This window comes from Equus asinus, chromosome 11, assembly GCF_041296235.1.
Source record: "Equus asinus isolate D_3611 breed Donkey chromosome 11, EquAss-T2T_v2, whole genome shotgun sequence".
Lineage (NCBI taxonomy): Eukaryota > Metazoa > Chordata > Mammalia > Perissodactyla > Equidae > Equus > Equus asinus.
In genome coordinates this window covers 26417362-26489450 of record NC_091800.1, presented here as the reverse complement: position 1 = coordinate 26489450, position 72089 = coordinate 26417362, and the positions used below count along the sequence as shown (strand labels likewise).

The window sequence follows — 72089 nt, the reverse complement described above, 5'->3', positions numbered from 1 at the left end:
TACCGCCCAGCACTCTCTGGCCATGGGATGGTCACATTTATAACCCAGACTAGGCCACTCATGGTTCATTATACGTTTGGTACACTGACTAGAAATGGGCACATGATTCAGCAGGAACTGAGTCTTCCTCTGGATTGATATACAAATGTGAGCAGCCAGTTGCTTTTCTGCTGGGGTGGCTGTGCTGGGAAAACGAATCTGAGGCTGCCAGTGGGTGCCTTCCTTAGTTTCATGGAGGAAGCCTGTCTTTAGTGGAAAGCAAAAGAGTGAGACCAACATACTAAGGAAAGCAGAGGCAGACATGTAAAGAAAGAGAGAGAGAAAGAGATGAGGGCGAGGAATGGAGAGGAGAGAGACAAGAGAGAAGAAAGTGAGAGAGAAAACAATATTACTTACTACATCTAAATCCAAATTCATCCCTAGACTTCCACGTTGTATAAGCCAATTTACTTTCTCCTTCACTCTCCTTGTCTCTCTTTTCCTTAAGTTAGTTTGCCTTGGGTTTCTGAACTTGCAAGTAACGGAATACAAGCTGTCACCTATCATCTCCCCCTCACTGAGCCCCATCAAGAATCTACTCATATTAACCTTTACTGAACAGTGTAAAATTTACTGAACATTTCAAAGAAAAAATAAAAGAGAAGATTGACAAGGTATATCCACAGCACACAGCCCACAAATCCCTGTCAGGATTTCTCGTCTCTCAATTTCTGTCCTGCTGGAGGTGGTTTCCTTCTGATTCTTCCATCTCACAGACTCTAGACCCTTTGATTCCTTTTATTATGTGGAACAATTTAGCTACCATCTATTATCACTTGAGCATCCCCTTGAGGTTCTGACTTCTAGTGTAAGTACTTTTTCTTTAAAACTAAAACCAATGTATCCATTTTAAGTATTAGCTGGTCTCAAGCCTGTAACACTTAAGGCATAACTTTCTGGGAAAGGGGAATGGAGCATGTGATTCACACCATATATGTGCCCAAAGCAAGCCACCAGCCTTGAGAGCAATGAAAGTATTCAAATACTTGTAAATGAAGAGAAAGAGACCAGAGACAAAGATGCTTGAGTCATTCTTTAGGCCAAGCCAATTCACCAGTTTATCAGTTTACCAATTCAGCTGCATGGAAGGAAAAAATGGAGCAGAGCATCCAAGAAAGTCTTCCATGTGTCTATGCATGAGGCCTTTTACTGTGCAGTGGCTCTTCCCAAGAGTGAATAGGACTCATTCAATATTCTGGAATCAAATTAGTATTCCCTCATTAGGAGGAGAAATGGAAGGGAAGAAGATGTTGTGGCAGAAGCTACTGGTTGTCCCCATAATATGAATTCTCTTTTTCCTCAGTAATAGAAACCTCCAGATTTAGATGGGTACTAGCCAGCCAGAATAAAAACTACACTTATCAGCTGCCCTTCAAGCTAGATGTGGCATATGGCTAAGTTCTGGACAGTGGAATGTAAGCATAAAGTGACGTGGATATCTTCCTGAAAGTGTCCTTAGAGGTGGTGGGTGTGCCTTCTCCTTCACTTTTCCTTGTTCTCATTGGCCAGAATGTGGACACGATGGCAGGATCTAGAATATCCTCTTGGACCATAAAATCGAAGTTACGTGTTGGGGATGGTAGAACAACAAGTTAGAAGGAACCTGGGTCTCTGATGATTGTAGAGTTGTCATACCAGCTTCTGATTACTTGTGTCCTCTGCATGTTGTAGCTAAACCTATTTTAACTGATACCAGTGGAGATATTACCTACTATGTTGAAGTAATATCAAGAAGTCCTTGAACTCTATGCTAAGAAGCTTAGGTTGTTTTTTTTAAATACATGGTAGGGAACAAATAATGGATTTTACATATGAAGAGAAATGAAATAAAATTCAATCACATTTGTGATACTGTTGCATTTTCCCTTTAAAACACTAAGAAACAGAGCACAATTTTTAAAAATCCATGCATAGATCACTAACCATGTGAGCAAAGAACAGAAAGGAAACAATAAAGTGAATTCGCCAATATTAATCTTTATTTAAAATAAGTTTAGTATTTATATAATATACATAGGAATTTCTAAGAAGTCAGTGGAGAAGGGAATAATTTTTTCAATTAATAACATCTATTTTTTTCTAGTTCTAGAGATTTATTGGTCTTCTGAATAAATTATTGACTGTCTTCTTTTGATTAATAGCTAGTATGGATCATCTAGTAAATAAAAAAGAGGTTGAAATAAATGTAAAGGACTAGGATAGTATAGTGGACATTAGTAATTTTTACCTGCCTAAGGTCCATTCTCCTATCCTAATAGTACTGTGGTTTCCTTTTGAGGAATCACCACTTTTGGTGTGAGAAGTAAATCAAGGTGCTCTGGCCTTGCAGCACTGAAGGAAAAGAATCTCTGAGGACTCCCACCCGCCTCCTCCCAAGCTGGTTACTCTCAAGGAGCAGACACTGAACCTTAGCTCTCTCAATCTGACTTCTCATTCTGGGACACTGAGTCTTGAGCAGGGACCAAATGATGGAAACATTAATTGGAGTTCATTTGTATCTTCTCTTGGCAATGATCAGGAGAAAATTGGTTTTTAAAAATATTTTATATGTATATATGTAACAAAAAGCATATGATTTTTCAATAAATCCTTCCATTATCTTCAAAAAGTTCTGAACTTTTAAAACCTTTCTAGCTATTGCTATGTGTAGATTGTCTATCTTAAAGAGGCTGACTTTTGCCTGAGTGTGCTTGTAATCATACCATATATATTACAGCGTGGGTTTTTCTCTCAATATTTTGTTTTTGAGATTTGTTCATGATAAATCATTTTGATCTAGTGCATTCATTTCGGCTCCTATATTGTATTCAGTTTTACAAATTTATTAGGTTGAACAGTGTGAAAGTGGTTGAATAGAAGCAAACTTACATGGTTCACCCAAATATCACAATTATCTGTTTTCCAATTGATGAATGTTTCAGTTATTTTCAGTACTTCATCATCGCAAGCAACGATGTAATGAAAAACCAACGATGTAATCCTTAAGTACAAGTGCAAGAAGTTTCTCTAGTGTATATACTGAAAAGTAGAATTGCTGGGTCTTGGGGTATGCACAACTTCTATTTTATCAGATAATGCCACATTATTCCTCCAAGTGTTTACATCAATTTCCACTTGCCAGCTTATATGAGAATTTCTTCATCCTGACCAACACTTGGTATTATCAGAAATCCTGCCAATCTGATGGGCCTGGAAAGACATTTCCTTGTTTTAATTTGCATTTCCTTGATTACTGAAAATTTGAACATCTTTTCGTATTTATATTAATTGGTCATTCAGGGCTACATTTCTTAGCATTTACTCTTTATATCACTCCTAGTTATCTAATAGTTATTTGACTTTTTCCTCTTGATTTGTAGCTCTTTGTATAGACTACTGAATCATTGTTAGACGTATGTATTGCAAGTATCTTCTCCAGATCTCCAGCCTGTCTTTCAATAGCTTTTGTTTTACAGAGGTTTTAAATTTGAAATTTTAATTTAATTATTATAATTTAATTATTCTTTTATGATTTGTGCTTTTTGAATCTTGTATAGGAATTCATTCTACCCTGTGATCATAAAGATGTTCTCTTACATTATCTCCTACAAGTTTTGAAGTTTTGCTCTTCACATTGGAGCCTTTAACCCAGCTAGAATTGAGCATGTATATGGTACAAGATGAAGGTCTAGCCTTTTCCCTCCATATGGTAACATATTGTTCTCACGTCATTTATTGAAAAGTCATCTTGTCTATACTCAGTTGTAGTACCACTTATGTTATAAAACAAATTTCCACACTTGCAAGCTCTTTTTCTGGACTTTTCCCCAGTTAATTGGTCTATTTTTCTGTCTCTCTGCCCATGCTGCATTGTTTTACGTTCTATAGTTTTATTATAAGTATTGATATCTGGAAAAGTGATATCTTTATACATATTTTTTCTCCTTTCTTAAATTTTTTCCTTCAAAATTTTTCTTGTTATTCTTGGCTGTTTACTATTTGCTTGAAGTTTAGGCTCAACTTATCAAAGCTCAAGATAAAACCTCCTGAAAATTTGTTGGGATTTGCACTGAATTTGTAGATTAATTTGGGCGAAGAGCTGACATCCTTATGATACCAAGCCTTTCCAACCATGAGCATAGTCTATCTCCTCATTTATTTAGGTATTTTGTATTGCCAAGTAATAACACTATAAAGTTTTCCATAAACGTCTTTCCTGTTGCTTTTGTAAATGGAATAATTCTTTAAAATTATGTTCTAACTGGTTGTTCCTAGTGTACTGGACTGCCATTGAATTTTCAATATTGCTCTGGTAACACACCACCTTGCTGAACTCTTTCATGAACTTGAATAGTTTGTAGATACTCTTGGATGTTCTGTGTAGACAATCCAATTCCCTGGAAAGGATTTTTTTCCCTTCTGTTTCATTTATTTTTCTAATTTCTATGTCTGGCTAAGACCTCTAGAACTAAGTTGAATGGAAAGAGTAATGGTGACATCCTTGTCGTGTTCCTGACTTAAAGCAGAATGCTTCTAATGTTTCACTATCAAGTGTGATATTTGTGGTAAATTTTTCCTAAATACCCTTTATCAGTTGAAAAAAAATTCCCTAATTTCTAAAGTGTTCTTTTGGTTATTTAAAACTCATGAATAAATGTTGAATTTTATTGAATTGGGGGAGCATGTATTGAGATTATCATATATATATTTACAAATTTATTAATGTGGCAAGTTACATTAATATGATTTCCTGTCTTAAGCCATCCTTATATTCCTGGAATAAATCCTAGTTAGTCGTGATAATTTTTTACACACATTGCTGAATTCAGTTGGCTAATATTTTCATCCATGTTCATACCTAGTTTGCATACAAATTTTCCTTCTCATACTTTCTTGTCCAATTCTGACTTGGGAAGTGATTCTTCTTTTTCTATTATCCATTTCTATTTCTTTTTCTATTTCTATTTTGTATTATTTCCATTTCTGTTTGTATAAGAAAAGAGTTACTTGCTCCTTAAAGTTTTGGTAAAACTTGTCTGTGAAATCTTCTGGGCGTGGCAGATTTTTGCCTCAGACTTAATTTCTCCAACAGATATGGATGGGATTTATAGTCATTTAGGATACATAGTAAGTCTATGCCAGTCATTTTCAGTAATTATCTGTCTGGACTTCTTAGTTGTCCTTTGGTTCTATGGTTGCCTGTCCTATATCAGCTGTTGAATATTTTAAAATATTACTCTTGGATATAGATATACTCAAATTTTTTACTTCTCCTTGAGTCAATTTAGATAGCTCACATTTATTAAGCAAAAAATATCTATTTGATCTAAATTTTCAAATGTATTATTATGAAGTTCTTCAATGTATTTAGTTAAATTTTTAAAATCTTTACAGTAAATTCTTTCATTTCTAATATGGTTTGTTTGTGTCTTCTGTTTCTCTTGATCAATCTTGCCAGAGGTGTACTCAGACCTTATTAATCTTTACATAGTTCTAATTTGAAGGGGTTTACTTTGTTGTTTTTCCCTAACTTTTGATTGAACGCTTAGCTCATTTATTTTCAATCTTTTTTTTAAAAAGTAGACATTTAAGACTATAAGATTTCCTTAAGGATCACTAGCTATATCTCACAGGTCTCAAAATGCAATGTTCATATAATATCATTCAGGTCTAAACACATCTTAAATTTAATTATGATTTTTTTTCTTTTCAGGCTACTTGTATATTTTGTTTTCTAATTTTATTGCGCTGTTGTCATTGTGTTTTATATGCTATTGAATGTTTGTACATTTTGAGACTTCCTTTATGGCTTAGCTGAATGCACTGTTTTTACGAATTCTGTATATGTGTTCAGAACTTTAGTTGTTGGGCATAGTTTCTCATATATCCTTATATTAAGCTTTTTAATATTATTGTTTAAATTTGTTAATATTTTTTTCTGTCTTCTATCTTTTCTCTGTCTTCTTTTTCACCCATGCTGAAATTTTATCAAATTTCCCTGTTTTAAAAATAGGTATTTAAATCTATGTGTTCGTTTGCTATTGTTGCTGGTTTTATCTTCCACTTATGAGTGAAATCACAGGATATTTGACCTTCTCTGTCAATTTATTTTGCTTAGCATAATACCCTCAAGGTTTTTTTGAGAAGTTTCCAATTTCTAAACTTTAAATAAGTTGAGTCATAGAGCAGATCTTCTGTTCTGTTTGGCTTCTTTCACTCAGCATAATTATTTTGAAATTCATCCATATAATGGTGTGTATCAATAGTCCATTCCTTTTTATTACTACGTGTTATTCCATTGAGGGTGTCCTGCTATTTGTTTCTCCATTCCCTATTGATGGAAATTTGGGTTGGTCCTAGTTTAGGGCTGTGGTGGATTAAATCATGTCTCCCAAAAAGATATGTGATTGTAACCCCCAGGTGCCAACACCCAGTACATGTGAACGTGACCTTATTTGGAAATAAGGTCTTTGCAGATGTAATTAAGCTAAAGATTTCAGGATGTAATCATCCTGAATTTAGAGTGGATCCTAAATCCAATGACTGGTGTCTTTATAAGAGAAAAGAGATTTGACACTTACGGAATACAGGGAAGAAGGGCATGCGGAGATGGAAGGAGAGAACGGAGTGATGCAGCCACAAGCCAGGGAATGTCAGGAGCCACCAGAAGCTGGAAGAGACCTGAAACAATTCTCCCCTAGAGCCTGTACAGGCAGTGTGCCCGGCTGACACCTTGATTTCAGATGTCTAGCCTCCAGAGCTGTTAGAGAAAGCATTTGTGTTGTGTAGAGCCACCAAGTTTGTCATCGTTTGTTGCAGCAGTCCTAGTCCCCTACCAATCTGGGGCTAATACAAATAAAGTGTCTAAAATTCTTGTAAAAAAATTAAGAAAAAATAGATATTTAAACCTATGTTGTTCACTGTATACAGAGTCAAGATTGCTATGTTTCCCTGATGAATTGTTTCTTTCTGTCATTGAGTACCAATCCTCTTTATCACTAAAACTAAAGTTTGCCTTAAAGTCTCTTTTGTCTGCCGTTGCTATAAATACATCACCTTTGTTTTGCTTAGTATTTGCCTGTTATGTCTTTGGTTTCTTCCTTTTACTTTCAGCCTTTCTGTGTCATTATGATTTGAGTGTGTTTCTTTTTTTTTTCTTTTTGAGGAAGATTAGCCCTGAGCTAACTACTGCCAATCCTCCTCTTTTTGCTGAGGAAGACTGGCCCTTAGCTAACATCCGTGCCCATCTTCCTCTACTTTATACCTTGAACACCTACCACAGCACGGCTTTTGCCAAGCGGTGCCATGTCCCCAGCCGGGATCTGAAGTGGCGAACTGCGGGCTGCCAAGAAGCGGAATGTGTGCACTTAACCGCTGTGCCACCAGGCCGGCCCCTTGAGTGTTTCTTATAAAAAGCATAGAATTGGATTTTAAATATTTCTCTGTGAGTCTTTTTTTTTTAAAAAGTTAATTTAACCCATTTGTATGCATTGGTTTTATTTCTGCTATCTTATTTTGTGTTTCCTATTTCCCCAGCTTTGTTTTTGCTTTCCCCTGTTACTATCCCTTTCCCCTGTTGTGTTGGATTCATTGAGTTTTCTTGGCCCCTCAACATTTTATTTTAGTTCTTTTATTGGTTACCTTACATTTTTAGCACACACAATTGACCTAACAAACTAAAGTTAGCTGTAACAATCTGTTACATTGAACTGTGCCTCTTGGTATTTATGCCCTTGTGCAGTCCCCATCCCTTGCATCTGGTCTTGCTTTTAACCAATAGGACATGGCAGAAGTGATGCTATGTTAGATCTTGATCTAAGACTTTAAAAGGCCTGCTGGCTTCTGCTTTTACACTCTTGGGAGCCCTCAGCTTATGTATAAGGAGTCTTGCTGCCTTGTTGGAAAGCCACATGGAGAGGAGAAGACTAGAGACTACACGGGAGAGAACTGAGGAACAGAGCTGACCATGAGAATTGAGGTCCCAGCATATGATCCTTGAGTGTTTCAGCCAGCACCAGGTATTTGAGTCATACTTGTACAGCTACTGGACAAGTGAGTGAAAAAACATTTACCCACAGAATTGTGAGCAAATAAAATGATTGTTTTAAGCCTCTGATATTTGGGGTATGTTGCTACATAACAATAGATAACTGAAATGCTAATGAAATCTTAATCCTTATATTGAATTACATACCATTCTTATGCTCTAACTCCGATTTTCTCCCTGCTTGCTAATCTTCCATGTTGTGATCTTTTTGTGGCTCTCTATTCCCTTTAAACTCATCAAAATTAGTCATTTTAATCATTTTTTTAGTTAATAATTCATTGGATATACCAGCATGTTATCCAGTTTCTTTGTTTCTTGCATCCTCATATCCATTTTGAGTCCAATTTCCTTCTGACTTAATTACATACCTTAATTGATCAGTTAGTAAAAACTTGAGAGCAGTAAGCTCAGTTTTTATTACTTTCAAAAGTTCTTCATTTTGTCCTTACCTTTAAATGATAGTTTAGCTTGATATAAAGTTGTAGGTTACCATTTTTCTCTTAGCACTTTGAAGATAATACACTATTGTATCTGATTTCTTTTGTTGCTAATGAGTCATGTGCTGTGAGTATAAATTTTATTTCTTCTTAATAATACGTGTTTCCTTTCAGGTTGCTTAAAAATTTTTTTTCTCATTACTCTTCTTATTATGAAAATTCAGTATGAGGTATCTACAAGCGGTTTACGTTTTTTTCTTTATTAGGGCTCATACTTTTGCAATCTGAGGATTCTTTCATCAACTGAGTTCCTTTTAATCCTAAAGTGATACTCTTCACCTAACGAGGCTTTTAATACACAGCACCCACACTTTATGAGAGGTATGCAACTGCGAAGATTTTGCATTATTCAAAATTTGCATGAGTCAAGACTAATCCTTGCTACAACATAGACAGATCTTAGAAATAGTAGAAAATAACAATGTAAATTCTTTTAAAAGTGAATCCAGGTAAGGAGAAATGTTTGACTGTCAGATGTGAAACTGTTATGTATTCAGCAAAATATGAATGAGGTCTTTAGTTTAAGATTTAATGAAGAAAGAAATCTTTTTCAAGTTGGAAAATAGTTTCTAGGTTTTGATTCATGTCATTGACCTTTAGATTTCTTTAAAATTGAAAAGAAAGTGGAGTCTATGTTAGTCATTGTTAATGCTTATTTCTCATAAAATGCTAAATATTTTTCTCAAATTTCTATGCTGATTGAATTCATGAACTAATATGTGAACAAATTAACCACTAGTCTAGGTTTTCTGATTCAAAATGGTTTACTCCCCCCTCTCAGGATCTGGTAGAGCTACTAGACTGAACTCAGGAAGGATGTAGAAGATACGAACAGTTCCACCAAACAGCAGGATCTAACTGACACATGTGGAACATTCCACCAAACAACAGGATCTAACTGACACATGTAGAACATTCCACCAAACAGCAGGATCTAACTGACACATGTAGAACATTCCACCAAACAGCAGGATCTAACTGACACATGTAGAACATTCCACCAAACAGCAGGATCTAACTGACACATGTAGAACATTCCACCAAACAGCAGGATCTAACTGACACATGTAGAACATTCCACCAAACAGCAGGATCTAACTGACACATGTAGAACATTCCACCAAACAGCAGGATCTAACTGACACATGTAGAACATTCCACCAAACAACAGCAGAATACACATTTTTTTTTTTCAGGCAACATGGAACATTCCCAAGATAGACCATATTCTAGGCAATGATAATAATAATAATAACAATGCCTCAACAAATTTAAAGCAACTGCAATCACGCAGACTATATTTTCTGACCGTAATAGAATCAAACTAAAATTCAGTAATAGAAAAACAACAACAAAAAAATCCCTAAACACATGGAAATTAAATAATACACTTCTAAGTAATTCACAGGTCAAAGAGGAATTCTCAAAGGAAGACAAATACATAGAACTGAGTAAAATGAAAATGTAACATATCAGTGTATGTGGGATGCAGCTAAAGCAGTCCTGAGAAGGAAATTTATAGCACTAATTGCTTACATTAGAAATGAGAAAAGGTTTCAAATCAAAAATTTAGGTTCTTGCCTTAAGAAACTAGAAAAAGAAAATGAAAATAAACCCAAAGCAGGCAGAAGGAAAGAAATAATTAAAATAAGAGCAGAAGTCAATGAAATAGGAAAATAATGGAGAAAATGAATGAAACCAAAAGCCAATTCTTTGAAAAAAATCAATAAAATTGATAAATCTCTAGCAAGCTGACCAAAATAAAAAAGAAGAAACAAATTAGCAAAATTAGAAATTAAATAGGAGATACCACTACAGATCTTATAGGTATTAAAAAGTTAAAAAAGGAATACTATGAATAACTCTATGCTTATAAATTTGACAATTTAAAGAAACGCATGAATTTCTTGAAAACTACAAACTATCAAATCTTAACCAAGATGAAATAGATAATCTGAATAGCTATAGCCATTAGAGAAATTGAATTCATAATTTAAAAGCTCCTCCAAAATAAATCTCAGGCCCAGATGTTTTCATAGGAGAATCCTAACAAACATCTAAAGGAGAATTAATGCAAATTTTATACAATTTCTTCCAGAAAATAGGAGAAATGGAAATACTTCCCCACTCATTTTATGAGACCAGTATTACTCTGAAATTGAAACCTGATAAAGATAATAATTAAAAAAAAAGGACTATGGACAGCTAATCTTCGACAAAGGAGCAGAGGGCCTACAATGGAGAAAAGAAAGTCTCTTCAACAAATGGTGCAGGGAAAACTGGACAGCCACATGCAAAAGACTGAAAATTGACCATTCTTTTTCACCACACACCAAAATAAACTCAAAATGGATCAAAGACCTAAAGATTAGGCCTGAGACAATAAGTCTTTTGGAAGAGAATATAGGCAGTACACTCTTTGACATCAGTTTCAAAAGAATCTTTTCGGACACTGTAACTCCTCAGTTGAGGGAAACAATAGAAAGAATAAACAAATGGGACTGTATCAGACTAAAGAGCTTCTTCAAGGCAAGGGAAAACAGGATTGAAACAAAAAACAGCTCACAAATTGGGAAAAAATATTTACAAGCCACTTATCCGACAAAGGGTTAATCTCCATAATATACAAAGAACTCACATAGCTCAACAACAAAAAAACAAACAACCCGATCAAAAAATGGGCAGAGGACATGAACAGACATTTCTCAAAAGAAGATATGAATATGGCCAATAGACACATGAAAAGATGTTCATCATCGCTAATCATCAGGGAAATGCAAATCAAAACTACACTAAGATATCACCTTACCCCCGTTAGATTGGCAAAAACATCCAAAACCAAGAGCGACAAATGTTGGAGAGGTTGTGGAGAAAAAGGAACCCTCATACACTGTTGGTGGGAATGCAAACTGGTACAGCCACTATGGAAAACAGTATGGAGATTTCTCAAAAAGTTAAAAATAGAAATACCCTATGACCCAGCCATCCCATTACTGGGTATCTATCCTAAGAACCTGATATCAGAAATCTCAAGAGTCCGTTGCACCCCTATGTTCATTGCTGCATTATTTACAATAGCCAAGACGTGGAACCAGCCTACATGCCCAGAAACTGATGATTGGATAAAGAAGATGTGGTACATATACACAATGGAATACTACTCAGCCATAAAAAAGGACAAAATTGGCCCATTCACAACAATGTGGATGGACCTCGAGGGTATTATGTTAAGCGAAATAAGCCAGTCAGAGAAAGACAAACTCTATATGACTCCACTCATAGGTGGAAGTTAGTATATTGATAAGGAAATCAGATCGGTGGTTACCAGGGAAAAGGGGGGGTGGGGGGAGGGCACAAAGGGGGAAGTGTTGTACCCACAACATGACTAACAAAAATGTACAACTGAAATCTCACAAGGTTGTAATCTATCATGACATTAATAAAAAAAAAAAAGAAGAAGGAAAGAAAGAAAGAAATCTGCAGGGCAATCTCTCTCATAAATTTAGACATAAAAATTCTCAACAAAATATAAGCACACTGAATCCAATAGTGTATAAAAGGATTCTACACTATGATCAATTGGGACTGATTCCAGGAATGGAAGGTTGTTTCAATATTCAAAATCAATCAATGGTATATCAACAGACTAAAGAAAAAAAATTGTGCAATCATATTAATTCACATGGAAAAATCATTTAACAAAATCCAACGCTCATTAATGCTAAACAAACAAACAAACCTCTCAGCAAGTCAGGATTAAAGGGGAATAAGCCCAACTTGTTAAAGAGCTTCTATTAAAAACTACAGCTCACATCACACTGAAGTTGAAAGACTGAATATTTTTCCCCTAAGATTGGGAAAAAGGCAAGGATGTCTGTTCTCATCACCTTTATTTAATATAGTACTAGTATTTCTAGCCACTGCAATAAAGCAAGAAAAAGAAATAAAAGAAATTAAGAAATAGAAACAGGCCCTGTTTGCAGATGACGTAATTGTCTTCATAAAAACTCACAAGGAATCCACCAGGAAAAATCCTAGAGCTAATAAATGAGTTAAGTGAGTCTCAGGATATAGGTAAACATACAACATGATTGTGTTTCTGTATACTGACACTGAACATGTAGAAAGTGAAATTAAAAACACAATACTATTTATAATCACCCCAAAGAAAATGAAATCCTGTAGGAATATACCTAACAAAACATATACAGGATCTGTATGCTGAAAAGCACAAGATGTTGATGAAAGAAATCAAAGATCTAAGTAAGCGGAGAAACATAACGTGTTCCTGGATTAGAAGACTCAACGATGCAATTCCTATCAAAAACCCAGCAAGGTTGTTTGTAAACATCAACAAATGTATTCTAAAATTTACATGCAAAGATATAAGGCCTAGAATAAGTAAAACAATCCTGACAAAGAAGAGTAAAGTGGGAGGAATCACTCTACTCAAAGTTAAGCCTTGCTATATAGCTATAGTAATAAAAAAACAGTGTCATATTGTCAGAGGGGTAGGCACATAGATCAATGAAACAGAACAGAGAACCCGGAGTTAGACGCAAGTATGAACTAGTTGTCAATAAAAATATCTGGAATACAAGAATTTAGTTAAGACAACTTTATTGCACATACAGTTTGCAAACCGGGGAGACTCAGCCTACAGAACAAACTGAAAGTTCGCTTGGGGAAGACGTGGGAGGGCAGAGCTTATAAAGGTGAAAACCATAGACCACAGGCGTTGCTTTGAAAGCCCTCTACTCGTTGGTCCCCCTGAGGATACTGGTGTTCTCAAATCAGCTCTATTAGGTGTCTGGACATCTGTCAGGAAGGAAGGCTAGGTTTCAGAGATGAGCTGTGGTTTTTCTGAGAACAGCGTACGTGACTGCACCTCCACCCTGGCCTGGCCACTTGACTCTTTTGTTTTAGGCCCCAGTTAGCCACACCGAGTCCATCTTGTCTTTCTCTTTTAGGGGTCCTCTATAATTCCATATACTGATTTTTGACAAAGGTGTAAAAGAAATTGAATGGGAGAAGTTTGGCCTTTTCAACAAATGGTGCTGGAGCAATTGACTACTCACAGACAAAAACAAAACAAAACAAAACAAAAAACAAAGTCAACCTAAATCTCACACCCAATACAAAAATAAACTCAAAATTGACTTAAATGTAAAACATAAAACTTAAAAAAAAAAAACAAAACAGGAGGAAATCTTCAGGATCTAGGGCCAGGGAAAACATTCTTAGACTTGACATCAAAAGTGCTATCAATAAATGGAAAATTGATAAATTGGGCCTCATCAAAAATAAGAACTTTTGCTCTGCAAAAGCCTATGTGAAGAGGATGAAAAGACAAATCACAGATTAAGACAAAATATTTGCAAACAACAAATTCAACAAGGGATTTGTTTCTAGACCATATAAAGAATTCCCCAAACTCAGCACTAAAAAACAAACAAACAGGGGCCGGTCACGTGGCACAGCGGTTAAGTGCGCACGTTCTGCTTCGGAAGCCCTGGGTTTGCCAGTTCTGATCCTGGGTGTGGACATGGCACTGCTTGGCACGCCGTGCTGTGGTAGGCATCCCACATATAAAGTGGAGGAAGATGGGCACCGATGTTAGCTCAGGGCTAGTCTTCCTCAAAATAAAAATTAAACAAAGCAAAACAAACAAAAAAACCCCCAAACAAAAATGGACAAAACCATGAAGAAACATTTCACTGAGAGATCAGATAGTTGGCAAATAAGTATATGAAAAGATGCCCATCATCACTTGCCACTCAGGAAATCCAAATTAAGACCAAGATGAGATATCACTGTATAGCCATCAGAATGGCTAAAACAAAAAAGAGTGACAACACCAGGTGCTGGGAAGGATGCAGAGAAACTGGATCACTTCCACATTGTTGGCAGGAATGTAAAATGGTACAGCGACTCTGAAAAGAGTTTGGCATTTTCTTTTAAGGCTAACTATATAATTACCATATCATCTAGGAATTGTACCCTTAAGCAAATGAAATGAAAACCTGTACCTGAACATTCATAGAAGCATTCTGTAATAGGTAAAAACTAGAAATAGCTCAGATGTCCTTCAACAGATGAATGATTAAACAAACTGTGGTACATACATACCATGGAATACTACTCACCAATGAAAAGGAATGGACTATTGGTACATGTAATAATTTGGATGAATCTGTAGGAATTATGCTGAGCGAAAAGAGCCAATCTCAAAAGCTTACACACCGTATGATTCCTTTATGCAACATTTTTGAAATGACAAAATTTAGAAATAGAGAACTGGTTAGTGGTTATCAGGAGTTAAGGGAGGAGGGAGGGGAGATTTGGACGTTGTTATAAAAGGGCAACAGGAAAGATCCTTGTGGGATGGAATGTTCTGTATGTTGACTGTGGTGATAGATACATGAATCTACATGTGTGGTAAAATTGTATAGAACCAAATACTCACACACAAATAAGTACATGTTCAACTGGAGAAATACAAATAAGGTAGATTGTATCCATGTCAATATCCTGGTTGTGATATTATCCTACAGTGTGGCAAAGTATTACCATGGCAGAAACTTGGGAGAAGGTACTGTTTATATTATTTGTTACAAATGCATGTGAATCTACGATTATTTCAACAAAAAGTTCAATTAAAAAATGCTTTACTAAATAATCTAAATTTCTTTAATTTTTATACTAACGTTCCATTCTTTATCCTTTACCTGATTTATTGCACACAATTACAAGATAAACTACATTGTAGATTGCTTCTTGAAGAGGAAAGAAAATAGTAAGATGAATAAACATGCTCCCAACTAACAAACAGTAAACAGACCATTCTTTTTTTTTTTTTTTTTAAGAAGTATTATGTTCACAGCAAAATTGAAAGTACAGGGAGTTCCCTTATACTCCCTGACTCCACATACCCACAAGTTTCCCTGCTATCGACAACCACTCCTGAAGTGGTACATATGTTCAGTTAACGAACCTACTTGGGTGCATCATTATTACTCTAGTCCATAGTTTACATTAGGGTTCACTCTTGGTGTTGCACATTTTCTGGTAAACAGACCATTTTTTTGTTGTTGCTGTTATTGAGATTCATAATAGTTTACATCATTGTGAAATTTCAGTTGTACATTATCTCTTGTCTGTTACCACACAAGTGCTCCCCTTCACCCCCTGTGCCCACCCGCCATGCCCTTTCCCTAGTAACCACTGAACTGTTTTCTTTGTCCATGTGTTTGTTTATAGTCCATATATGAGTGAAATCATACAGTGTTTGTCTTTCTCAGTCTGGCTTAGTTTGCTTAGCATAATACCCTCTAGGTCCATTCATGTTGTTGCAAATGGGATGATTTTCTCTTTTTAATGGCTGAGTAGCATTCCATTGTGTATATATACCACATCTTCTTTACCCGATCATCGGTCAATGGGCACTTGGATTGTTTCCATGTCTTGGCTGTTGTGAATAGTGCTGCAATGAACATAGGGGTACATATGTTACTTCGGATTGTTGATTTCAAGTTGTTTGGGTAGATGCCCAGTAGTAGGATAGCTGGGTAATGTGGTTTTCTATTTTTAGTTTTTTGAGGAATCTCCATACTGTTTTCCATAGTGGTTGTACCAGTTTGCATTCCCATCAGCAGTGTATGACTGTTTCCTTTTCTCCACATCCTCTCCAACATTTGTTGCTTTTGTCTTGGTAATTATAGCAATTCTGACCAGTGTAAGGTCTCATTGCAGTTTTGATTTGCATTTCCCTAATGATTAGTGATGTTAAGCATCTTTTCATGTGTCTGTTGGCCATCTATTTATCTTCCTTAGAAAAATATCTGTTCACATCCTCTGCCTATTTTTTGATTGGGTCATTTGTTTTTTTTTTTGTTGAGTTGTATGAGTTCTTTATATACTTTGGAGATCAACCTCTTGTCTGATAAATGATCTGCAAATATTTTCTCCCAGTTACTGGGTTGTCTTTTCATCTTGTTGATGAAAGTTTCCTTTGCTTTGCAGAAGCTTTTTAGTAAACAGACCATTCTTGATTCTAGTGCTTTTTCAACTAAGCCAGTCATAGTAAGAACCATCTTCTTTAATTGAAGGAGTAGAGTTGTAAAGAAAACACTTGCCTTCAATGTGGTGGGGTGGCACTTTCTTTGATAATGAAGTAGTTAAGAACGTTTGTTCTTAGAATTCATATTGTGCACAGCATTATAGAATTGAAAGGACGTATCTCTTCAAGTCTATCTGTTCTATCTTCCTACTGCTGCAGAATTGTTCTCTACACTACACTCATAATAAATGATGATTACTATTATTAGTACTAATGGCTCCAACATTACACAGTGTGATGGCTCCAGTGATTACGCTGAGAAGTTTGATAGGAATTATTTTCCTGAGCTCATCCTAAAATTTCTTCTTGCTCAATATTATCTTGTTGTTTCTATTTATTTCTTCCTTAAAATTCCCTGCCTATTACTTCCTCTGTAATTATATGCTCACTGGGTGAGGCTCTTTCGTTCTGGTTTTCTCTTTCCTGCCTGGAGCATCGTGCGCACTCAGTACATGCTGTTTTATTTTGGATGTTGACATCTTCAAATGGAGATAGGTGGCTTCACAAGTTTAGACAGTTGTTGCGTCAACCAGGATTAATTTGATAATTTGCTTTAAGTTCATTGCAATATTGGCTCTTCTCCAAGCACCTTGATTTTTGAAAAATGAATGCTGATAATCCAGGCTTATTCATTCCCTTAAGACTTCAAAAATCCAACTCAAAATACTCAGGACTGTTTTTCATGATTCCATTGTTAACAGTGGTATTTAATTTTAAAAACATATAAGGTCATAATAAGGTTGACATTCGTCAATTAAATATTGATATTACTATTTTCAGGTTTATTTTTTATTATGTAGTACAGATCTATAATAGATTAGCTTCTGAATTGGTTAATTTACAAACTTTTAAGCAGGAGAATAAAGCGCATTAAAAAATTAAGCAGCAATTGTACTGTCTACTGTTTTGATGTTTTCAAAAAAGGAAATAAGTGACTGAGAGACACAAAATAACCTAAGTAGCTTGCAGGAAATACCTCTAAATTACAGTGACATGAGAGGTTAAATCAAATAGATGCTGTTGCCTGTAAAGACCATATTTTCTGCAGTGCCTGTCAGAACAGTGAGCTCGATGAAAGCGTTTAGCAAGTATTCGTTGAAGTGGATTTACAGACCAAAAGGACACACAAATCTGTTGTTGAAAGCAAGTCTATGATAAGGATGCTGTGGATGCTGATAAATCAGAAAACAAATTTAATGCAAATAGAGCTTATGTTGACCAGTATCTTCTTTGCTAAATGTTACCTACATGGAAAAAGTGATAGACTCTGACTTAAGATATTTAGTACCTTATATGCAGGAAGCACCACTGACCTCAGAGGAAGAGAAAGAGAAAACACGCACGAGAAACATTCAGTAAGAGGCAGTAAGAATTGAATCTGAACCACTAGTTATCACGAGGAGTGTGACTTCACGTTTGGACAACCTGGGAGATTCCAGGTGCGGGTTTCTGTTCTGCCATGTAGTCAACCTCATGGTCCCAAATTGCAGACCCAAACTTGCTACAATTTCTCCAAACCAACTGAATAATTGGTTACAAACTTAAAAGCATGATACACAAATTGAGGGTTTACTATATGACTAAACTTGGACAAAGTATACGAGAACACCAAAAAATTTTAAAATGGTTTCTTATCTTGAACAAAAGAGGAAGGAACCTAATGATAGTGGTGCAATGTGGGGTGAAGGTGGGTAAGGTTAACCTAACACAATGGATGTTGACTGAAACTGGGAAATGGAGGATGCAGAATGAGGGCTCATGACCACTATTCTTACCCTCCAAAGAAACTTAGATATTAAGAAATGCCACTTTCCATCTCTATCTAGAATGACAGGCCTCTTAACCACGATGGTCTCTTGACCTTGAATTCTTCCCGTGGCTCTCCTTTTCAATGGTATCTCTACTCAAGATTGCTGAAACCAAGAGCAACTGGCAGAAAACATTTTGTTCCCAGAGACACTTGACTGCCTCCTTTGTGGCCAAAATGGCTTCTAATGCAATCTATTCTTCAACGAAATCAGAGAATGTTGAACCTGATTTTCTCCTGAGTCCCTCACTGAACTTAAATGTACCTAATAGCTAAATGTTCCCAGAAATCAATGTTTAAGGCCTAGAGCCACATGCTTTTTGTCCATATCTCTGTATTGTAAACCTCTTTCTAGCTGATGCATGTAATATCTAGCACTAAGACTATAATAAGGATGCAATTTGACAAACAAATATATTTCTTTATTACCCAAATGTCCAAAAATAAATCAATGACCTAATGGAAAAACACTGAGCCAAGTCTGTTTTACCAGCAGCTAACTGCTGGCTGAAGATGAGTCACCAGACCTTCCTGGCTCCCAGCTTCCTCAGCTATAGAATAAAGATATTGGGCTAGATAGCCCCCAAAGTCACTCCCTGCTCTGACACTCCCCAATTTTACAGAGTACCGAGGGAGTAATCTCTTCCTTACTTACTTTATAAAATTTCCAATGATCAATCCCATCCCTCTGGTTGCTTTGCGTCCAAACCTGAATTGCTTGAATTGTCCAAGGGTAATTATCTCATTTAACTCTGCATGTCTGAACTCCAAGTGACTGTGGCCAAAGGAACTTTAACATAAGGCCATGTGGGCTTTCGTTTAATTAAAAAAACTTCCTGTCTCTGTTTTATCAACTATCAAGTCATCCAAGCTTGCACTGGCCTTGAAATGCTTTTAATAAACGTATGACTCACCAGGAAGACAAAAGCAATAGATTCTGTAAGTGTTTTAGACTGTTTGCTGTTAAAAGCACCTAAAGGAAGACATGATACAGAGTTGCCTAACAGGATCTTAGAAAGAGATTGAAAATGAAGTTGTGATCAGAACGGCAGAAGGACAGTTAATATCCTATAGTTTTTTATGTAGAAATGAAGAATGATAAATATATGCTTTCCTTTCTCTGGGGTAATTGGTGATAATGACTCATGAAAAAATATTCATGCTATTACAGCAAAGAAAAAGTGAGGATAATAAGAGGCCATAGCAAATAACAGAGGATGTTTAGTCGGATTTAAAAAGATCATCTTTCCTTGTCTACGTTTTACTTCCTCTTTGGGCCGCTGACCGATTCCATCATGGTAGTAATAAGAGGCACTTTGAGAGGTTTTACAAATGCTGATTCTGCATAGGTTTGCACTTATCAGTAAACTTGGCCCCCTGCCCTTATTTAGGCAAAAGAAAATGAAAACAAATTGCGAAATGCAGAGTTTATCTTAAATTTGACTTTATCATGGGAGGGAAAGGGGGAAACGTGTGTAGGTGAGGGTGAGTGTGTATGCACATGCCCCAGAGGAGGCACGTTGCTGAGGACACTCTTCTTCAGAGGACCATAAGGTTTAGCCCAGGGACAGCACAAGGCATCAGACTTAATTTCTGTAGCCTTTAGATGGTTTTTCACCTCTTACAGCTATATTTCGCAGGTATTCGTACAACTGGGAGCATGCGGATGGGTTCTTAAGATTTATGTGGCCCACTTGACTTTGTCACATTAAATCAAAATGTCCTCTTTCTCAGAGGCACTACAGGTGGATTTCCCAGATTTCTGAGTAGGTGCCAGAAGAGTGATGGCCTCATCAGTGATATTCCGACCTTTCAGGCCCCTACGTCTGTGACACATAAGTCCCTTAGGCATGATGAGGCTTTAAGTCTTTTCCGTGGTGGGGAGGTCATGATGGAGAGAGAAACTTTATGGGTTTAATTCAGTTGCACTTCTTAGTAAACTTCATTTAGTATATTTTCAACACAATATGACACCTAAGACGATGTCTGAATCAAATAGCCTATTAAATGAATTGCCATGTGTGTTGGAACTTCATTATACTCTTTCCATCAAAGTGATTACCTACGTGCATTTATAAACTCCATACATCAACGCTCGCAATTTCCAGTTCTTCCTATCTATTCTATAATATATAATATATAACTAGAGTATGTGTTCTTTCCTTTCAGAAAATTCAATACAGTAAAATCTGAAGTTGGGAAACGGATAAGTCTCAAAGTGATTTTTTGTATTATAAGAGAATTCTTTACTTTCCAGAATAGTTTCAGCACCCTAAAAATCCCTTGTGCTTCACCTCTTCAGTCCTCTTCCCCACCCCAAATGCCTGAGAACCATCGTTGTGTTTACCATCTCTTCAGTGATGCCTTTTCCAGAATGTCATATCAATGAAATCATACAGTATGGAGCTTTTCAGACTGACTTCTTTCACTTAGCAGTATGCATTTAAGACTCATCTGTGTCTTTGCATAATCTTTTTCACGTATGCCTGTAAGTCTTTGAGTGTTTTCCTACATTATGGTACAGCATAGGCCCATCTTGTACTTTCTATCTCCAGCCCTGAAGCTGTTCCTTTTCTCAAGGAGCCCAGAGGAACGGTATTTAGAAACCACTGTCTTGGCACAAGATGCGTTTCTTGCTAGTGAGGTGTCATTGCTTCTGAGCCCCTTCAGTAGAGAGAGTTAGAGTATATATTTATTCAAATCACGGCTGAATCACGCTGAGTCTTCTGTTCCTAATCCAAAACCACAGGGTTCCTCCTTCAAGGGCAAAGGATTCTACATTCGTAAACCCAAATCAGAGCCCCCTAGTCAGGAGTGTTTCTTGCTTTGTATTCAAGTTTGGAACCATTTATTTCTTATTCTGCTCCTTGAGAGACCCAGAAGATTAGCTTTTACGGTGATCGCTTTTCCCAAGGAGCATTCCAGAGTTTCCATTCCTTTTGCAGGCTCTGAAGGTGCAATCTGTTATTTCTTTTAATATCAGTTTTAAAAAAAAACACTTCCCCAAATCCTAACTACTTCACATGTCTCTAAGGTTCTGTGGAGAACCCAAATCGTACAGCTTTCTCCAGGGAGAGCAGAGGAGAGAGAACAGAAAAGACAGGGCTGAGGGTCTCACGATCTTTAGAGCCTACATTTGTATTGCTTCATATCTGGAGTCGTGAGACTAGGAGAGCTGGATTTCTGTTACCAGATACAAGAACTTTTTTTTTTCAAAGATTGGCCCTGAGCTAACAACTGTTGCCAATCTTTTTCTTTTTTCTTCTTCTTCTCCCCAAAGGCTCCCAGTACACAGTTGCATATTCTAGTTGTAAGTACCTCTGGTTGTGGCATGTGGGACACTGCCTCAGTGCGGCCTGACGAGCTGTATCATGTCCATGCCCAGGATCTGAACCAGTGAAACCCTGGGCCTCCCAAGTGGAATGCTCGAACTTAACCACTTGGCCACGGGGCCGACCCCAGACACAACATCTTAACTATCCTTCTATCTTTTTGCAGGTCAAGGGTGTGCTGTGTAAAATGTTGCTGAACTTTACACCCTCATTGGCTCCCCAAGGCTGCCCTACTTCATAAAAAGAAAATTATCTTTCACAACAGAGGTGGCTGAATTTTCAATTGGCATTGCATAATTAAGGCAACTGTGACAATGACAGAAAGGCAGGTTTCCTGCTTCTTTCGTTTCTGTGAAGTCAAAGGGGGAACCAAAATTAAATACAAGCGGAAGCTTTTTTTGTCTCCCTTCTACTGCCTTTGTCTGAGGGTCCAAATCCAGCACTCGGCTCAGAGAGGAGGGTGTGGCCGGCTTTCCAGCAGCTGCAGCCGGGATTAACTGTCCTGTCTTGTCCTTTTGCCAAAGTCATTCCTGAAACAAAAAGAAACAGGCCCTGAACCATCATCATCTTTGGAAGTGAGGTCGAACACACAGGGCAGAGAGTGCTGTGCTTGGGAAAATCTGGGCTGGTGACCGGTTGTGCAGCTTCAGGCCTCATGGCCTTGGGTGAGACTGGCCCTCTCTGAGCCTGTTCCCTTCTCTGCAAAACGAGAATAAAAGTCACCACCTCACTTACCTCATCAGGGCGTTTGAGGCTCCAATTAAATGTGATAATGTCAGAGAGCTCTGTGAACTCTAAAGAACTGTAAATATGAGATGTTATTAGAAGTGGTTGAAAGTAAATGATGAGACAGCTTTAATTTAAGTAATTTCAAATGCCTCCGGGGAGAGTGGCACTGTGTGAGTGTTAGATATTTTCATTGCCCTGTGCTGAGGGGAGCGAGGGCATGGCTGCCACAGAGGGGGGCGGGGGGGGGGGTGGTACTTTCTCTTGTCCCCCATGTAAAGGAGGGGCAGAGTTGAAGGACTTTCTGGACAAGGTAAGAAATACCACAGGGGTTTTGAGAATGTGACTATGGCGGTGAAGCAGGATTTAACTAACAGAAGACCAAGTGTGCTCCAGAAATACCAGAAGTGGACCAAAAGATGTGGCCCAGGAGTGGAAAAATAATAGAGGAAGTTGAGACAGATAAAGGTCAGAGTAAGGGCAGCTGCTTATGGCACGCATGGGAGGTCGTGCAATTGAGGACCAGGAGGGAAGCGGTTTCCAGGCTTAGGACCAAAGGAAACAGCAACCCCAGAGGCCAAACCTGAAGAATCAGCTGGAAAGGGGCTTGATATCCTAGAACAGTGGTTTTCAGACAATTAGAGATTTACTTATTTATAAGTGTCTGCTGTGTGCCGGGTACCAAAAAAGGGATCTGGTTTTTAAACAAAATCGTACGTAGAACCTGAATATGTAATACAGAAAAAGTGGAAGCTGCTCTGTTGAAGCAAGGCTTGGAGGACCCAGGGCCACTCATCTTCCCTCTGAATCCTGTTAGCGGCTCTCAAGGCACCTCTGCAGGGAGCTATGGCTCTACGGAGAGATAGAGATGGGACCACTCATCCTTGTTACATCTCTAGTGCCTAGCACATGACAGGTGCTCAGTATTTCCTGAATGAATGAATGCATGAATGAACGTGTGAATGAGATAGAGGGTAGGTTTGCAAGAAAGAGTTTAGATAAATGGGTTCAGTGGATTCTGTAACTACACCGTTACAGTGCATAGAGTCTATACATAGTCCATGCATAGTCTATACATAAAGGTTTCTCAAGCTTTAGGCATGGAATGGTGGATGGGTCACTGTGGCTGGCTTGCCAGGAGTGAGGGAGCTCCCTAGTCAGGGATGTGTGACCAGCCACAGGAGCCAAAGTTGTACAGGGTAAGACAAGCCAGAACCAGAGCACACTTCTATGGAAAATGTCTTGGCCCTTTCATCACAAAAACACAACAAGCCCATTGCTCTTCTCCTACACAGTGGAGCAGGCTGTCTTCAGAATCACAGGCCACAATAAAAACAGCTAACATTTATTGGGTGCTGACTACTTGCCAGGCACAGTAATAACCTCTTTATGCCGTGGAGTGGGCAGAATAACGGCCCTCCAAAGATGTCTATGTCTTAACCCCTGAAGCCTGTGACTATGTTCTATTAGATGGCAATGGGGGAATTAAGGTTGTGGATGGAATAAGGTTACTAATGAGCTGACAGATGGTGAGATTGCACTGGACTATCTAGTGGGCCCAATGTAATCATAAGAGTCCTTATACGTGAAAGCAGGAGGCAGAAGTCAGTGTCAGAGAAAGAGATGTGGCACGGAAGCAGAGGCTGGAGCGATGTGATGTGAGGCCTTGACTGGCCATTGCTGATCTTGAAGGTGGAAAGAGAGCTATGAACCAAGGAATGTGGGCAGCTTTTAAAAGCTGGAAAAGCAAGGAAACGCATTCTCCTCTAGAGTCTCTGGCCCTGCTGACACCCTGATTTTAGCCCAGTGAAACCCGTTGCAGACTTCTTAGCTCCAGAACTGTAAGAGAAAAAATGTTTGTCGTTTATGGAGGCTGGCCTGATGGCATAGTGGCTGGGTTCATGCACTCTGCTTTGGCAGCCTGGGGTTCATGGGTTTGGATCCTGGGCACAGGCCTATGCACCACTCATCAAGTCATGCTATGGGGGCGTCCCACATACAAAATGGAGGAAGACTGGCCACAGATGTTAGCTCAGGGCCAATCTTCATCACCTAAAAAAAAATGTGTATTGTTTTAAACTACTAACTTTGGAGTAATTTGTTACAGCAACAGTAGAATACTGACACAGATGTTCTCACTCCACCTTCACAATGGCCCTATCAGATGGGTACTTAATATCACTATATGGTAGATGAGTAGACTGGGCCTTGGAGTGGTTGACTCGCATGGACTGGAGGTGAGTGGATGGCCTGACTCTGGAGCAGGCTCTCTCAATCACACTGGCACCCGGAGAAGGCTTTACTTCTTCATTTCATGACTGAGAAAACTGAGGTCCAGAGATGTGTTCTGGTCTGCCCCAGGTCACATGCAAGTTGGTGACAAAGCTCAACTTTACCCCACAAGAATGGGGTAGACCAGTGCTTCACAAACATACGTGTGCCCACAAGTCAGCAAGGGTCTAGTTAGGATGCAGGCTGTGATTCGGCTAGGCTGGGCTGAGCTGGGCTCCAGGATCCTGCATTTCTCACCATCTCATGGGTGAGGTCGATGCTGCCGGACTTGGAATAGTGAGGCCGGAGACGGTCCTGTGCCCTGCTTTGGGGGTTCTGAGCAATCCAGGGTCATCAGAGAGCTTTGGGCGTCTGGTGGGATGAGGGGGCACTAGGGAGGAAGAGAGGATGTTTAAAAAAGGGGAGACACAGGAGCAGACGCCTCACAGTTCTGTGGAGAATGAAGATTTAGGGTCTCAGAGGGAAAAGTCAGAGTTAAAGACAAGGCTATCACTCTTTGGGCTCCCCTTGAGAAAGACGTCACCCAAAGGTGACAATTCTGGTTGTCATTTGAAAAGTCATTCGAAACTTGCAGGCACGAGTCTGGCGTTATGATTGCTGCTACTCTTTCATAGGACAACACGCACAGGTCGAGGACATTCTTTCTGCCACAGAGACTAAAGTATCCATATGCAATTGTGGGAGAAAAAGCAATAGTCTCCATTCCAAACATAGTCTACATATGTTTCATGCAATTTTTTTTAGAGAAAAGGAGAGAGTCTGCTTATTCTTCGAGAAACGTGTCTAAAGTGTTGACAGCATCAACGGGCTCATGTCCCTGGCCCCTTCTCCTCAGCCGGAACACGGCCTACCCGGTGGCCTGCAAACTCAGGGCCAGGAGGGTAGCTCATTCTACCTCTGCGGTTGTGATTCTCTGAGTCTTCATTTTGTGCTTCATTTAAAAAAAAAAGTGCACCTCATGTTTGTGTGGGAGCTTCCAGGAGATTCTCCCTAACCTACTTTACAGTGATTGCAGAATTTCCAGCTATGTTTAGTTACCCAAGCTGCCTGAAGGTGAGGAATGTTCTGGTTTCATTTTGAAGCAACAGCCAGGCACACAAGCAAGAAATACCAGCTTTTGTTTAAGACACATGAACTCAGAGAGAAAGCAAATGTTTGGCTGGCTGTTTCCTAGGGGTACAGAGTGAAAAATATGCCTCTCTTGCATTACAATGGCTCCAAAATGAAAGACTTTTATTCTTACTCACCCGACTCAGCACTATTGACCTTCCATGTTCCCTAATGTACAATTTGCAAACAGGATTTTTAGGTATCTAAAATACGTTTTCTACAAACTTTCTTAGCTCTAGGGTTTGCCTCTAAAGGTATTGGTAATTCTTGTGGAAAATAGTAAAACATGTTGATGAGTTGTCTGGATCACTCACCAAGCACTGGGGAGCCCATAAAGTGACCAGGAAGGTATTGTGCTGGGTTCTTTGCCGTAGTGAGGGTCCAGCTGTCCAAAGTGTGACAGGTCTGGACACCAAGTTCTTTGATGAGGAGACTCTGGCCAGTCTGGGAACTTGATGTTCTGGGTGGTTTGCACTGATCAGTCTAGGGTAGTGAAAATACATGGCTTGGGCGTCGGGTAACCTTCGTTAGCATGTTGTCTCGGACACACTAACTTCTTGGTTTACTTCACTATGGGCTTGTGTCCTTATTTGCAAAATATGAATAATAATATCTCCTTTCAAGATTGCCCTGAGGATTAAAGGAGATAAAGCGAGTAGCACAAAGTAGACCCCTAAAAGTGTTCCTTCCTCCAAGAGCCAGAAGTAAACAGACTTTCCAGAATAATTTCTGTCTGGCTATGGAATGTGTTATTCTTCCACCTTAAATCATCCTCTTGTTATATTTTGCTTGGGCTGCCAGTAATATGAATTTTTATTTCTTTTGCACATACAGTGGATGATGGGAGAGACAGATCCAAAGTATAGTTTGTGGCAACGCGTTGTGTTTGTAATCCACAGAATGCATAAATACATGCAAATAAAGGAGAGACTGCTGTTTTTAGAAAAAGTGGCAAGAAATCAATAAACTGATTATCTTGGTGATGTGAAACCAAGATTCAATGCCAGAAAAGACCTTCTTTGGTGCCTACTAGTAATTGTTGGGTACCAGAAGAGTTGGACTGATTTTACTTTCTTTCCTGCCTCCTTTCAACACACCCCCTGCTCCCTTGCCAGCTGGCACAGAAAGCACTTCCAGGGTGACACTGGTGGAAACTCTCTTTCCCTTGCTCTCTGCTCACATCCCTTAAGCCACATAGGTGAGGTCAGCTCAGGTGAGCCAGGCACCATCTCAACCACTTCATACTCCCCACCATCCTCAGGGCAGAGGTCATAGTTTCACATCAGGGCAGAAGGACTGGAGCACCGGGGCAGTCCCCTGCCTGAGCACTGGCCCTTCTAAGGCCCTAGAAACAGGTTCTCATAGTCACATGGTTTCTATAAAATTTGCAATACATATTTTAAATGAAATCAGTGAAGAAGCTGTTTTTTCTACTCTGTTTTCTCTTCCATCGTTCTTCCCCATCTGTCAGCGGCATTGTGAGCATCCACAAGCATTTTGGGAAAGTTGAGTTGGAGATACACCCAGTTTGGGTTTAGAGGGATCTATTTATGTAGGCTGTGGTTTCGTCCATGTAATTAAACCATTCCCGTTGCCCACTGTGCCACCTCACTGGGAGGCGTGACAGGAAAATGCAGGGGACAGAGGTCATTTCCTGACATGGATATGGCCTGTGGCATCTGGCACTGGAAGTATGAGGAGAGTGGAGGAGAAACAAGGTTTGAAAAGTGTGGACCCAGAAGACAGTCTGTGGGACATTCTTCCAGTCATCAGTAAGGGGAAGATTCAGATCTCAAATGTTAAATGTCAAAATTTAAGTTCTTTCCTATCAGGAATGTACTTGAAAAGGCAGCATAGACAATTATAATACACTATATGTATTTTTTTCTTTCCTGTATTGATGGGAATTACATGCAATAACATTTGTCAGATTCCTGAGTTTGCAGCCAATAAGTTTACAGCAGTAAACTTACACAAGCAAAGTGTCTGCAGGAGTTCATAAATAAAAAGAACAAAAATAGAAGAGTGTCAGAATCAGGACACTCATGTTAAAAGCAGACACGACTTTACCAATAATGAGCCGGAAATCAGAAAGTTTTCCAAGCAACCAGCTGTAGAAAATAGATTTCAACCAACCCTGCTAGAGGACAGACAGAATCATCTTTCTATTCTCTCCATAGAAAATATGACAAAACGTTTTCATATGGAGAGGTGATCAAAGATTACACATCCAAAACAATATAGGGGGAAAATATTATAGAGATGTGTCAGGCAGTTAATTAATAAAACATTATGTCACTTTTTAAAATTTTGTATGTTTTTGGTATTTAACAGCTTTTAAAATTTTGTAGTTTATGATGATCTATTTTCTCATTCTGAATAAACATTCGCTTTCATACCTAATTTTGGATGTATTCATTTGTATTATTTTTCTTAGAGAGGGTTCCTCAAATTGTTCAAGTTTTGGGTCCCATAAAAACCTGGATCTGCCCCTGGTGCTAATGTGTGATTTAAAGCGTTTTCCAAACTTGCAAAGGATTCAAAGTCAGAGATGTAGAGAGAACAGAAGCAGAGACCAAAAATGATGCTGCTGAGGCACCAAAAAGACCCTGCTAAGCCCCTCTGGACACAGCCTGGGCTCTGCATCTCTCCAGGAAAGATGAGGGGTTTGGGACAGGCCACCTGCACACCCCCTCTCCATCCCCAGTGTGATCAACAGGCCACAAAAAGGACCCCGGTGAGTTGACGTCTTCCTCCTCCTTTCCCCCCTTTTTTGTTAAATTGAATTTGTGTTTTTTTTTTTTTTTAAAGATTTTATTTTTCCCTTTTTCTCCCCAAAGCCCCCCGGTACATAGTTGTGTATTCTTCGTTGTGGGTTCTTCTAGTTGTGGCATGTGGGACGCTGCCTCAGCGTGGTCTGATGAGCAGTGCCATGTCCGCGCCCAGGATTCGAACCAACGAAACACTGGGCCGCCTGCAGCGGAGCGCGCAAACTTAACCACTCGGCCACGGGGCCAGCCCCTTGAATTTGTGTTTTTACAATATAATACATGTCATGGCTTCAAAAGTCAAGGTGCACTATGAGGTTTACAACTATAGAAACAGCAGCTTTCTGGCCCCCCTCCCCATCCTGATGCCTTCTCCCTATGGAAACTGTTGACCCGCACCCTGTCCCCCCCCACCCACATTTATCCCCATACTTTAAACAAATCTGCTATGCTACAGTTCATTAATTTTTCAATCGTAAGCTTTATGTATTGAGTTTTCACTGTGGAATGAGAAACTAGACTTTAGTTCTCTTCCACCGCCCCCCTCAACTCTCTACCTCCCAACACAGACATTTCTCAAATTGAGGTTAAATCAATATTTGGTGTTTACATGATTAGGAATATGTACACATTCACATATTCTCATTCATGTGTAAATATGTGCATCTTCACTTTCTTTCTCTTTTCTTTTTTTTTTACAGAGACCTCTCCGTCCTCCTGCTCCAATGAGGACTTCATTCCCTTCACCACCACCCTGGGGGTTCCTTTTGCCCACACTCAGTGTGGGAGCCCCTGTTTCCTAGAACCTGTGTCTTCTTCCTTTATGAACTAACCCCTTACTTTGGCAGAACACTTCCTTCAGGAACTTCCTGAGAAAGAGTTGGTAGAAGGAACTGTTAAAGCCTTTGCTCGCTTGAAAATGACTTTATTTTACCTTCATATTTGGTTGATAGTTTAGCAAGGCATAGAATTCCAGGCTGGAAAAAATTTCCCTCAAAATTTAGAAGACATTTCTCCGTTTTATTCTAGCTTCAGTGTTGTTGAGAAATCCAGTGCCGTTCTTTCTAAGTCCACTCTGTGAACTTTCAGCATCGTCTTTACTTATTGCTGGTGTCCAGAAGCTCCACAGTGAGACAGCTGGTTGGGCTTTTTCTCTGGAGATACATCCTTCAGTTCCGGCAAATGTGCTTGTATTATTTCCTTGATAAACTCGTCCTTTTTGTTTTCTCTGCCTTTTCTTTCTGGAACACCTAGTATTATGTTTTATACTTTACAGAACCCTACTTTATGCCAAAAACAGTTCTAGGCCCTTGGGACACATCAGGGAACTAAGGGGACAAAACTCTTTGCCCCCATGGAACTTGTATCCTTTGTAAAGGTGATGATCACATGTTGGACTTCCTGAACTGATCCTCTGACTTTCATATCTTGTCTTTCACATTTCCCCTCTTTGTCTTTTCAAAGAATTAATAGACTTTCTTTTTTCTTTTTTCTTAAGATTGGCACCTGAGCTAACAACTGTTGCCAATCTTTTTCTTTTTTTTCTGCTTTTTTCCCCGAATCCCCCCAGTTCGTAGTTGTATATTTTAGTTGTGAGTCCTTCTAGTTGTGGCATGTGGGGTGCCGCCTCAGCATGGCCTGACGAGTGGTGCCATGTCCACACCCAGGATCCGAGCCGGTGGAACCCTGGGCCGCCAAAGCAGAGGAGTCAAACTCAACCACTTGGCCATGGGGTCGGCCCTCAGACTTTATTTTTTTAAAGTAATTTTAGTTACAGAAAAATTGAGCAGATAGTATAAAGGGTTCTCATATGCCCCCTTTTTCTGTCCACCCCTTGCTTCAGTTCCCCCTATTGTTAACAGCTCTCATTTGTGTGGTACATTTGTAACAATTGATGAACCAATATCGACACATTATTGTTTACTAGAGTCCATAGCTTGCATCAGAGTTCACTCTTTGTATTGTACAGGCCTGTCCTGTGAGTTTTGCCAAATACGTAAGATCCTGTACCGACCATTTATGGACCATATGGAATAGTTTCACTGCTCTAAAAACCACCTGTGCCCCACTTATTCATCCCTCTACCCCTCCAACAAGACCTTGGCAACTGCTCATCTTTTTTCATTATCTCTATAGTTTTGCCTTTTCCAGAATGTCATATAGTTAGAATCATATACTATATAGCCTTTTCAGACTGGTTTTTTTCACTTAGTGAAAGTGAATGCATTTAAGCTTCCTCCATGTCCTTTGATAGCTTGATAGTTCATTTCTCTTTATTGCTGAATAATATTCCATTGTTTGGTTGTACCACAGTTTGTTTATCCATTCATCAATTGAAGGACATCTTGGTTACTTCTAGTTTTGAGCAATTATGAACAAAGCTATTATAAACATTCATGTGCAGGTTTTTGTCTACATATAATTTTTCAGCTCATTTAGGTAAAGTCATTTAGGTAACATAGCAGTGTGATTGCTGGAGCATATGGTAAAACTGTGTTTAGCTTTTTAAGAAACTGCCAAACTATCTTCCAAATTGGCAGTGCCATTTGCATTCCCGTCAGCAATGAAAGAGAGTGTCTGCTGCTTTGCATCTTTGCCAGCATTTAGTATTGTTAATTTTTTTTTTTTATTTTGACCATTCTAATAGGTGTGTAGTGGTATCTCATAGCTGTTTTAATTTGCAATTCTCTAATGACATACGATGTGGAGCATTTTTTCATGTTTATTTGCCATCTGTGCATCTTCTTTGGTGAGGTGTCCAAATCTTTTGCTCATTTTAAATTGGGTTGTTTGTCTTCTTATTGTTGAGTTTAAAGAACTTTTTTTATATTTTGGATAGAAGTGCAAATATTTGCAAATATTTTCTTCCAATCTGTGGCTTGTCTTCTCTTTCTCTTAACAGTGCTTCTCCAAAGCAGAGGTTTTTGATTTTAATGAAACCCAACTTATCAATTTGGATTGTGCCTTTGGTGTTCTATTTAAAAAGTTATGCCAAACTCAAGGCCACCTAGATTTTCTCCTGTTATCTTCTAGAAGTTTTACAGCATTTATGTATAAGTCTATGGTCTATTTTGCATTAATTTTTGTGAGAAGCATAATGCCTATAGCCAGCTTAAATGTTTTTTGCATGTGGATGTCAGGTGTTCCAGCACCGTTTGCTGAAAAGACCTCTTTGTCTATTTATCTTACTTTGTAAGAGATTTTCTTATCACCAACAGAAATCTCTTTAAGTTATCCATCTTGGGTGAGAGCAGTTAAAAAAAAGAGAAGATAAACCACTGCCTTGGCCATGGAGGGACTGGACCCACGCCCTCAGTGCCCTCCTTTAACCTCCCAGCATCAGCATGTTCCTGTCTGCACCTCACAGTCATTAGGTGGCTTCCATCCTACAGGCCTCCACCCTATTTCCTACTCTGTGGTTGATCATATCTGCAGGTCTTTTCTAGGGATAAAAATTCCAACATGTGAAGAAAATAGTTAATTTAAATTCGGTCCAGGGTTAGGGACTGACTTCCTGACAGAGAGAATTGCTAGATGACACAGAACAGGGCACTCGCAGAGTCACAGAGAGTTTAGTGGTTCCAAGCATAGACAGTCTGGGTTCAAACCCCAGCTCTGCCTCTGACTGTCCTGAGACCTGGGATGAGACATTTAAACCCTTCCTGCCTCAGTTCCTTGTCTCTAAAGTAGAAGTTATAATAGAAATTGCTTCCTAGAGTCCTTTGGGGATTAAACGATTTATTTCATACAAAGGAACAGAACAATGCCAAGCACACAGGAAGAGCTGGAAACATGTTTGCTCTTAGCATTATTGCCTGACTCAGTAGATGAGTCACCGAAAACTCAAAATTAAACTTCAATCCCCTTGTGCAACTTGTCATTGTTCGTTGAAGACAAGCTAGGGCTGGAATCACAGGATTCGCTGGGTCACTCCAGCTTTTCCAATCCTGACCGGCTTTCACGTTTCAACGCTCGTTTAAAATGAAGAGGTACCTGCGTGAGTGATAAGTGAAAAGGCTTGCATGGCCAGCAAACTAGTCCATTTCAATGGGGTCCCGGAAGTATCAAGACTCCAATCAAACTAGTCCCAGGGGCCAGGACTGCTGAGGAAGGCTACCATTTTACTTAACATCCTCGGTACTGGATCAGGAACACTAAATTGACACACCAGGGAAGCTTCAGGTTCTTCTATGATAACCTGACCCTAATTGCTCGGCTCTGCTCCTCCTACCTCACAACCCACATTACCTCTGGTCTCAAGTTCCACTTTTAAAAGCAGAATCACCCCAAACCTTGCCAACCTCCTTAGGAAAACACTCCAGTTTTCTCATCAGAATTTGAACTTTTTTTGAGTTCAGAGACTGACAACCTCCCAGGGATGTGGGATCCAGCCTAGAGCTAAATTAAAAAGAAATAATACTCCTCTTTATAATGTCATTTGGTAAGCAGAAAAGAGAAATTTATTTAGTGAGATGTTCTGAAAGAAAGAATAAAACAACGTTTCGAGGAGCTCTGAGATTTTTTTTAAAAAAACTTTCTCTAGAAGTTTTCCCTTCCCTCTGCTTCCGAGATACCTCTTTTTTATTCTGGATTTGGAGTACAGTTGAAATGTCTAGGCTTGATTGCTGGGAGAAAGGCACCATCAAGTTGGGGTGTATCAAACATGAGTGTTTCAGAAATTATAGCCAGCTCTCACTTTCTCAGTCTTTGACAGCAAGGTAACAAGGAAGGGGAAAGTGGGTTAGTCCTTTAAAAATGCATAGAGGAGGAGGCTGAAAAGCCTAGAAAGGTCAAGTCTCTTAGAAGCCTTGTGTGGGGATTCCATCACTTTATCTTCAGGACACAGGGTAATGATGACGATGACGACGACGATGATGGTGATGATGCTCTGTGCTCACGTAAAAGCCTTTCATCTGTTGACTCAGAGTGCAACACAACCACTAATCAGCTCTGAAAGCGAGGTAGGCAAATATCATTATCTGCAATTTACAGGCTGGGAATCCAGGCGAGAGGAAATTATGCCCTTTACCCAAGGCCGTTCAGAGTGAATACCAGAAATGAAGAGTCCCTGCCTCCTTACTTTCTACTGGCCACTGTCAAGGCAGCCACGGAGGGCTTTCTTTTGTTCTACAGACAGAGCTAGCTCCTTGCTGCATCCGACCCTTCCCTTTACAGAGCTCAGTGAGGGCATGGAAGAAACCTAGTAGAACGACGTCTGTACCACAGAATGATTTGGGGGGCTCTACCTAACCATGGAAGCAGAAATGTGGAAGATGTACATGAAACACTATAATCAGCTGGGAGGCAAGAACTATAACTCACGCTCTGTACCACCTACAATACCCAGCGTTGAGTCCAGCCACAGATCTTCACAATTTGGGTTATTTCTTGAATGATAGTCCTGTTCTTTGGCGAGGAGAAGAGATATTTCCTCTTTATCTAAAGTCTGTTGAGTTAATTTCATTTTCCTGTTCCAAGAAGGAATTTATGGAGTGTGGCAGAGTCAGTCACGACCATCAAAGATTGTGTCCCCCTCCTATGTAGAGTTATTTTTGGTAAGTGGCTGCCCAACTGGGAACAATGTTTCCCAGCAGCTTTGCAGCTGGCTGATTATTTCTGGCCAATGAAGTAGAAATGAAAGGAAATGCTGTGTGTCATTTCCAGGCTGAAGGAGTTAAGTGTCTGATGTGTTTCCTATCTTTCTACCTCTTGTTGCCCGTGGAGGGCTATATGTTGAAGACGGCAGAGCTAAAGAACATAGGTTCCTGTGTCCCCTACCTGGAGGGGAGTCACCAAGTAATATCCACATTAGACTTAGGGTAAGTGAGAGATCAACTTTACTGTACTGATATTTTGAAGTCATTCGTGATTGCAGTTAGCCTGCTCTGCTAGAGGGACCCTTTAGAATATGTTCAACTTGATAAATAACAACTTGGAGATGAAGCAATTACTGCAAAAGTAAAGTAAGGATAGGAAAATAAGATGAACGTAAATGTGAAGTATGTACAGAAAATGCATGTTATAAGAAACTGGACAAGTTGTTGGAAGTGGGCAACATATTTGGCTTTGAGTTTCCTTGCGTCCAAAGCAAAGAGGGAAATTCTATGAGTCACAAGATGCCCAGAAGAGAAAAACATGCTAACACCCAGGAGAAATACACGTTTTTCCTGTTCTTTAAGCTGAGAGATGTTTCTCCTAAGAGGCCTGAAAAGGGCAATCAGTGGTGTCAGCTACATTGAGCCACATCCTTAGTAGCATCTGCTAAGTGGCTGTCACAGAAACTCTCCCACAGCTGATATAACATCCCTTGATGCAAAAAGTAGGAGCATATGAAAAGGTAATTCAGAAATAGAACTTTTATGGGAGGCCAAGGAAATGTAGTGCACAAAGGCAGCTCTCTGAACGTCTGGCTTACTCCAAAGAACCCAAAGGGTGGCTTCCCTGCTCTGGCACAGGATCTGGGCTTATTGCTTGAGAATCAAAACCACCTGCTTCTGGATGAGCCATGAAACATAAGCCCAACCACGCCACGCTGCAAGAACACAGCCTGATCCACGGGACGGATGACCTTGTCCTTTGACCAGCTCTGCCAGAAGGCGGCCCAACACCTGACTTGCCGACCACAAAGTGAGGAAGTTCCTCTCCCTGACCTCCTTATTTGAGTGGATGGTCCTGGTGTGGATGTTTATTCAATTTCCACGTCTCAAGGGCGGGGATGGGAAGGAAATCAAGGCCGCGCCTACTGAGGTCACCCTTGGTTTCCTAAGGTCCACAGGTGTGGATAAGAAACATCTGGCCAGGAAGTCAGCCTGCCAGAATCCCTGGAGTGAGGGCACTCAGCCACACTGTCAGGAAAGAGGAAAGCTCGTCAGCGTGATTCTGGCCAACATTCAAATCCTCGGGGTTTGTGGAGCAATGAACTGATTCATAGAGCTGCCCTGCCAAGGGTCTTCAGAATGAGGTAGATTGCATCTCCGAATTCCTAGTCCTTCCTGCAGCCAGGTGCTTGACCCCGCTGCTGAGGATAGCACAGGTCCCTCTGAAAGAGGTAACTGCTCTTGGGGGAGAGATGTGCCGGGGAGAATGGCTTGACTTTTCTCCCAGAAAACACGTTCTCCATTCGCCTAGTGGGAAAGAGAGGTGGACTCGTGTCAAAGATCTCAAAGGCGTTTTAGCTCCTCTCCTTTGTTCTCCCCCTTCCTTCTGCCTTCCCTTCTTCCCTTTAAGACACAGATGGAAACAATACATTAACTATAACCATGGATATTGTATCTACCAGCGATATTTATTTACAAAGACTAATCCAACAGGAGGCAATATCCGTTTCTTCTTTTCAAAGCTTCTCATGAGATCCCTTTTTTCCTGTTTTTTTTATTCAACAGACATTTATTGAGCAAGTCTGGACAGCCGATGTGGCACAGTCAGTTAAGACCATGAGTTTCTGACTCAACAGATCTAGGTTTGATCTCATCTGGCCTTATTAGCTGCGGTAACTTTGGTAAACCCACATCCTCTCTAACCCTCGGGTTCCTCACACGACTGTCTCAAGGTTTAGGGGGAATGAGGATGCAAAGGGCCCAGTAAGGATAACTGAGGGTGTTCCTCGCTAGTGTCCTTCTCTCCAGGTTCTATACATATATATACACTATATAATATATATAATATATATATATATATATATATATATATATATAAGTGATTCCTGGTCTTTGGTGAATTCAATCACTTTAATATTGTTTTTTATGTAAGAAAGACCCTTCCCTGTCTTCTTCCGAAAATGCTATGAGACATACATTGATTTTTCTAAATGTGATAGAATTAAACTGGTTTCATGTCAAGAATCTGGGTGAATTTCAGACTCCCTTTGAGAATGTAAGGGAAACCATGGATATCTGAAAAAACAAAGTAAGAATCAAAACGCTAAGCTGAAGCTCTGTGGCTCTGATACTTGTGTTCTTAGAGCCCCTTCTAAGCCTTCAGGTCCTCTGGGGGAGGCAGTATGGGAGTGATATCTTTCCTTTTCATCTAATTTCTCATCCTCACAGCTTTAAAACCATTATCCCACCCTGGGGTCACTAAGTCTCCCTGGGTCTGACCAACTGAGGAAGTGCCAGGAAGGGGGAGCTCCTGGGCTCCTGGGCAGCCAGGGTCCCTTCCTGGGAGAGTATGTGATCCTGGGCAGGCCCTGGCCTTGCTGCTGCTGAGGCTTAGGATGTGGGTTTTAACCTTAAAGTTCCCTCCTGAGAGCCTCACATGCCATCTCTATGGCATTTCTGGAGCTAATCTTCTAGAAGACTCTGCTTATCAGGGATGAAGAGAGGCAAGTAAGAAGCCCATTGAATGCGGATGATCCACTGGAGGAACATGGAGGATCCACTCCCTCCTTCCGCTCACCCTCCTGACTTACAGAACACCCAGAGGACGGCTCCATTTTAAGGGCGGCTAGGGCTGAGTTTCCCAGTTAGCCGTAAACTGACAGCAACTTTTCAGTAAACTCCAGTTCACCATTTTCCTGGTCACTTGTTTCAGTAATGGATGACAGCATTGGTTTCTGGGATCCTGAAGCCCATGTATAATAAATACTGCCCTTACCTTGTGTCTTATCCCCTTGGGCAGCTATAATAACAATACCATGAGACTGCACAGCTTAAATGACAGAAATTTATTTCTCACAGTCCTGGAGGCAGAGAACTCCTAGATCAAGGCTCAGCAGGGCTGGTGTCTGGTGAGAACCTGCTCCCTGGCTCATAGACAGCTGTCTTCTTGCTGCCCTCATATGGTAGAAGAGGCAAGGGAGCTCTCTGGGGTCTCTTTTGTAAGGGCACTAATCCCATCCATGAGGGCTCCACCCTCACGACCTCATCACCTCCCAAAGGCCCACCTCCTTATACCATCACATAGAGGGTTAGAATTTCCATATACAAACTTTGGGTAGGACATAAACATTCAGTCCATTACACCTTGGTACCAGGGTCTTGGTGTTATCACCTAGAAATAGGAAGCCAGTGGTTTAGTCTGAAATAAGCCACTGCCTGAATAAGCCAGCTTGCCACTGAGTCAGGATCATAACTAGTCTACGTCCTTGAGAGAGTGAAGAAACAGCACAGCTAAGGTGTGATGTCATGCAGTATGGACACTTGTCTCCTGTAGATTCAACCACAGAGTGAGTGTGTTGTTATTAATTTAGTCAACTGTCTGGCCCTGACTGTCTATTTCTTGGCCTGCCTTTCCCTCTATGGAAGGGCCCACACGAGTGTTGCCTACACGTGGTAAACTCAACCAGAGTTGCCGGCTGTTTCGTTTGCTAAGGGAAATGTCATGTGACTGTGGGAATTTAATCAATGACTCTTTGCCACTGGTGGTGGTGAGGATAGATTCTTTCCTGGCAGGTTATTTGGTTCTTGATATTATAAGCCTTGCATTTTTTGCAGTTATTTGTATGCTTAAATATATGTATTTACATATATATTTATAATATTTACATACAATATACTATACCTAGTATAGTATGTATATATACACACAGATAACCCATGTACACATGTAAGTACTATGAGATGCTCCCAGTTTTAGAAAAAACAGGAGGACAGGTAGTAGAAAGTAATCAGTGGTTTTTGTCATTGCATATCATATTTGTAACTTTCAACCCCTTGAAAGTACCATGTCCCTTGTAATTGACACTCTTGTTTTGACGGTGAGGGAAGCTGGAAGAAGGGCTGAGTGGAGGCCGTGGTCCTCCTTTCACACCTGCCCAGAGGGCTCAGTACCAGCTGCAGAGCCCAGCGTCTGGAAAAGCCAGCTCCCTCACCCGTCCCCCATGCTGGAGTTCCTTCCACAGGGAATATAACCTTTTACTTCAAATCCAATTCAGCAAATTTTCAAATGCCCTAGTGGAGGCAATAATCATCCATGTGTTAAAACTTGCTGGCAGGCAGTTTTGACATCTAGAAAGAGAAGTGTGTAGCCACTTAGCTGAGGGTGGGAGGGGGGACACCATAAAGAGTGGATACATTTTTGGAAAGAGGAATTGAGAGTCTCAGAGTCAAAACTCATTACTTCATGCTTTTCCTTTAAGCCTGGTCTTCTGACCTTGTCTCATTTTTGAAAAAAGCTTTCAGTTCCTGACACAGCGGCGTTCAGTGTGAACCATCGATTACTTGTCTATGTGCTTCACCTGGGATTTACATTTAAGTTTTCAGCCATTTCTTCAAGGCCTGGCAATAATTAACTCACTATAAGGAAATACTATGATTGTCTTAGTGAAATGGCATCAGAAAATAATTTCTGTCACTGAGTCACTAAGAACCGTAAAGAGCTCTAGTCACATCCGGGCCATTTTGTATCAGCCAGTGCCAAAGTCCTTTTTCATTATAGATGGTGCCTGCCCTTTCTGAGCACTGCTGGACTCATGCAATCTGAGTGAGGGGGGCCAGGAAAGCCTTGCCTGCGAGTCTCATAGACAGGCAATTAACTTGCATGTTTAACCGAAAAGCTTCCCGGGAGCCAGAAATAGTGTAACTTCATCCATCAAACACTTTTTGAGGACCCACTTGGTGCTAGGCACCGTTAGACTCTTGGAAATAAAAAAAAATTGGTGAAAAACCTAAAGCAAAAAATACTGTTTTGGCCCTGGAAAAATGTGCCGGATACAGAAGCCTGTAGTATTTCTGTTCTGGTCAAACAGCTCCTCTCTCCTCAAGACCACAAATGCTGAAGCTCATGCTTATTCTAATTTACAGTTGCCCGAAGGCAAAAGAGGAAAGTTAGCCTAGAAAGAACTATTAAAAAAAAAATTCTTTAACATCTTACCAATGCTGCCCTCTGCAGAGCAAAACCGGAAATCTCAGCTCTGCAGTTTGTACAAACTTCCCAGCATTGGTTAGTTTAGAGAGAACAGGCAGGTCCAGGGGCCTTCAGACTTCGCTCATAAACTCCCTAAAATAATTGCAAACAATCATGTACCCCTTTGCATGCGTTTAAACTGATCTAAGTTTATTTTTATCGAGGCATAATTGACTATAACATTATATTAGTTTCAGGTGTACAAACGAATGATTCGATATTCGTATCTACTGTGAAATGATCACCACCATAAGGACATGTAAGTTTGTATCATCAATTTCACAGTTGTAAAGGATGAAACTTTCCACATATTTTCTGTGCTTTAAACAGTTGCAGATGGAGCTCATCCAGTTTATGAAAAATGTCCCTCCACCCCACCTTGTGGATAAAACCAGCCCTCATCAGCAAACCAATCAACCAAATTGGAATTTCTTTCTGACGGAAAAAAAAGTTGACCTGGTTGTTTTCTACTCAATGGAATTGCGTGTTTGTGGCAACCACTGCACTCTTGCTCTCTGCTGTTGAGCAGGTGAGTGGCTAGAGCAGGCACAGGGGCATGGCACTCCCCCCTTAGGATGTCCTTCGAGAAAGCTCCCTGTGCTTTGCTCTCCTGGGACTCTTCCCTGCTTAGATCTGAATTTTCTTATTGTGCTGTTGTTGGGTGCATTTTCTCACATACTGGGACAGTGTATTTAGCAAGATGCAGGATGGTAAGAGGTGTCTGTCTTTTGTTCAGTGGGAGAAGGGTGCTTGTGAAAGGGGAGGTGTCAACAAGAGGGGAGGGGGCAACCCATGGACTGAGCTCCCGTAGGCACTTCCTCAGGCAATCACTCAGGAACACAGGAGCCAAGGATGTGGAAAATGATTTCGGAGACTACCCCGAGGGGTAACCGCCTCTGGTGTGCAGCCGGCTGACCTGATTCACGGAGGAACACGGTCCCCTGAGAGCCGTACTCTGGCCACAGCCAGTGTCCCAGAGGTATTCATGTTCAGGTATTTATGCTTTTCTTATCCCTGTCCTCTTGCTCTGGCCTTTAACTGACAATGGCTGTCCTTCAGGGTCACCTAGAGTGCAGGACCGTGAGGTGCCTCTGCTACATTCTTTTAAAGGTTAGACCTCTTGGACTATAACTCTTCCTTCTCTGTCTCTCTTGAGGTCTTGCAGATAACTTTTGGTTCCCAGGAGCTACTTGGCAAAAGGTAAATGCCACTTTACAGCAGCTTTCTGCTCTTACTGACATGTCAAGAGGTTTCCCATTTGGTGGGCAGCTGGACAAAGTGCCCCATGTGGACGTAGATAACGAAGCCAGAGGGCGTGTGGGAGGTGGAGGGTGCGAAAACGATCAACTGTCTGCCAAGGGGCATCTTGAATGCTGGACTAAGACAGTCTAGGTCTGGCATGGCCTGACCCCAGCTTGCCTTTCCAGGCTCACTGCCCGCTGTTCCCTGCATCTCACTGATGGGAACAGAACCTGCTGCCCCACACACCCTAGGCTGTTCCCTCTGTCTGGCTTGCCTTGCCCCTCATCTGGGTCTGCCCTGCCTTGCCCCTCATCTGGGTCTGCCCAAAGCCTCTTTCAAGGCGAAAATACTGTTTCTTGAATATTCCCCAGTACAAGCCTCTCTCCTTCTTCTTAATCCTATAACATTCTGTACTTTTTAATGATATGTATTGTATTTTGCCTTATACTATAAATATTTAACTACATGTCTCATAGCCCTTTGAAGAGAGAGAGGCAAATTCATCTTTCTATTTCTCAGCCATCCAGCTCAAGATCTGCTACAGAGTAGGCACTCAGGAAGCATTTCAGGGACCAGGTCTACCCAATACCACCGATGTGTGAGTTTCTCCCAAGTATATACAGATCCTGCTTCTTCGGATCAAAGCATGCACTCCTTCTCATCACACATCTAAAGACTGACAGGAGGCGTTCTGAGACTTGGTAGTTTCTTGAGTTCCAGCAGAAGGTATCTGTGAGGGTAAGGGAATTTATAAGTGTGATCAGGGATTTTGTCATGGATGATGACACACTTTGGGTGGCATTTCTAAAGCACTGCCTGGTGCTTCTAGGTCAGGAGACCTGAGTTTGGTGACGGCGTGCTGTGCATCAAAGGAAAAACAGGAAGCTCAAACTGGGTTCATGCATTTTTTTCCTCTCCTGTAGGATCTGCTCAAGCATCTGCTCAAGGCCCAGATTCATTTGTTGATTCAGGTAGTTTTTAAAACATGCCAAGTACTCAAAGGTCTTTGGGAATGTTTCCAAATTTTATAAAAGACATAGGAACAATAAAATAAACAGAAATCAAACCATGGTAACTCCTTAAGCATACTCCAAACCTTGACTAAATGTGCAGCTTAGATTTAAATGATGGTCGTGTACCATCACTTCCTGGAGACAGGATACATGAAAAATAGAACAGGGGATGAAGAAGTTCCACCTAAAATCCTATATAAATTGGCAGGGACCAAGCTCATTTAGATATTCATAAATCTGCAAATAAATTGGAGAGTAGCTGGAATGGCTCTGCAGCGCAGTGATTTTCCAAGACAAATCAACTCAGACAAACCAAAGAACTGAGAAACTGGGGGCTGTGTAAATTATCTTATACACAACACATAAAGAATTATGTCTCTGGGAAAATGTGGTTTTATTTTATCCTGTAACAATGAAAGTCTTAGCTATCTAGTGGGAAAGCAAAATGTTTTTGGTTTTGCTTTTTTTTGGTGAGGAAGATTGGCCCTGAGCTAACACCTGTGCCAATCTTCCTTTACTTTTTGTACATGGGATGCAACCACAGCGTGGCTTGATGAGGGGTGTGTAGGTCCATGCCCGGGGTTCCAGACCTGCGAACCCTGGACTGCTGAAGCAGAGCATGCAAAGCCAACCACTGTACCACTGCCACTGGGCCAGCCCCAGGAAAGCAAAATTGTTGAATGGAAATGTGTGCCAAAGCCTATGGCACAGCTTGACAGTTTCTTGCTTGGGAGCTTCTTGTCCCAGCTCTGCCATTATCCAGAGTGAATTTTCCTGAAGATCTGTCCATTTTTATACTTAAAAAATTGAACATTGGCCAATGAGTGCAGATAGGAAGACTTTGGCTTGCTAATCAGTCTTGTTAAAGAGTCCCCCATTCTTTAGATGCTAAAATTTGGAGAATTCATCTCCCAAGTCTCTCACGCAACCTTCCATTTTTCATTGAGCACCTACTGCAAGCCCTGCTTGCCCGGCACTGCAGTATTTGGCAGCCAGGGGGTTCCCACGGAAACCAGTTCTACTGCAGGAAAGTTTCCCAATCTGGCTGAAAATTGGGGTTAGTGAGGCCAGTCTCCATCCTGCTAAGAAACAAAGCTAGCCTTTCACAGCAGCGAGAAGCTGGCACTTGACCGCATGTTTTCCCAACATCCTCCATAAAAACCCTTTGTGGTGTTTGCTGGATGACCTCTCACTGATCTCTCTCTTATGTTCTAAATGCCATTCTCATGCCAAGCTTGATGAGAGTTTTCATTCTTTCTATAATAGTAGGCTTGTTCAATTTAGCAAATAAAAATATAGGATATCTGGTTAAATTTGAATTTCAGATAAACAACAAAGAACTTTTTAATATACAATATTTGGGACATACACTTAAAAAAATTCATTTTTTATCTGAAATTGAATATAATAAGGCATCTTTTTGGCCGCTCTGAACAGGGGTTCAAATGTCCTAATTTTCGTAGTCAGTGGAATGTTTGCTGCTTCTGTTATCCCTCATTTCAAGAAATAACGCTATGGAAGCTGAAATTACTTTACTTACCTGAAAAGGGCATGCACTCCTCCCCCTCAAAAGTTATCAATAACACATGATACACTTTCATTAATGACTGTCCTGAGGTTTGTCTATTCTCTTCTCTGATGCCAATAACTATTGCCTTTCAGCTCCTACCTCTTCATCTCCATCTCTGTCACCGCTTGTCTCACTTTCTTAAAAAAAGAAAAATCCTTTGTGTCAACCATGGAGTGTGCAGGACAGCAGCTCTCAAGTCCTTTCGCTGCATGGGTTATGGGATCCCATGAGTTCTGAATCTAACAATAGAACAACCACCCTGTTGTTGCTCTTTCTGTTACTCTTTCTGTTGCTAAGTAGCGCTCGTGTGAAGTAAAGGTGACTCTCATGTTTTAGGTTAAACATTTGGAGAACACATCTTATTTTCCCTTTTTTGAGTTAACATAGTAAGCTGGAGGGTGGGTGGGGAATCGGCAACAACTGAAATCTTCGCTGCTCACTTTTGGAGGCTTCTAACTTGACTGCTGTCACAACGAAACACTTCTTCCAAGCTTGTCCGCCCACAGAAAGGCTGCGGTCCCTCCCTAGAGTTTGGCCAATGTCCAGCCTCTGTCTACAGCAGAGTCTGTGTTGGAACCTGCTGACGGATTCTGGGTTAGCCGGTCTAACGTAAGCTGGTTCCACACTCTGGTAGGCGACAGGGAGCTAATTACACAGAGGAAAGGGAGCTGGCAGAATGGGTAATTGTCATGGGTGGACTTATTCCTGATTAACTGCCTGGGGAGACACAGCAGGAACGTATAATGGCAGGGGAGTATCAGAGATAAGCATATTTAGGGGTGAGGCACATAAGCATATATTGACTTCTTAAATGAGATAAGGTACTTATAACTTGGCCACACACAAAGTTCAAAAACAAGCGCCCAAACCAACCGGAAAGTGAACACTGGTAGATATTGGGGCGGTGGATGTGAAGGACGGAGGAGGCAGAATCCCCCGGGAGGTCCTAGAAGCAGGCCAGGCAGGGGAAACATTTTAGAGACACTTAGGAACAGAACATCAATTATGCAAATCACCCTGGATTGATCTAAGACTCAGACGCAAGAGAGAGGACACCTCTTGCAAGACAGAGTCTGAGCTACCCACTCCAGCATTCAAGGTCCCCACAGTCCGGTCCCGGTCTCATCTCTTCAGCATGTCCGCCAGGAGATCACAGGGGCAGAGAACCTGACTTTTTTTTCTTGCCCCTTCTGTTATCTCCCACGTACTGCTGCCCCACCCAGGCCAGGCAGCATGGCCTCCTCGCTTTCCTAGACCACTCCTGGTGCTTCCTCCCATGCTTCTAGTGGGAAAGCCCTCTCCTATCCAACTCTCTGTACATACTCCCTGCCCTGAGCCCACTCCATCCTGTCTGTCCCTGCCCAAGCCTCTGTTTTTATTAGCTCGAGTCTGAGTCTGCCATGCGGGTGAGTATGCCCAGGCCTCCCCCACTGAGCCGCAAACACCTGAGGGCAGGAGCTGCCTCTTACCTATCTGTCTACCTCCAGCCCCTGGATTAGTACAGAACCTGGAATAGAGTAGGTCTTAGTAAACGTTTGTTATTGAACCAGGTAGGTGGATGAATGGATGGATGGATGGATGGATGGATGGGTGGGTGCGTGGATGGGTGGATGGATGGATGGATGGGTGGGTGCGTGGGTGGATGGGTGGATGAAGGACTGGGTGGGTGGCTGTACGTATGTGTATATGAATATATGTTTGTGTGGATGTATTTGTGGATAATGGCTGGGAGGCAGGAATCTACACTGCACAGGAAACCACCCCTACATTCTCCCTGGGCTGGGGAAGAAGCAGAGCAGTGGGAGGAGCATGCACGAGAGCACAGAGATGAGGAGTTTAACCTCAGCTTCTTCATCACTGGCCATGTGACCTTGGGTGAGTCACTGAACCCCTGCAGCCCAGTTACCATTCGCTTGTAAATTGGTGACTAGAACACCTGTCTGCCTGAAGTTAGGGGTTTGGAGCGGATGGTCTCTTGATGTCTCTTCAGATGACTCTCAGAATTAGTTCCTCTCAAATCGGCTCCAAGACAAGCCAAGGTGAGGAGGTTTGCCACCACAGAGCTTCTGGGGCGGACCTGGGAAAGCAGCATCATGATCTTTTACCCAGCAGCGATCCACAGAGCTTGACCTTTTCAAGCATCCCTGGTGCTAGAATGCTAACAGTAGCTGTCAGATACTTTTTTAACTGCGAGGCCAGCAACACCTCAAACCACAACCTATGAATTTATGTCCAGCTTCTGTGATCTCTCATGGACTGAATACACTGAGCACACGGCCCAAGCTTTGGTCCTGTCCATCCCAGAAAGCAGAGCCCTCATTTATGACAGGTTTCCCCTTCACAGAGTAGAAGGCATTCCAACAGCCTGGATGCACTGCTCAGCTCATTCTTCTCCTTCCATGAGAGGGAGGATTAACCAATAAAGTTGCCTCAACACTAAGAGCCAGGACATCAAAGCCTGATGAACGCATTTTCCAGAGCAGCAAAAAGTATTATAAAAACTGGTGATTCCTGCGATGCTGGTCGTTGGAGTGACCAGGGACGGCGTACATTATTTGCCCGAAGTTGCTTTCTGGTTGCTGAACAGAGTTCTAGGTCTGATCCTGGGTAGTGTCCCGGCCCCACCCACTGTAGACTGACTTCCCCACTTTCCTCCACTGGGGGAGGGGGCCGGTGTGTGTGGTAGTTGTTCGTCTGTGTTGGCAGGTGGGTGAGGGTGAGGGGTAAGTAAAGAAAGAAGGGGCAAACTAGAGTTTAGTGGCAGCTCAGCTTGACCCCTGGGATCCAGAGAGGACCATCCCTCAGCAGGATGTTTCTTCAACTGAATTTTGCTCTCGGGTAAACACCCTTTCCCGTCTCTGAGCATCATGCCCCACTCAGTGCATGGCTTTGTGACCCTGTTTTGGCCTCTCTGTTGCCTCATTCTCGGCCCTGGTGAGGGTGTCAGGTAAGTATTGTTTCCACATTTGCCTTTACCCATGAGTGTGTGTACTTTCCTGTTTGTGTGACGTGTCTGTGAGTCTGTGAGCTTTGTCCTGGCCACCTGACTGAGAGCTCACCAGGCGAGAAGCTGGTTCTCATGTCTGCTGGGCAGCTCCTCGGGGCTGGTGGCCCCACACTGCCTAGGACACAGCCTGAAGGAAAGGACCTGGCAAATTGTGTTTGGGGAATAGCATTTACACTTCCATCATTGCATAAAGTTAGGAGATTTAGAGATAAGGGGCTAAGTGGGAAAAAACCCTGAGCTTTTCCCATTTATCATGTCATGTAATCTTCCTGGGGTGACCTGGGGTGATAAGTTTTATAATTTCCTCCATTTTTCACATGAAGAATCTGAGGTGCAGAAAGCTGAGTGGGAGATTCAAGTCCTTTGATTCTGGCTTCTCTGCTCTTATCTTTTTTTCTCCCGGAGACTTCCCACGGCTATAATTTACTTCCTTTTATGCAGTAGCTGAAAGTAATAATGTATTTTCTATAATCTTTTTGTGTGTGTGTGTGGTAAAACAAATACGTGCGCTTTGTTTAACAAATATTCCAAACCTCCGGAAGAATATAAAGTGGAGATGTCTACATTTCCCTGAGGTAACCACTCAGCGAACAGTTTGGGGCCCAACTCCACTATTCATTGTGGATATTAATTTTATTTTTTTTTGAGGAAGATTAGCCCTGAGCTAACTGCTGCCAACGCTCTTGTTTTGGCTGAGGAAGACTGGCCCTGAGCTAACATCTGTGCCCATCTTCCTCTACTTTATATGTGGGACGCCTACCACAGCATGGCTTGCCAAGTGGTGCCATTTCTGCACCCGGGATCCAAACCGATGAACCCCAGGCCAGCGAAGCAGAACGTGTGCACTTAACTGCTGCGCCACCGGGCTGGCCCACGGGTATTCATTTCTTGATGCTTCCTGTCCCGCATCAAGTTTCTGCCTCAGGCCCGCCTTTCCTTCGTTGTGACTTCCTCACAGCTTTCCACAGTGTGCGTGAGAGGCCCAAAGCCTGTGACAGGTGGCTTCGCCCCAGCTTGGGTATTCAACCCACTCACCTTTTGGTGGTTTCTCATTTTCCCAAGTCTCTCTTTTCCCGAGGATTTTTTCCCTTTTTACTCATGGAGTGTTTTTGCCTGGGGAGAGGATATAGACGTGGATAGGAGGGTAGGAAAAGTAGAAAGGAAAATCACCTTGTTGGAGTGAATGGATGCGTCTCCCTACAGAGAATAGTGTCCTCAGGTGATGGGTTATGAGGTTTAGGAGGCCTGTGGTGAGATTTTGCTGCAGCCAAAATCACGATGTCCAACAAGGTGCCTCAGGTTAGCTTTCGGGTTTCACTGATGGATTTGTCTGGGTAGCTTAGTGTTTCGATTAATTAACTGAAAGCTGGTATTCTATATAAAGGCAAATTGTCACCTCCCCCCACCCACCGAGTCCCTCTCAGGCACAGAAATGGGTAATGACTGAGGAAAATGAGGTGGACTTGGAATTGCTGGGCTGCTGTGACTTCTGAGTTTCGCCTCTCAGAGAGAGGGACACAGCTTGTGCGAACGCCATCGTCCAAATGTAACCACCTGAGGTGGAGACCCAGCCTTTGCCGCCAAGGCCAGCTCACAATACTAATGAAGTAGGAGCACAGGGAAGCAATAAGCAATCCTACAGATTGGAAGAGAGAAGATGTCACCAAAATGCTGATCTCTGTAGATACAAAGGAATGTGGACTTACGGAGTTTTACGGTACATCAGTGCTAACTTCAGACTTACCAGTCGCTGATGTTTATTCTCCAGGTGAGGCAAAGTGCGGGTGGGGAAGGCAGGACTCAGAGGGCGACGGGAGCACATGCAGCCCTCCCACCCCACCCAGAAAGGTTGACGTGAAGGCGAGAAGAGCCACATCCCTGGGCTGTCATTGACTGCTTACGTGGACTTGGGCACAAAACCTAACCTCTGGGGCCACTAGATGTCAGTGGCCATGAGGCTCGCTTCACAGGGAGGCTGAGGGACCTCAAAAAGGTGTGTGTGCAAATTGCTTAGCAGGCAATAGCCGCTTAAACACCAGCGAATATGGGACCATTACTTTGTCCCGTCTGGGGTTTATAATTTCTTTGCTTTTGACACTTTTCTCCTAGAACCTGCAGAGGGTGGCAGAGGCCTTCAGTTGCTGTCCTTTCTTCCCAGCTGGGTTCTCAGGGCCTGTTTCCCCATTAGGCAAAGCAGGTGCAGAGCCATGGGCCTATGAGACTTGTAGGGGCCCATGACAATGTTTTAATTTCTCTTAAAATCAGAAGAAAACACATTTTAATGAATACATAACAATGAATCCAGCATGTACTATATTAATCTTTATACCAGCACAGTCATCAAATATAATTTTTAATATTTTTTTATGGAGGAAAGGACCACAAAGGCAAAGTGCCTTGAGCCCACGAAAGTCAAAATGTGGCCTTGCAGTTTCTGGGACCCACTTCAGAGAGCAAGCTGGCAGCCTAGGCAAAGGCCAGCGGGCTGAGGCAACAGTTTCTTGGGCTGATTTAGGAGACAGCCTTCATCAGCTATGGAAAAGCACAGAGCTTTTTCTGGAGAAAACCCTGGGGTCCCAGGTATGAGAGTAAACAGCTGGTTTGCCTGGGTAACTGAACAGGTGGAGTCTGAAGGGAGACCCTGGGGTGAGAGCTTGAGGTGGTGGTGAGCTGCGCTGGATTCAGTGTGGGGACCAAGGAGGCCACATGAGCACATTTTGCAAATGCTGAAACTTGCATTAAATCCTATATGGGTGCTGGTTGATGCCAGCCATTTTGAAGGAGATCTCTTTATAATGCCCCAGATTCCCTAGCCTCCTCGCTGCACTTTAAACTATTATCAGTGGAATGTATACACACACACACACACACTAAGTCCAATAGTACTAAAAGATTAAGAAAAATCATACCTGTTCCTTGTTTCACATATCTGCCTTTCCATATCTGTTGAGGAAGACTGGCCCTAAGCTAACATCTGTGCCCTTCTTCCTCTATTTTATCTGGGACGCCTGCACAGCATGGCTTGATGAGCGGTGCTAGGTCCACGCCCAGGATCCAAACTGGCGAACCCTGGGCCGCTGAAGCAGAGCATGCAAACTTAACCACTACACCACCGGGCTGGCCCCTATTTTTCTGATATTTAACTCCACATTCTAAAGAATATTCATTATACTGCCATTTCTCGACTCAACAGCTTCAGACAGGAGCTATTGTTGTCCTGTTATGGTACATGAAGCCTTACATCCTCCACCTTACTTCTCCTCTCTCCCTCAGAGACCACTAGAGTTATATCATAATTTCCTATTACATTTATATTTAGAATTTTCATTATTAGCACTATGGAAACGTTCACTGCTGAGCCAACAACTATATTCCTTTTTTTATACAATATTTAGATTGTCCAGAAGTTAATATTTCTTAGTTATCATTTTATACCACTCCTTAATTCTTCTTAAAGAGTCTAAGTAATCTCGAGGATATCATCAAAGGCATCAGGCAACTTATCTGTTCCTTTCGTTCCTCTGGAGCCCCTTCTTGGAACCGCCATCCTTCCTGCTGGAAAATGGGCTGGTCGCACCGTCTCCAGCTGTCTCCACCACTGGCCTTGGCATTCCTGCTTCCTGCTGTCCTGTGTGGGAGTGCTAGGTTTCTGGATCCACTGTCTTGCCCTTTCCTCTTGTATTCACTCTTTCCCTTTCTTCTTATATTTACTCTTTTGATTGGTAGCTTCTTGAGAAAGCATACATGAGACATAAATTTTTTCAAGATGTTGTGCATCTGAAAACATCTTAATTCTACATATTTAATTGATCGTTTGGTTTCCTCAAATTTTGAAACATCTCTTTAACATATTCTAGCTTCCAGTGTTGTTGAGAAGTCCAAAGTCATTTTGCTTTGGAAAGATGTTTGACTTTCAGGACAGAATAAATTAAAGAACAAAAAATTTTCTGCATTTGTTTTTTCACTTGAAATGTTTAATTTTATTAAATATATTATTTGCATTTAAAATCGTTGACTGCAGAACATATAACAAAATATAAAACATTTTTAAACACAGTCATTCTGATTCTTATGCCTATATATTTGATTGTGTTTCCTTTTTGGAAGCTTTTAGGGTGGTCTTCTTTATCCCAGGAATTCTGAAATTTCATGATGGTGTGCTGTGGGTAGGTGTTTTTCATTCATTGTGTGGGACATTAGGTGTGCTTTTTTCAACTCAGAGACTTAGTTCCTTTGCTCCTGTTAAATGTTCTTGTGCTCTTTCCTCAAATTTTCCTTCCTTCTATTTTTTCAATTCTCCCTTTCTGGATCTCCTATTAGTCAGACACTGATTACCACTTGATATCGATCTTTTAATTTTCTTACCCCTCTCCCAATTATCCATCTCTTTGTCTTGTACTACTTTCTGTGTAATTATGTTAAGTTTGTCTTCCATGTGTTTTGTACCAATAAAAGTCTCTGAATTGCCAAAATTTTTTATCTTTTTCTAAAACAATGTTGGCGTTTCTTGTCCATCGTTTCCTCTCGTGTTCTCCTTATCCTTGTGGATTCATACATTTTCAATTCCTTAATGGTCACCTTGGTTGGGGTTTACAGAAGGATTGGGGCAGTGGTGCCGATGGGGATAGGAACAGAGTGGAGGTTCAGTAGTGGGTTACCTGGTGGCTTTGTTCCTACCTTGTTGCTGATCTGCTTACCCCTTGGGTCTTGGACACACCGTTGGGGTCAGTCACCACGCTCCCCTTCCAGCTGACCCTCAATGACATCCTCAGTTTGTAGAGGCAGGGGGTATAATGGAAGATTTCTGGATTGTAGTCCTATGAAGTCAGCTTAGACCTCAGCTCTGCGTTTTATTACAAGTGTTGACCTAGTCAAGGCAGCAAACCTCAGTGCCTCCATATTCTCCTCTGTGAAACGGCCTTATCATATCTGCTGTACCTGTGAGAGGTGGTTGTTAGGAGCATCAGACCAAGAGATATCACGTGTAAGAGTGTTGGTAAACTGTCAGGCATAACGGATATGTTAATCGAAATTGACAACGAGTGGTAGAGCTGGCAGCTAGTTGCTCAGGAGGATCTCACATCCGGAGGCAGAGACAGGGTTTACTTCCTGGCTGCCTGCGTGTTCGATGACTCCCTCTGAATGCTTGCTACAGACTGTGGTTAGACTATTGAGAGCCTTGATCTTGGAAGCTCAGTTGCCCTTTGTGAAGGAAACAAGGAGGCATGAACATCTGCTGAATAGGACTCTTCCTAGGAAGTACAAATGGGCAGTCGGGGAGACTTACGCTCACCCATTTACAAGCAGTGTGACCAGGTGCCAAGTTGTAGTCATCAGGAGGAGTGGTTGGAAGGTGAGTGTAACCAAGAAGTTTACGCTTGTACCTTGTCTGAAGAAAGAATGTGCCAACCCAGGGGCAGCTGTGCAGAGTAAAGGAAGGTCAGAGAGAGAAATGTTATCAGTGTCTTCAGCACCATCCAGTGAAGAGGCCAGTGGGGGGCACATGCCCATCACGTCTGCTTGGCAGCTGCATTTTCTTAGCAGAGATTAGTCCACATAATCAATACCAATAGGCTGATCAAGGAAATTTTTCATTCCTAATTTTGTGTTGATTAACGAGCTCTTCATTCATTCAAGAAATACTCATTGAGCACGTGCTATGTGCCATGCACTCTTTTAGGTGCTTGGGATACAGCAGTGAACAAGAAAGGCAAAGATGCCTGCCCGCCTGGAGCTTACCCTCTAGGAAGAAATAACTTTTTGAGTGATTATTCACTGTGCCAGCGTTTGGAACGACAGTAAAAAGGGCTAAGACTGGCCCTCTAGGGACTCACAGTTAATGGATGCGGCTTCCCAATTAGATCTTTCCATAGGGAGAGAATGGTTGATTAACTAATTCAAATACCCAGTCCCTTTGGCACACCAAGGATTAATTAGTTTCATTCTGGTCTCTTGTGAGTTTGGCCAGCTTGAGGCAGTCCCCAACCCTCAGCCATGAGTGTGCTGTCAAGATTGGGTTTCCAGAGCCAAACCACTTATGACTAGACCCTGGAAAGTGCTGACCTCATAAAGTTAATTTTACTTAGCTACAGCAGGCCTAACCATCCTTCTTCAATTCCTCTGTTACACCCCTTTCTCTCTCTAACCTCAACAGAGAAGTTCATTATGTCATCCATAATCAAACTACCTCTTGCAGAGCACACGTAAGAGCAGATAAAAGTAAGTTATTCACACATTCATTCCTCAAGTATTTCTTGAGATCTATTGTATAATAGATACTGTGCCTTGAGCTGAATGTGGCAGCTTCTCTCTGCAGGAGCTCAAAGTCTGCTGATGACAGGGCACGGAGTAGAAAGCTCTCCTGATGGTCAGAGTGGCATCTAGCCCAGGATCTGCCTCTGCCTCCGGAGAGTGACCTCTGCTCCCGGAGCCTTAATTACCTCATTTGCAGTCAAGAAGTGGGACTCGTTGATCTCCTGGCTTTCTGGTTTACTATCTCTGTGTTAGGAAGGTGTGTGGTGGGACCCCTTGGAGAGTGACTGTGAGGAAAAACACTATGCTGTTGGGCAGAGAAGGGGAGAGGAGGAAGGAGGCGTGGTTTCACTCTGTATTTTTCCACCACCAGAAACTGTCATCTTTTCTCGGCAGCGGGGGGCAGTCACGGGCGGGCAGTGTGCCAGGCGCGCCTGCCTTCCTTCGCCAGCAAGCGCTGGACTGGCACGATTGATAACCAAGCAGGGCTTTCAAGCTCTGGCAACACAGTGTCCGAGGAGTGTCGTGAGCCCAGCCAGCGGACCCTGGGCGGAGGCAACCTCGAGTCCGCATGGGAGGACTGTGCTGCTCCTGGCGGATTCCTGCCCTTTCCTGAGGCTGGAATCGCGCCGTCAGCGTCTGGGTCGGGAGGGAAAACAGCCTCTGCACGAACGGCAGTTTCGCTCCTCTCAGTTACGGCTCTCCTCCAATTCCACGTTCTTAAAGGAGGAGCAGAGGGGAGGATCCTTTTCCTTGGATTCTAACCACCCAACAGTTAGCCCCTTTCCTGTCCTCTGACCCCCTGCAAATACACCCCCCCCACACCCCACACATACACACATGTACATCACACACACACACTCACACACACACTCACACACACCCCTCCTTAAACCAACATTATAGCAAAACGATATGTTTTCTTTATTCATTCTCTTGTTCAATAATTATTTATTAAGACTCTACTAAGTGCCAGGCCTATTCCAGATCCTGGGGATTCTTTGGTGAACAAAAGTTACCCAGGCCTGCCTTCACAGAGCTTACTTTTTTGCGGGGAGAAAGACTAGGAACATATGAACAAATAAATACATAATACAATATCTGGTTGTGATAAATGCTGTGAAATGAAATAAAGCAAGGTTCGGGAATAGGGAATAGATGCTGCAGGGGAGGCTGGGTGGGGTCACCAGGGAGGGCCTTCCACCCCCTCAGGTGGTCTGTGAGCAGGGTCCTTAGGAATGAATTTTCCCAGTTTCCAAACTTTACCTCTTTAAATGTCAAAAATGTTTTTGTTCTAACTAGTTTTGACCAAAATTACTTTAAATGCAGTGTACACCTCTGCCTTATAACACAGGAACTCAGCATAATCAAATCTTTTCTGAAAAAGATTCTATTACTGGGAACACCTGGCGGTGCCATGGGCTAGAATACAGGCCAGCGGTTCTCAAAGCACATCTCTGGACCAGCAGCATCAGCAACCCTGGAACTTGTTAGAAATGCACATTCTCAAGCCCCACCCCAGACCCACTGAATTGGAAACTCTGCGGCTGGGGCCCAGCAATCTGTGTTTGAACACGCCCTCCAGGTGATTCTAAAACCCACTCAAGTTTGAGACGGGCTGATAGGGATGCCCTTGGGGGCAAAGGTGGTGAGCAGCATCTTTGCCCCACACCCACAGCCTGCTTGCCTCTTTGCAGGAGGAATTCCTGCCTCCTTTCTGTAGTGTTTGCTGCCACTGCTGTCATCATACGTCTCTGTCTAATTTGTATCTCCTTCTAATTTGCTACTCCTAATCTGCTCTGAACTGAGAAACCAGATCACCGGCCATAACTTCATTACGCAGAAAGCAGGAATAAATTCCAGGGCTGCTGGAGCCTGTTGTTTATAATTTGATCTTGTGCCCTTATGACACTTGGCATAGTGGAGAGAACACAGGCTCTGGAGTCAGACAGACCTAGATTTTAGTCCAGAACCCCACCCATATGGGGATTCTGTCAGCTGTTATGTATGTCTATTCCAATTATGCACTCCAGAAATGGGGAAACAACCACAGGATGGGTTCGGGGACCCACTGGGCCCACTGTGAGATGCTTCCGAGCTAAAACGCTATTGGTCACCTGACTTCCATAAGCCCCCATTATGACTGGTGGACCACAGTGATGTTTTGGGTCCCCTGGAATCAATGTCAGTTCAGAATTAGTGTCCAGTGATCCCTGAAGAGTCTGATTATTTCCTTTTCCCCGGTGCACAGTCATCCTGGTAAAAGGCTAAAGGTCCCTTCATGGCTGAGATGACGATTAATAGTATGCATTTTTATCAGTGTAGCAGGGTCTTTCCTCAAGGGGACCGGGCCTCCCCTTTCACTGATTGTGTGACCTTGGCAGAATTTGAACAAGAATTGCCTGGTACCAGTGACGTGCTTAACAAGTGCTGGTTCTTTTCTCCTTCACTGGGAGGTATGGGAGAGGGGTTGACCTGTGTGGTTTTTTTCTTGCATAGGTCATTGCCTTTCAGAAAAATGTGCTCAATCTTTATCCTTTTTTTAAATAAACAACTTTAAAAATATTTTTGAGATGTAATCACATCCCATACAATTCACCCAAAGAGAATTTAATGACTTTTAGTCTATTCGTAAAACTGTGCGTTAGTCACCACAATTAATTCTAGAATATTTTTATTACCCTAAGAAGAAACCCTATATCCCCTGGCCACCCCCACCCCACCCGAAATCATCCTGTTTCCTCTGTTCTTAGGCAACCACCACTAGTTTATTTTCTATCTCTAGATTTGCCTGTTCCAGACATTTCACAAAAATGGAACCGTACAATATGTGGTCCTTTATGACTGGCTTCTTTCACTCATCCATGTTGGATAGCGTGTATTAGTACTTCATTTCTTCTTATTGCCAAATAATATCCCATTGGATGGATATATCACATTTTATTTGTCTATTCATCAATTGATAAATTTGGGTTGTTTTTACTCTTTGACCATTAAGAATGATGCTGCTATGAACATTTGTGTATAAGTTTTTGTGTCAATATACGTTGTTACAGACTGAATGTTTGTGCTCCCCCAAAATTCAAGTTGAAGCCCTAACTCCCAATGTGATGATATTAGGAGGTGGGGCCTTTGGGAGGTAATTAGGTCATAAGGGTGGAGCCCTCATGCATGAGATTAGCGCCCTTACAAGAAGAGAAAGAGACCAGAGTTCACTTTCTCTCTTTCTCTCCACCACGTGAAGATGCAACAAGAAGGTGCCATCTGATGGCCAGGAAGAGGGCTCTTACCAGAACCCTACCACGCTGGTACACTGAGCTCAGACTTCCAGTCTCCAGAACTGTGAGAAATAAATATGTTTGTTGTTTAGGTCACCCAGGCTGTGGTATGTTTGCTATAGCAGCCCAAACGGACTAAGGCATATGTTTTTATTTCTCTTGGGTATATACCTAGAAATGCAGCTGCTGGATCATATAGTAACTCTATGTTTAAACATTTGAAGTATCGCCAGACCGGCTGCACCATTTAAGATTTCCATCAGCAGTGTATGAGTGTTGTAATTTCTTCACATATCTGTCAGCACTTGTTATTATCTGACTTTTTGATTCTAGCCAACCTAGTGGGTGTAGTGGGTATAAAGTGGTATCTCATTGTGGTTTTGATTTGCATTTCCCTGATGGCTAATGAGGTTGAGCAAATTTTCATGTGTTTATTGGCCATTTGTATATCCTTTGGAGAAATGCCTGTTCAGGTCCTTTTCCTGTTTTAACATTGGCTATTTGTCTTTTTATTATTGAGTTGTAAGAGTTCTTTATGTGTTATACATACAAGTCCCTTATCAGATACATGATTTGTAAATATTTTCTCCCATTCTGTAGGTTGTCTTTTTACTTTCCTTATGGTATCCTTTGATGCACGAACGTTTTGTTTTGTTTTGTTTTAAGATTGGCCCTGAGCTAACATCTGTTGCTAATCTTTTTTTTCCTTGTTCTGCCCAAAGCTCCCCAGTACTAGTTGCATATTTGAGTCATAGGTCCTTCTACTTCTGCTATGTGGGACCCACCTCAGCATGGCCCAATGAGCAGTGCTAGAATCTGCATCCAGGATCCAAACTGGCAAAATCCTGAGTCACCAAAGCAGAGCATGCAAACTCAACCACTCAGCCATGGGGCCGGCCCCTGCATGAAAGTTTTAATTTTGATGCTATCTTATTTTTTAAATCTATTTTTTCTTTTTTCACTTGTGCTTTTGATGTCTTATTTAACAAACCATTGCCTAATCCAAGGTCACAAAGATTAACTTCTATATTTTTCTCTAAGAGTTTTATACTTTTAAATCTTACATTTACGCCTTTGATCCTTTTTTCTTTTTTCTTTTTTTGAGGAACATTAGCTCTGAGCTAACATCTGCCACCAATCCTCCTCTTTTTGCTGAGCAAGACTGGCCCTGAGCTAACATTCGTGCCCATCGTCCTCTACTTTATATGTGGGACGCCTACCACAGCATGGCTTGCCAAGTGGTGCCATGTCCACACCTGGGATCCGAACCGGTGAACCCTGGGCCACCTAAGCAGAACGTGTGAACTTAACCACTGCGCCACCAGGCCGGACCAGGCCTTTGATCCTCTGAGTCAGTTTTTGTTAGTTGATGGTGTGAAGTAAAGGTCCAACTCCATTCTTTTGCATGTGGGTATCCAGTTGTCCTAGCACCATTTGTTGAAATGACTATTCTTTCCCCATTTAATTGTCTTGCACCTTTGTCAAAAATCAGTTGTTCTACCCATTTTGTTTTGTTTTAAATTTTTACCCAAAACAAATTTTCTTGTGAAGATATTGATATGGGAAAAAAGAAACAGACACATTGAACAAGAGCAAGAAGTTCTGGCTTTGCCACTTCTTGGTGACTGTAATGGGTTGACTGTGTCCTCCCCCCAGGATATGTCCAAGTCGTAGCCCCTGATACCTTGGAATGTGACTTTATTTGGAAACAGGGTCTCTGCAGATGCAATTAAGTAATCAACTATTTCTGAACGGCAGTGGAGTGCAGCCTATGTTAAGTGCTTCTACTGTCTGTTTTATTGCACACTGGCCAATTTGTCCACCAGCATGCTGCTTGGCATCATGTGCTTAAAAGATTTTATTCTATCTCAAAGCAAACAAAAGAGAGACCCCTGAGAAATATACTAGTTCTAGATGATTAGAGAGACCTGAACATTTGCCACAATTCAACCAGCTTTATTTCTTCCAAGACTAAAACTTTTGACCAACCTGGAGGGGTCCACTAAAACCTTAGTTGTAAAATAAAAGACCTGTTGAGGACATTACTGCTTTTCTTGCAAGGTCATGGCATCTGTTTCAAGGCTTCACTTTAAGCAGTTGCTCAGTGTGGGGATTGCCTTCCCACTAAACCTCTTGATTCAGGGAGACGGCCCACTTATAATAATGGTGTAGCATCACAGAAATTACAGAAGCTGTAACTCAAATACTGTCCATTGCAAACAGTCAGAGATCTCTTGTTGATAGGGAAGAGAAAAGGGAATGTGTATTCCCACACAATTTGGAATCAGTTCAGACATACCAGCCTTGCACACACTTCTGGAGCTGTCTGCCAAGCCACAGAGGCAGGGAACAGAGACTTCATGGCAAAGAGTCACCTTAGGAGAGTTTATCATTCAAAATCCATCAAAAGGAGGCTCACGTCACTCAAGCTCAGGGGATCTTCATTGTGTGAGTTGAATCCCATTCAGAAGAGTATTTACAGCAGCGCTCACCAATAACCTGCAAGTCAGCCCTGGTTATAGGAGATTCTTCTTCAGTCTGCTCTCAGAATTCAATGCCATTCCCATTTGCTCCTCAGTGAACACCTAGTACATGCAAAGCTCCATATGTGTATTGTGGGGAGGAGGAGATGTAAAGATGAATATAGAAAGGCACAATCTTTACCATAATGGAGTTTATAATACAGCAGGACTTTGACAGAACTGAATGTTGAAGGAACCATGCCCTGTTTAAAAAATTACGGACTTTTGTTAGACAATATTTCCTGTGTGGGGGTCTACCTCAGACCCCCAGGAGGTCCTCAGAGGATCCACCCTTAGGTTCAATGATTCACTAGAAAGACTCACAGAAATCAGCAAATCTGTTATAATTATCTTTGTGGTTTATTACAGTGAAAGGATATAGATTAAAATCAACAACAGAAAAAGGTGCATAGAAAGGAGTCTGGGAGAGACCAGGCGCAAGCCTCCAGTTATCCTCTCCCAGTGGGGTCATATGGTCTCCAGTGTTGCTTAATTCTCCAGACAACAGTGTATGGCAACGCACACAAAGTATTGCAAACAAGGGAGGCTCACCTGAGTCTTGGTGTCCAAGGTTTTTATTTGGGTTCTATCACATAAGCATGGCTGACTGCCCACGTGGTTGACCCAACTCCAGCCCCTCCAGAGATCAAGCTGATACCACATGGCCCAAGGCCCCCATCATAAGTCCTGTTGTTAGCATAAACTATCTGGTGTTGCCCAAGACCCTTAGATAAACAAAGACACTTTTATCAGGCAGGATATTCCAATGACTTAGAGGTTGTCTGCTAGGAGCTGAGCAAGGACTAAATCTTTCTGTGACATGTGCAGAGTTTGGACAACCCAGACTTGCTGAAATAATCCCTTACTGCCCAGTACCCAAAAGAATTCTTATTGTTCAAAAAATTTACATGTTACTGATAGTTCCAAAGTACCCTTCCCCGTGTCAGGAGCATCTTTACAAATTCAATGTTTGCCTGCGTGTTGTTGCTACAAGCTCTGTGTAGTGTCCCTTGGAACTCTCTCTCAGAACAGCTTCAACACCTTGTAGGAAGACGGGTGGTCCAAAGCATACTTAGTATTAGAATGAACTCCCACAAACTTTCCAAGGATTTCTCAGAGGACTCAGAGATTACATTCCACCTAAATCCAGATAAATTATGGGAAAAGCTAAAATAAAAGTTTCTCTTAGGAAAAGAAGGCAACTGACGAGGATTTTCCCTCAAGCCAACTGAGAATCTGGAATAATTTACGCTAGTTCCCCTGGGAGCACCAGGGAAAGCAGGATGGAATTGGAGTAACAAAATCAGACAGAATTGTGTTCGAGTTCTGGCTTTGCCACTTCTTGGTGACTGTAATGGGTTGACTGTGTCCTCCCCCCAGGATATGTCCAAGTCGTAGCCCCTGATACCTTGGAATGTGACTTTATTTGGAAACAGGGTCTCTGCAGATGCAATTAAGTTAAAGATCTAGTAATGAGATCACTCTTGACTTATGGCAGGACGCAAATCCAATGACTGGTATCCTTATAAAAGAAAAGATAGGGAGTTTAATGTACACAGAGACACACAGAGGGGAAGGCCACGTGAAGATGGAGGCAGAGATTGGAGTACTGCATCTACAAGGAAGCTAGGAGGGAGGCAAGGAAGGATTCTTCACCTGATGCTCCAGAAGCAACCAACCCTTCTGACACCTTGGTTTTTGCACTCCTGGCTTCAAAAACCGTAAGAGGATGCATTTCTGTTCTTTTAAACGACCAAGTTTGTGGTAATTTTTTATGGCAGCACTAGGAAACCTATACAGCGAACTTGTACCATTTTCTGAATTTATCTAGTCTGTAGTTTTCATCTGTAAAATGGTAATACCCACCTCCTGAGAGGATTAAATGACATAATGTATAAGTAAGAGTGAGAAGTCTTTCTAATTTGAAATTTCTATTTCCTTAGAAATTTTTAAATGCTTTCTCAACATGCTGCTTTCCAGGATTCCAGGACAGGATGACCATGAACTCAATAGAGGATGACTTCAGAGAGAGATTCTAAGAAATCTTGCATGATTTCAGTGCCAAAGAGTAAGTAAAGAGAAATGTGTATTGGAACAAGCATCAGCTGCCTAGGTTCTCCTTTAAAAGACACGTCTCCTTCTGCTAAGGACAGCTATTGCTGAGTGACTTCATTGCCTTCTGGAAAGATAAGTCCAAGGCCTGGGGGTCTCAGACTGGGCAGCTGTGTCAAGCTGTACTCACTGTGGAAGACTTGGTAATAAACACAACCACTGTTTCTTTCTCTGGGTCTTCTGTGTTGATGCTGTGCTTTGACACAAAATGCCAGAGGGCACTGCAGGGTGAGGACTAGGTCCTTAATAATAAAGGTTATTCCCAAATGGAGCAAGAAGGCCTGTGGCTGCACGAGCCCAAAATTGCCATAACTTACTTCTTTGGTTCTGCCTTTCTGTCATTTTGGCATGTCGAAGTGTCATTGCTTACCCATAAGCCTGGAAGAGCACTCTCTAATGTAAGTACCAGGAACCATCTGATGCTGTGGCCCCAGATCTTCTGTCCTTGTCACTAGAAGGACTCACACTAAAGAACCCCCTGACCCACTCCTTCAGAATAATCAAATCCCATACTTACCAGAAAGAGGTGGGGGAAATTTAATTTATCAGGCACTTATTCTGTGCCAGGAGCAGTATTAGCTGCATTTACGTACATTTTCTCATTTAATCCTTATTTGATTAACTTGGAAAGATCCTAGCTTAAATTGGATATGGAGGATGCAGCCTGAAGATAAGTTGACCAAAGAATTAAGTCTTCATAAGCCATTGGGAGGAAGATTATCTTCCCTTATAAGATGCCTTTTGTTGGAATCACAGTTTTGTCCCAACAGAATTGTTCACTCATTCATTCAACAAATACTTGGTAAATGCCTTCTATGTGTTAGTTTGAATGGACAAAACAGTCAGAGATCCCCAACCTGTGGAGCTTATATTTCAGCTTGGGAAGATGACATGATAGATTGGTAGACTATATGGTATGTGGAAAGGTGCTATGCAAGGTGGAAAAAATAGAAAAGTGTAACAAGGTTTGGGAGTGAGGGCGTTGGTAGATTGCAATTTTAATCAGAGTGGTCAAAGCACACCTCACTGAGAAGGCGACATTTGAGCAAAGACTTGAAGCAGGTTAGGGAGGAGCCGTGTGCGTGTTTGGAGAAGAGGCAGAAGCCCTATGGCAGGAACATGCTTGGCTTTTACCAGGAGCAACAAGGAGGCTGTGCGGCTAGTGTGGAGTAAACAAGGGGAGAAGGACAGGAAGGAGGTGAGAGAGGTGAGGGTAGGAAGAGAAGATCATAGAGGGCCTCATCATGGAAGACCCTGGCATGTAAGTTATGGAGGGCTTTGAATGGAGGAGTGATATGGTTGGAATCACCTTTTAAAAGGGTGACTCCTAGGTCCATGTTGACATGGACAGTATGAGGGTGTATTCATTTCCTAGGGCTCCTGTAACAAATCACCACTAACTCGGTGGCTTAAAACAGCAGAAATCAATTCTCTAACAGTTCTGGGGGCTAGAAGTCTGAAATCAAGGTGTCAACAGGACTATGCTCCCTCTAGAGGCTATAGGGTAGAATCCTTCCTGGATTCTTCCAGCTTCTCATGGTTGCTGGCATTCCCTGACTTGTGGTAGCATGACTTCAATCTCTGCCTCCATCCCTACATGGTCTTCTTCCCCATATCTCTGTGTCAGTCTGGATCTCTTTCTCCTTATAAGGACAGCACGCATTAGATTAGGGCCCACCCTAATCCAGTCTAACCTCGTCTTAACTTGATTATATTTGTAAAGACCCGATTTCCAAATAAGGTCACACTCACAGGTACTGGATGATAGGACTTCAACATATCTTTCTGGGGGACACATTTCAACCCACAAGGGTAAGGGTGGAAGGAGGGAACCCAGCTAAGAAGCAACAGCCACACTCCCGTTGAGAGATATTGGCAGCTTGAATCTGAGTTGCAGTAGAAGAATAGTGAGAAGCAGCCTGACTCTGGATATATTTTGAAATCTAAATCAATAGTATTTCCTGACCTATTGGAAGTCAAAAAGAGAGGCATCAAGGATGTCTCAAGGTTTTTCACCTGAGCGTTTGGAAGGTAAGCATTGTCACTGATTGAAATGAGGGAGGCAGTGGGAAGAGCAGATTTGGGATATGGAGATTAGGTGTTTGATGTTGAATACGTTTAATTTAAGACATCTTTTAGATATCCAAGTGAAGATGTTGAGTAGGAAATCGAATGTACAAATCTGTGGTCATTCTGATGTTGACAAAGGGTATAAGAGAGGCAAGCATTTGCCAGGCTTCTTAGCACAACCCCCAAAAGTCACTCACTCTTTCATAGGAAATGAATATAACAAAGCGACTTGGTCACTTAAGACAATAGGTGATATTTACTGAACTATCTACCATAAGCCAGATTTATTTCATAAGTTTTTTCATTTAATACTTACAATCACCCTTTGAGATTGGTGCTGCCCTTCGCCCAAAATTTACAGAGGAGAAAGCCTAATTTTAAGGTGGTTAGGTAACTTTCCCAGAAACATCGAGCTTCCAAGTGGCACGGTAGAAATTCAAACCCATGTTTGTTTGAGAGTAGAGCTGGGGATGTTGAGCACTGTGTTATTTAACCTCACGAGTGTCTGTATTCATTTTACAGAACCGTTCAAGGAAAGGACAGTTTCTCATTTGGGGTACATTTCTCAAATTATCTCCAATTTCCTCTAGTTTTATGTCAAGCCCAGCTGTCACAGCTCTACTTGTTATCTTTAGCTTATAATTACCCTCAACTCCTCATTTCTGACAGTGTGTCTGCATTTCCCATAGGTGAATTGAAACAATTTTGTGTCCAGGAAGGAATACTTGCTAAGCTGTCACATCAGGGCCCATCGCTCTCCAGCTGGAGCAGATGACTATGGCTGCTTGGACCCAAATGGCCAAAGTGGGCAGCCTCTAGCCTGGCCACACTGCCTGTCCTCAGGTGTTACCACAACCCCATGGCATGTGTTAGAGCTGCAGGCCAACGCAGAGTCTCTTGGCCTGGGGCATGTCTCCATTTGTTTGGAGCCAATAAAATGAGGCTGCAAGTATTTACAAGGCAACTCCTGTCTATCTACTCCTGACACTCCAGTTCTGGGTCATGCAAGACCCTGCCTTTGCCCTCCATCAACTCCAGGACCCCTTGTGGGGGCACTCAATTAAGTTTCTCAGTCTGGCTTTGGCTGCTGGTTTGTCTTCATTCAACTCTCTGCGTTCGTTGTTCATCTAGTCAGCCCTTCCCTTCCCTCTACCCTCACTCCCACCCACACTCTGTGCCTCTCTACTTTTTAAGGTGGTAATAATTATAATTATTATGACAATGATAGCCAGCATTTATTAAGTGTTTATGATGTGCCAGATATTGCACTCAGGGTTTTACATATGATTATTTCTCTAAGCCTCACAAGTCAATGATGTTAAGTACCGCCTTTTTGTGATAAGGAAGTTGAAGCATAGAGAGCTAACATAATCTTCGCAGGGTCACACAGCTAATAGATGAGATTGCTAGGACTTGAACCCAGGCACTCTCTCTCCAGGACCCCGGCTGCTGATCTGACTGGACTTCACCCTGTACGCGCCATCCCCCATCCCCTCAATGCCTTCTTGGAAACAATAGGTATAGTGGTAATTATAATTGCAGCCAGGAAATATGTCAATACTTTTGTCAACCACTCCAGTCAAACTTGGATAAGGATGCTCAAGGCAAATATAACCATATTCTGACTATTGCTGGATGCAGTCTACTTTTTCCTTCCTCCCTTCCTTCCTTCCTTCCTTCCTTCCTTCCTTCCTTCCTTCCTTCCTTCCTTCCTTCCTTCTTTCCTTCCTTCCTTCCTTCCTTTCTTCTGACTTTCCTTCTTTCTTTCCTTTTGATTAAAAGAAAGTGGCCTTATGAAGGTGGGGTCATGGGGATTATGTCACACAGTGGACAGAAGGTCTGCTTTGACATCTGCTCACTGACTAACTGCTACTGATCAGGGTGACTTGGCAGTAGCAGACCCTGGTGAACACATACTCCTTAGAGATCACTTAATGTTGATTTTTCTTACTCCCTTGGAACATCGTAGGAAAAATTGGTTCTCCTTCTGTCACCACAGTGACTGGTCCCTTGGCGTTTCTATGCTGGTAAGTCAACCACAGGACAGGACTGATAAAACGGAGGTGGTGAGTCACATCCAGATGGATGATGATTCAAGGCCAGTGTTTTATCTATTTTAGTTTCTATTCATAACCAGTTTATTCAGAAGTCTAAACTCACGTGTCTAAAACATAAAGTAATTTTATTTTTCCTAATAATTTCACCTAGCTGCCCTGTTGAACCTGACTTTACCAGGGTTGCTTATTCTTTATCCACATCCCGGTCAAATTTTATAATTCTGTAGGCATTCTTGTTTTACAACAGTCTCATTTTGGTATGAGACTCATCCTGTTCATTTCAAAACTTACATCTCAAAAGCCATTCCAAGCTCTTTTTTTCCTCATCCTCCTAGTACGAACTAGAACTGTCTTGGTTCTTTGGATTTGTGAGGTTAAATGTGGTTTGTACAGGTGACTGAGAGCAGGGTTGAGTCCACCAGTAAGATCAGATTTAATTTGATAGACAACATTCCAGACCACGCGGCTCTGTAAATTGTACTGGCTTCCCCTCCCCGCTCTCATGGCCCTTGTCCACACCAAAGACGGTCCATCCCATGGCCTCTTGCTCTGGGATTCTCCTTCCCTGAGGTTGACTATCTTTGACCTGGTATTAGCAACATGACCTAAACTTAGTTATTGAGTCCATTTGACCTAGTGGAAATGTATGCATATTTGCCTTGACAAATAGTGGATGTACAGCCTGTTCCATTGTGGAGCCCTCTCTCCATCTTGCCGTCTTCCTGTTTCTTTTCTCCTTGCTCAAGTAACAGGGCAGATTAGACTTCTACTAGATAAGCTTATGTCCCACCAGGGAATAAAATGCAATTGCCTCCTTCTTGTCTCCCCAAATCTTTATAGCTAATTCTCTTGGGCTCTTCTACATTTCTTGGTTTTAGAGAATGTGAGGAAATAACTTCTTTTCATGAACATTGTACTAGTCGAAAAGCCAAGGGCTCCCTTATGTCTCAAATTTCTTATTATAGTCATTGGGTTTGGGGTGGGCCGGGGGAGGAAAAGTGGGATTGGCTGTGACGTGGTGCCTCTTGTAGGCTCTGTGGTGAATAGCTAACCTCAACTGATGACAACTTTCTAGATGTGCAGTGCTTAACGCTTCTGGTTAATTCCAGAACCACGGGAAAAATCTCACTTGATGTTCTCTAACATAAAAGTGCATGTTTTAATAGTTTAGGGTGGAATTTACCCAAGTTATTTCTTCAGCAATAAAAGACTACCTTATTAAGCTCTGTGTGCTGGTTGTGAAGTCCAACGTCCATTCTTCCCTTCCTCCTTGCTGGCAGAATCTTGATTTTATTCATGAAGAAAGCCTCTTCATTCTTCTCTCTCATTATTTTTCTGCATCATTTAAGAGTAAGACACAGATCTCATGTCCTATACTCCTAAATATTTCAGTGTGTATTTTCTAAACACAAGGATTTTCTTACATAACCACAATACAATGAACGAAACCAGGAAATTAACGATACGATATTATTCTCTAGTCTACAAACCTTATACATCGGTCATCGGTTGTGTTCAGTTGTCACATCTCTTTAGTCTCCTTTAATCTATAACCGTTTCTGTATCTGTCTTTGTATTTCATGACATTGACATTTGTTAGGAATACAGGCCTGTAAGTTTGTAGGCTGTCCCTCAATTTGAGTTTGGCTGATGTTCTCCGATGATCAGATTCAGGCTCCGCACACTGCTCAGTAGTGATGCTGAGTTCTTCTGGGTACTTCACAGCAGGAGGCACCTGCTGATTAGGTCCAGTAGGCAGAGAATTCAATTTCTAACGGAACACTGCTGACTCACCAGCTCCTTGCCTCTGCTACTTTGTTACCACACTCAGAGTTTCCCATATTTGGGCTTTCGTACTGATTACCCTGAAGGTCCTTTCTCTCCCATCCCCTCAATGTAGCAAGCTGGTAATCATTGTCAAATGGAAGGCCAATGCTAGGGATTCCTCTAGGAAAACGAGATCTATTTCTACTCATTTAATCTGGGGAGGGAACTTTCTGCAAATGTGGTCAGCCCTCCCACTCACAACTCCTGGTTCCACCACAGCCCTGCTCACAGGTCAGATGACCTGAGGTTAGTTTGCCTGCTAAACCCCAGGCTTCTGGGGACAGCTCCTGAATAAAGTTCAAAACGGGATTTTAGTGCCCATCTTTCATTTTTAGGAAATGAAAAGTTGCAGTCAGAGTTAATTGGTTGATTTGCATTTTTGAAGAACATACTGTCCTCTCACCAGGTACTTTTTGTCCTAGATCTGGCAGAAACGGACCTTATGAGCATGTGTTCAGGAGTTGCTGCAGTGTTCCTAGGCTAACCTTTGCTCCTCTTCTGAAGGTGTTTTCCTAACACCAGCTTCTGTGCACTGGGCCCTCCTAGTTAGAGAGGGGGCTCCAATGTGCTCTACTGCACTCACACGGAGTTCTGGGAGATGAGAGTTGGTTGTAATGTTTCCTTTCCTTTCCTCTAAAATTCTCAATGAAAGGAGCAGACACCCCAAATGGAGGAGGCCTTCTGTGTGGGTGTGAGATGTGGTCTAGCACATCCTCCTCAGAGGAGTCCCTCTCTCCCTTCCCCAGCATCTCCCCAGGAGTAGAGGGGTGACTCTGGTGTATGTGGTGTCGATGGCTTCCTTTGTGGGCTGCCACGGCACCCAGGAGAGTGCCACCCACTCAGTGTGGCCTCAGCTGCCATTATCAGACAAGCTATCACAGAGCAGGCGTCAGCAACAGAAAGTGAGCTCAGAGCTCATGGCTGAGAGGGTAGTGACAAGAAGAGAATCTGGCTTTTGTAGTTGAGACTGGACTCAGGATGAATGTCTGTCTGCAGTGCTCCTGGAGGAAGATGACCTGGGGGAAGTTTTATCTTATTTTTTGTGCCAGCCAAAAGTGTCATTTCCTACTAGCTACGCTTGACGCCGCGTGTACTCAAAAGTGGTTTGTCTGTGTGTGTGTGTGAAGAAGATTTGGCCTGAACTAACATCTGTGCCAATCTTCCTCCACTTTGTACATGGGATGCCTCCACAGCATGGCTGATGAGTGGAGTAGGTCCCCAGCTGGCATCCGAACCTGTGAACCCTGGGCCCATGAAGAGGAGGGCACGGAACTAACCACTGGGCCTCAGGGCAGGCCCCTCAATAGTGGTTTTTGACACCTGGTTTTCAAAGGGGCTATAGCTATAGGTTCTTAAATAATGGCTAAGTAGTTTTAAGAATGAGATATCACCTACAGGCATACTTACAGGCCAAAAAGAAAAATTGAAACTAGTATTAATATTACCACCCTTATGATAATAAATGTAAGTCTCATTTAGAGATGCCCTTGCTCATGTAGTGTAGGCTTTTCAAGGGAGTGGTTGGGATGCCGTGTGCTCTACTTCGTTTCGGGCTGCATCCTGCACCATTGTTAACCTGTGAGTGCTCATCTCTTGAGAGCATTTTTTTTTTTTGGAATTTTATTAACTTTAAAAATTGAGATATAGGGGGAGAGTGGGTGGAGCAAAATGGTGGGGTGAGCTGACCCGGGATTCTCTCTCCTCCAAAATACAACAAAAGATTGGAAGAACTGAATTTCAGAGAATAAACATAATGCCAGCTCGTTAGAGACCTACAATACCAAGAAGGCGGAGATCATAAACCTAGCTTTACACCCTCGGAGGCGCTGGAACGGTAGAGAGAACATCGCTCCCTCCCCTAGAGTCTGCGATCGCTGCGGCGCGGGTCAGGAAGGAGCGGGGCAGGGGCTGCGCGACCGGGGGATCATCCAGGACTCCTGTCGCTGATTCAGTGGAGACCCGCTGACGGGGGGAAAGCTTCCGTCTGTGGGGACCCCATAAATCAAGGGCCTTGGGAGACCAGAGAACAGAACTGATCTGAACCCAGACCAGTGCGTGTGAGTAACAGCCCCTCCCCCCCAACAAAGCCAGTGGGCACAGCCATCTTGCCCCAAGGCAGAGAGCTAACACGACACTCTCGACCCCCATCTAGTGGCGGCAGTCTGTAACTGCAACTGAATTCTACCACCATGAGAAAAAACTGCTCCTCTACCATCCAGCAATTTATAAAAGCCCAGACCAGAAGGAAAACAATAAAAACATAGAATTAAGTCCTGAGGACTTGGAATTAGCTAAACTAAGTGATAATGAATTCAGAGCAGCTATAATCAAAAAACTCAATGAGGTAGAGAGAAAGAGAAACAAGCTGAGTTCTGGAGTTACTTCACAAAAGAGATTGAAATCATAAAGAAGAATCAAACAGAATTACTTGAGATGAAAAACACAATGGACCAGATAAAACAGAATACGGATTCCCTGAATGCCCGTGTAGACAACCTAGAGGAGCAAATCAGCATAATCGAGGACAGACAGGCTGAATGGCACCAGACAGAGGAAGAAAGAGAACTAAGAATTAAAAAAAATGAGGAAAATCTCCAAGAGATAATGGATTCAATGAGGAGTAAGAACATAAGGATCATAGGAATTCCCGAGAATATGGAAAAGGAAAATGGAGCAGAAAGTGTGCTTAACGAAATTATTGAAGAGAACTTCCCAAATCTAGGGATCAACGGAGAAATGTGTGTAGAGGAGGGTTTTAGATCTCCTAGATTTGTCAATGTAAAAAGACCCACCACAAGGCACATAATAGTAAAGATGGCAAATAGGAATGATAAGGAGAGAATACTCAGGGAAGTAAGAAAAAAAAAGAGAATAACCTATAAAGGAGCCCCTATCAGACTGTCAGCAGATTTCTCTACAGAAACCCTACAAGCTAGGAGAGAATGGAGTGATATATTCAAAGCTTTAAAGGATAAAAACCTTCAGCCAAGAATACTCTATCCAGCAAGAATTTCCTTCAGATATGAGGGAGAAATTAAATCTTTTCCAGACAAACAAAAGTTAAGGGCATTTGTAACTAAAAGCCCTCCATTACAAGAAATCCTCAAGAAGGCTCTCATACTTGAAAAAAGAAAAAAGGGAGAAAGGGGACACAAGCCACAGACTAGGGAGACCGATGGATAGAACCAGAACAGGATAGCAAATATTCAACTATAGCATTATGGTAAAAATAAGGAAACTACCAAAACAAGGACGATCTTAGCACTCTCACTACAAATTAATAAGACGAGTTGGAATCAAAAATGAAAATAATTATTTAGGAGGGCAAGAGCAAAGGGTCTAAATCAGTATTGGTCGAGTAAGTAAGAGACCACCAGAGAATAGACTATATTGTACACGAGATTCTAAATACAAACTTCAAGGTAGACACTAAAATAAAGTACAGAACAGAGTCACAAATCATAGATAAGGAAAAATCTAAGAAACCCAGCATAAGAAATTGCAATATTAAATGGGTAGTCTAAAGCACACAGGAAAAGAAACACAGGAAAACAAGATAATGAGCGACAGATTGACAGCATTAAGTCCACATGCATCAATAATCACTCTCAATGTGAACGGATTGAACTCTCCAATAAAAAGACACAGAGTGGCAAAATGGATTAAAGAACAAGATCCAACAATTTGTTGCCTCAGGAAACACACCTCAGCCCCAAGGACAAACACAGACTCAGGGTGAAGGGGTGGAGGACAATACTTCAAGCAAATAGCAAGGAAAAAAAGGCAGGTGTTGCAATTCTCATATCAGACCAAGTGGATTTCAAAATAAGATAGGTAAAGAGAGACACAGAGGGACAATATATAATGATCAAAGGGACACTTCATCAAGAAGAAATAATGCTTATAAATATCTATGCACCCAACACAGGAGCACCAAGATTCATAAAGCAACTATTAACAGACCTAAAGGAAGATGTTAAAAACAACACAATAATAGTAGGGGACCTCAACACCCCACTCACATCAATGGACAGATCATCCAGACAGAAAATCAACAAGGAAATAGTGGAGCTGAATGAGAAACTAAAACAATTGGACTTAATAGACATATATAGATCACTCCACCCTGAAGGAGCTGAATACACATTCTTCTCAAGCGCACATGGAACATTCTCTAGGATAGACCATATGTTGGGAAACAAGGCAAGCCTCTACAAATTTAAAAAAATTGAAATAATAACAAGCATCTTCTCAGATCATAGTGCTATAAGGCTAGAAATTAATTACAAGAAAAAAGCTGAGAAAGGCACAAAGATGTGGAGACTAAACAACACACTACTGAACAAGCAATGGATCATTGAAGAAATTAAAGAAGAAATAAAAAAATACCTGGAAACAAATGAAAATGATAGCATGCCATACCAACTCATATGGGATACAGCAAAAGCTGTATTAAGAGGAAAATTCATCGCAATACAGGCACATCTTAACAAACAAGAAAAATCCCAAATAAGCAAGCTTAAAGCACACCTAACTGAACTAGAGAAAAAAAGAACAAATGAAGCCCAAAGTCAGCAGAAGGAGAGAAATAATAAAAATCAGAGCAGAAATAAATACTATTGAAACGAAAAAGGCAGTAGAAAGGATCAATGAGACAAAGAGCTGGTTTTTTGAGAAGATAAAATTGACAAACCACTAGCCAGACTTACAAAGAAAAAAAGGGAGAAAGCTCAAATAAACAAAATCAGAAATGAGTGAGGAGAAATAAGAACAGACTCTGCAGAAATACAACAGATTATAAGAGAATACTACAAAAAACTATATGCCAACAGAATGGATAACCTAGAGGAAATGGATAAATTCTTGGACTCCTACAATCTCCCAAAGCTCACTCAAGAAGAGGCAGACAATTTGAACAGACAAATCACAAGGAAAGAGATTGAAACAGCAACCAAAAACATCCCAAAGAATAAAACCCCAGGACCAGATGGCTTTCCTGGGGAATTCTACCAAACTTTCAGAGAGGATTTAATACCTATCCTTTTCAAGCTATTCCAAAAAATTAGGGAAGATGGAACACTTCCTAACACATTCTATGAGGCCAACATCACGCTGATACCAAAACCTGACAAGGACACCACAAAAAAAGAGAACTACAGGCCAATATCACTGATGAACATAAATGCAAAAATTCTAAACAAAATTTTGGCAACCAGAATTCAGCAATTCATCAAAAGAATCATACATCAGGATCAGGTGGGATTCATACCAGGGACACAGGGATGGTTCAACATTCGCAAATCAATCAACGTGATACACCACATCAACAAACTGAGGAATAAAAACCACATGATCATCTCAATAGATGCAGAGAAGGCATTTGACAAGATCCAACAGCCATTTATGATAAAAACTCTGAACAAAATGGGCATAGAAGGAAACTACCTCAACATAATAAAGGCCATATACAACAAACCCATAGCCAACATCATACTCAATGGGCAAAAATTGAACCCCATCCCCCTGAAAAGAGGAACGAGACAAGGATGCCCTCTATCACCACTCTTATTTAACATAGTAC

The 72089-nt window shown here is 41.7% G+C and overlaps 1 long non-coding RNA gene across 1 annotated transcript; it reads right to left on the bottom strand.

Moving 5' to 3' along the window:
* Positions 1–32244: 32244 nt before the first annotated feature.
* LOC139046564 (uncharacterized) lies at positions 32245–43649 on the bottom strand. Its single transcript, XR_011506708.1, has 3 exons — positions 43483–43649; positions 39526–39651; positions 32245–35840 (listed from the first exon to the last, which is right to left on the bottom strand). It is a non-coding gene; the product is annotated as an uncharacterized lncRNA (long non-coding RNA).
* Positions 43650–72089: the final 28440 nt, after the last annotated feature.